Here is a 72,089-nt window from a genome sequence, read left to right as displayed (position 1 = left end):
GTTCCAATTTATTCCCACTTGATTTTGTAACTTCCATACACAATATGGGAGTTAAAATCACATCTCTATCAGCCATTTCTCATATGGCTTTAAGAAATTCATCTCAATATTGTGTAAGAACAAATCTACACAATAATGGGTGATATTTAGGAGTTCCAAATTTGTGATGAATTTGTAACACCAAATATGTTACATGTTTGGATATTTCACATATATCCAAATAATGTAACTCTCTATTATATGTTACAATATGTGACACTCAATGTCACATTTATTTAATCTAAAACATTATATTATAAAATAATATAACATTCCCCCACTAGATTAAATAGTCATCTATTGTAACACTTATTTAATCAATCATTATATTTAAAATATAACATATCCCCCACTTGATTAAATAAGAACTCTCTCTTATAGGAGTCATTGCATTGATGCATAAAGTAAAGTGTTTTTCAACTTGAACTTTACTATAGTGTAATTATCACAAAATTTGTCGAAAATTTGGTTGCACTAGGCATTGAACCATCTTTTCATGATGACAAATTGGTGTTAATACACACACCTTTGCGATGTTCACTTGAGACCTCTATGTCTCGCTTTGCACCATTAATGGCCATGTGCACTTTCCATTCATGGACGTTCTTGAGAATACTCCCAATTTTCATGAGAGGCGGCACCACCCCTAGGTCCATATAGGTTACAAACCTAGTTCTAAATCTTTCACAAGGTCGGTCTAGTTTTTCTATCATTCCTAATGAGATATACGAATGAGTGGCTCCCGAATCAAATAATACAGAACATATATTATTGAGGATAGAAACCTGACCTGTGACCTCCTTATTGCTAGCATCAGCCTCTCCTTGGGTTAAGGAAAATACCCTGGCAGGAACCATCTTGTCCTCTCTTTTTCCCTCTGGCTTGAGCTGGGGACATTCTTTCTTCTAGTGTCCTTGACCACAGTTGTAACATCCTTTGGTGTTTTCCTGGCATTCACCAGGATGTTTCTTTTGGCACTTAGTACATTGCGGGTATTCTACATAACCCGACCAACTGCTTCCATTGTTCGTCCGTGCCCTTTTATCGTTATCGGGCTGCTTATTGTCAGGAAGCCTTCTTTTCTAGCCGTTGTTGGATTGATTGATTGTTGTTGTGGTGGTTGTTGTTCCGACTGTTCTGAGGTTGACTTGACTATTTAGGTTCAGGCTTACTGGCCTCCTCTTTACTAACATTAGCCTGTAGCCTTTCTTCTTCTATTGCTGTTTCTAGAACATTGACATAGGTAGTATTTCTTGGGTTTTCTAGCTTAACCCCTAGCTCGATCTTCCGTCGAAGTCCTCTAACGAACTTAGACACCCTCAGATAGTCAGTTGGAACCATTTCCGGTGTGAACTTAGCAAATTGGTCGAACTGCCGAGCATATTCTGCCACTGATAAACTCCCTTGCTTCAGGCCATCGAACTCCTCGACTCTTGAAGCGATGACAGCCGAATTATAATACTTTTTGTGGAACAGCTCCACAAATCGGGTCCAAGTCATGGTGGCAACATCATGCATTTGCTGGACTAAGTCCCACCATATTCTGGCATCTTTCTTGAGCAGAGACAAAATGCAGGATATGCAATCCGCGTTGCCTTGATTCATGTGCGTTAGGATTGGCTCCACATTCCTGAGCCACTCTTCTCCTCGAAGGGGTCTGTAGTCCCCTCAAAGTTCGGAGCATGTTGCTTACAAAACCGCTCATAAACTGGCTCCATGTGTTGAACTAGATATGTCGCATAGTTCGCCACTGGCCATCCCCCATATGGACCAACTTGTTGGGGTGCTGGGGCCATTTTCTACGGCTGTGGTTGCGACAGAGGCGAAGGCTGAGTCTAAGGCTGAGCCTGTTGTCACTATTGTTGTAATAACTCCTCAACTTGTTAGTGCAGTCTGGCGATTTCCGCAGTGTTGTCAACAAGCGACGGCGGCGTGTTGCGGTTGGCAGTAACATGCATTCCCCTTCTGTGAGCTGGAGGGGCTTCATTGTTCATTGGAGTAGATTTGGAGGCATGTCCGTTGGTGCGAGTAGACCTTCAGAGCGAAATCTTCAATAGAGTTCTAATAGTTGAGAAAAACATGTCAGAACTTTACCCTAATAGGCTCTAAGGCAAAAACTTAATCTAAACAATCATAACTCGGGCCTATTAATTATGACTTCTTATGAAAAAAATTATATAAGCCTTCTTTATTATTAGTGTGGGTTTCTATACTTAGAAAAATAAGCCATCTTTATTATTTTCTAAGTCTGTTTCTAATCATCCTATATGACTTAATTCTCAGGCTTGAAACTCATCTTTGTTCCAAAGTTAACCATATTGAGGGAGGGTTGGGATCAGTAAAATCGTTCCCACTACTATGGCCCCCTAACTCTCAATATAGAATCTCGGTTCATTTATTTGTATCCACCCTCACCGAACTTAGTCATTATTTATTATGATTGAAAAAGAAAAAAAATAAAACTCATACATGTTAACAAAATAACATTGATATTAATTTGGAAAAAATGTTTTCACTACTTACAATCATAAATGCAAATAAACAAAATAAATAATGAAACTTAATCTATTCTAAAAATTGGGATCTTCTACATCCAATCCTTCATCTAGCATATCGTCATCTATCTTTTCATAGTCGTCATTATCTTGTGCCTCAAAATTCCCTCGAGGAAGATTCATAAAAGTTCTATGGTTTTGTTCATTTGTAAACTAAAATTCCATTTTAGAAGTGAACCTAAGTATGAGAAAATAATATCTCATAGCTACCGGTAATTCATCTTCATCATCTATCGTCTCCCAAATTTCTTCTAAGGCTGCAATCACAGTAGGATAATCTCTAAAAAGTCTAATTACCAAAACGTGTTGCTCCATTGATCTCATCATGATCTGCTTAGATTCTTGGAGTGATGCTTTCTAGCACTCCTACGGTGTTTCTCGGTCCTCTAATCCTTTTTAGGGCCTTAATGGCTCAGACATCCTCATAAGTTAATGCTCCTTTCATTCTTACCTAATACATAAAGGCTAAAATCGTTAGCTATACATATAAACAAAATAACTATAACTTAAACACTTACTTGGCGGTCAGATTCGGAGCTTTAAGTGTGTGTATCGAGGAGAACTTCATGCGAATGAACCGTTGCTCTGATACCAACTGTAATGACTCAACTAATTCTAGACTTTGGACCATTAATAACTACTATACATAGACACTAATCTTAAGAAACACATACATACAAAATAGTCATAACTTTATTAAAAACTGTAAAACAAAGGTTAAAATACATAAAATTCGGGGTATGATATTGGATCTCATTGTCTGAAAATAAAACATATCTGAAATCTTAAATAAATTTGTTACAAGATCAGGTGCAAAAAATACATAGAAAATATAATTGAAATGACTAAAAACAACTTCGTCCTCGAATCGTTCACGCAATCCACCGAATTCATTCTTCCTCAATACACAATCCCAAGCCGCCAAGAATCTTCCCGCCGCCATAACTATTTTCCTGCACATATAAAATAAAGGAATGAGCCTAATGCCCAGCAAGGAAAATCTACTAAAAGCATGAAACATAAACATAAACTATAAACATATAACATATACTATAAACATACAACACAATTCTAACCCATGTACATGGTAATCATTGGGGTTTGCTAACTAAGCAACTATAAGCCCCAAGAACATAAAAGTGTTGGGGTTTTCTATTTAAGCAACTATAAGCCCCAAAACATATATATCATAACATATAAAAACATATCATAACATATTATAGCATAATCATATCATATAAGCATATAATAACTATCCTATTTTCCTTACCAATACCGGGATGTGAGAACAAGGACGAGATTTTGGAATACTCCTAAAACCAGCAATGAGAAGGTGAGTATTTCTAAAAGAAAGAGATGAAGAGAAATGAGTCTAAACCACCGAGGAGAAGAACTTATCAAAAAGAACCTCAAGTTCAAAGAACTTAATTGCCTAACCAAGAATGGAAAATATTGAGTTAGGATTTGAGTAGAGAAAAACTATAAAAACTAATGAAATATACAGAAATGAACTAGGAATAGGAATACCTTTGAATGCACTATAACCGAACTACACCTCGATATCGAAAACACACTATTAACCTTACTTCCCAAGTGTTTAATAAGCTTAAGATGATAAAGCTTATAAACCTAACCCAAGTGTTTAACACTCTAAAGTAGACCTAGCAGCTTGAAGGCTCTGAACTCAGCTTGAAGAATGAAAGAAAACGCTGGGTACTAGGTCCTATTTATAGAGTTCAAGAGTGAAAAGATCTTTCTTTTAGCTTGAATAAAATAATGACTATTTAATTGAAAAACATTTGAATAGTCGTTCAGCAGAGGCTTAAGACTCGGTCAAAAAGATTCTAAGACTAGCTAAGAGGTTATGGGTTGAATTGAGCTCGGTTTCAAAATTATTCAAAAAAACCTTGCCCTAGAGCCGATATATCGCCCATGGTAGGCGATATATCGCCTGGGCTTATATTCCCGAGGCTTGTTGAAGTGTTCGTGCAAAGTTATGTGTTTTTCGTATTCCCCGAGTGGCGATATATCACCCCCTAGAGCTGCGATATATCGACACACACTGAAATATTATACATGTAATTGCAATTTTTCAGCCTAATTCGAATTGAGTAAACAGCTTTCACTAAGTCCTATAACGATTTCAAAGCTGCTGGCAGACTCTGGGGTTTTCAAATATTCCTCTTATAAAACTATTCCTCAAAAATACTTTAATTTCTTAATAAACATGCACATGACAAGTGTCATGACCTTATTAGTTCTATCGAAACCTTATAGTATAATAAATATCATCTTTATAATCAACTATATTAATCAAACCTTATGTTATAATTAATATTCTTAAACTATAGGTTAAACTTATAAGATCTATAAGTGTTGCTACGAGTGTTCAACTAAGTCCCGGCTTGAACCAAAATCCACAGTAATAAATATACTACTACTACTGTTACTACTACTACTACTGCTACTACTACTACTACTGCTACTGCTACTGCTACTACTACTACTACTGCTACTGCTACTACTGCTACTGCTACTACTACTACTACTTCTACTGCTACTGCTACTGCTACTGCTACTGCTTCTGCTACTGCTACTGCTACTGCTACTGCTACTGCTGCTACTGCTACTGCTACTGCTACTGCTACTGCTACTGCTACTGCTACTGCTACTGCTACTGCTACTGCTACTGCTACTGCTACTGCTACTACTGCTACTGCTACTGCTACTGCTACTGCTACTGCTACTGCTACTGCTACTGCTACTGCTACTGCTACTGCTACTGCTACTGCTACTGCTTCTACTGCTACTGCTACTGCTACTGCTACTTCTACTGCTACTGCTACTGCTACTGCTACTACTACTACTAGTACTAGTACTACTACTGCTACTGCTACTGCTACTGCTACTGCTACTGCTACTGCTACTGCTAGTACTATGACTACTACTGCTACTGCTACTGCTACTGCTACTGCTACTAGTACTGCTACTGCTACTGCTACTAGTACTAGTACTAGTACTAGTACTACTACTGCTACTGCTACTGCTACTGCTACTGCTACTGCTACTACTACTGCTACTGCTATTAGTTCTACTACTACTGCTACTGCTACTGCTACTGCTGCTACTGCTACTGCTACTGCTGCTACTAGTACTAGTACTACTACTGTTACTGCTACTGCTAATGCTACTGCTACTGCTACTGCTACTGCTACTGCTATTAGTTCTACTACTACTGCTACTGCTACTGCTACTGCTGCTACTAGTACTAGTACTACTACTGTTACTGCTACTGCTGCTGCTGGCCAGATTCATCATCTGGCCAGGAAGATCAAGGCCAGAATAAAAATCAGGGTCAACAAAATGACCAGAATCAGATTCCACAGCCAGCTTCGGAGAACTTGCAGAAATTGTGTAATGATCTCCAGGCCACAGTATTGAGGCTGGAAGAAGAACTCCACTTCCTGAGACAACACTAGGTTCCTATAGCAGCCCGTGTACCTGGGGCACCCCCTGTATTGGTGCAACCTCTAGTATTTGGAGGCAGTGCAGATCCTGCTAATGCTGAGCATGATTACCACCATCCTTTACTTTATGAGGGTGACTTGTAATGAAAGGGTGGCCTGTGCCACGTATATGTTTCGGGAGGATGCCCGAATTTGGTGGGAGGTTATATCCCAGACCAGAAACATCAATGCCCTGAGTTGGGAAGAGTTTCAGACTCTGTTCAATGAGAAGTATTACAATGATGCCATTAGGGCGACAAAAGCTGAAGAATTTATCAAGTTACTTCAGGGGAGTTTATCAAGTTATGAAGTTTGATCGGTTGGCAAAGTTTTCCATGGAGCTGATGCACACTGATGGGACCAAAAGGGAGAGGTTTCTCCAGGGGCTACAACCTAGATTAGGCCAGGATGTTTGTATTACCACTGTGGCTGGGGTTACTACCTATGCGTAGGTGGTTGAGAAGGCACTCACAACTGAGAGTGCAGAGAACAAGATGATCTGGCGAGACAATGCAGCCAGAAAAGAGTTTAGGAGGACATGTTCTCCATTTGTGGGTTCTAGTAGGGGTGGATGCCCCAGTGACCAGAAGATGAAGGTTCTTGACACCTTCCCAGCTCCAGGTCCTGATAGGCGATATTTCAATGGTTCTTCAGGGTGGTAGTGAGTCCTGGAAGACTCGTCCTGAATGCCCTAGGTGGAAGAGGTGCCATTTAGGAGAGTGTAGGGAAAATGCCTGCTTTTTGTGTGGAGCAGTGGGTCATTTCAAGAAAGATTGCCCTAAAGTAAGAAAGGAAGAACCCAGAAAAGCGGACAACTTGACCCCAGCTCGAGTGTTCGCATTGACACAGGGAGAAGCTGAGGCTTCACCCTCAGTAGTTACAGGTTAGCTTCTTAGTGCTGGAACCCCTTATAATGTTTTTATTGATTTTGGTGCTACACATTCTTTTGTTGCTAGTATAATTTTTGATAGACTGTGTAGACCATGTGATTATTATGATGTGGGGTTTGGAACTTTATTACCCACTGGGGAGTTAGTTGTATCTAGGAGATGGGTCAGATCTTCGCCAGTGATAGTGGAGGACAGAAAGTTGTTAGTGGATTTGGTAGAGTTGGTTATGACTGACTTCGACATGGTTATGGGGCAACTATTGATTGCAGAAGGAAGATGGCCACCTTTGAGCCTGAAGGTGAGGATACTTTTGTTGGCACTGTGCATGGACCCCACATACCTATGATTTTTGTTTTGAGGGCTAGAGATCTATTGCAAGAAGGTTGCATTGGATTCTTAGCCAGTGTGGTTGACACCACTCAGGTCATGCGAGTGAGTCCAGAAGAGACCAGATTAGTCTGTGAATTCCTGGATGTATTTCCAGGAGATTTGCCAAGGTTGCCACCACACAGAGAGATTGAGTTCATGATAGAACTGGCACCAGGGATGGAGCCAGTGTCTAGAGCACCTTACATAATGACCCCAGCTGAGTTAAAAGAATTGAAAGTACAATTGCAAGAGTTGTTGGATTTGGGTTTTATCAGACCTAGTTTCTCACCTTGGGGAGTGCCTGTTCTGTTTGTGAAGAAGAAGGATGGTTCTCTGAGGATGTGTATTGATTATAGAGAACTGAATAGGTTAACAATCAATAACAAGTATCCTCTGCCAAGGATAGACATCTGTTTGATCAATTGCAAGGTAAAAATGTATTCTCAAAGATAGACCTTCGTTCTAGTTATCATCAGTTAAGGGTCAAGGAGGGAGACATACCGAAGACTGCTTTTCGTACCAGGTATGGGCATTATGAGTTCTTAGTCATGTCTTTTGGATTGACTAATGCCCCAGCTGCTTTTATGGATCTAATGAACAGAGTGTTCAAGGATTATTTGGACCATTTTGTGATCATCTTCATCGATGATATCCTAGTTTATTCTCAGTCAGAGTCAGAGCATGAACAACATTTGAGATTGGTTCTACAGAGACTGAGGGAGCATAGCCTGTTTGCAAAGTTCAAGAAATGTGAGTTCTTGTTTTCTCAGGTATCTTTTCTTGGGCATATAGTCAGTATGGAGGGGATTAAAGTAGATCCAGCTAAGATCGAGGCAGTCAGAGATTGGCCAAGCCCAAAGAATGCTTCTGAGGTTAGAAGTTTCCTTGGATTGGAAGTGTTCTCTAAGAATGCTACTTCATTGACTGAGTTGACACGTAAGAATCAGAAGTTTGTGTGGTTAGACAGTTGTGAGAACAGCTTCCAGGAAATGAATCAGAGGTTGATTACAGCTCCGGTTTTGAGTCTTCCTACAGCGATGCTTCACATCAAGGTTTGGGTTGTGTTCTGATGCAGTCAGGGAAGGTGATTGCTTATGCCTCATGTTAGTTGAAGGAGTATGGACAGAGATATCCTACTCATGATTTAGAGTTGGTGGCTGTGGTCTTTGCTTTAAAGGTATGGAGGCATTACCTTTATGGGGAGAAGTGTGTGATCTATACTGACCACAAGGGCCTGAAATACTTCTTCACAAAAAAAGACTTGAATAAGATACAAAGGTGTAGACTGGAGTTAGTAAAAGACTATGATTGTGAGATTTTGTATCATCCAGGAAAGGCCAACATGGTAGCTGATTCTTTAAGCCAGAATGGTCTGGAACAGATTTATAGTGCGAGGCTGATAGACAGAGAGTTGGCAGATGATATGACCAGAGCTAGTATAGAGTTGCTGGTGAGCTAGTTGGTCAATATTACGCTACAATCTACACTACTGGAGAGAATCAAGGAGGGTCAGTTGAGTGATCCACAGCTGATCAAGATCAGAGAGGATGCTCTGGCTGGAGCATCCAGAGATTATACAGTGTCTGATTTGGGCTTGTTGAGATACAATGGGCGGATATGTGTTCCGTTAGACACTATTTTGAGGCGAGAGATTCTGGTTGAATCTCATACTACACCTTACTATTTGAATCCAGGCACTACAAAGATGTATCAGAATGTGAGATCGTTGTATTGGTGGCCAGGGATGAAGAGAGATGTAGTAGAGTATGTGGCTAAGTGCTTGACATGTCAACAAGTCGAGGCTAGCAGGATTATTGCAGCCTCTGGATATCCCAGAGTGGAAGTGGGAAGACATCACGATGGATTTCGTGGTGGGGTTACCCTGGACTGTTAGTCAACATGATTGTATTTGGGTTATTGTGGATCGCTATACCAAGTCATCTCACTTCTTGCTAGTGAGGACTACTTATACAGTTGACCAGTATGCAGATCTCTATGTGAGAGAGATCGTGCACCTCCATGGAGCACCAAGGTCGATCGTGTCAGATTGAAACTCCACTTTTTCTTCCAAGTTCTGGGGGAGTTTACAGAAGGCCATGGGAACACAGTTGAAGTTCAGTACTGCTTATCATCCTTAGACAGATGGCCAATTTGAGAGGATGATCCAGATATTAGAAGACATGCTGCGAGCATGTGTGCTGGACTTTGGTGGATCCTGGAGTAAGTATCTACCTTTGATAGAGTTTTCCTACAATAACAGTTACCCGTCTACGATTGGGGTTGCACCTTATGAGATGTTGTGTGGTAGGAAGTGCAAATCTCCCATTCATTGTGATGAGACAAGGGAAAGGAGATACTTGGGTCTTGAGGCAGTTCAGAGGACCAGTGAGGCCATTAAGAAGATTAGTGCTCGGATACTTTCTTCTTAGAGTAGACAGAAAAATTATGCAGATCCCAAGCGTGGGAACGTGGAGTTCCAGGTGGGAGATTATGTTTTCCTTAGAGTCTCCCCATGGAAAGGGGTGAGGAGATTCGGGAAGAACGGCAAGCTGAGCCCTAGATTTGTAGGTCCATTTGAGATCCTGGAGAGGATTGGTCAGATGTCTTATAGGTTGGCCTTACCACCGAAATTATCAGTCGTGCATAACCTGTTTCACATTTCAGCTCTTCGAAGGTATATATCTGGTGTGACGCATGTTTTGTGCTATGAAGATCTGGAGCCTGAGGCAGATTTCTCCTATGAGGAGCAGCCAATTCAGATACTTAATAGAAAAGACAAGGTCCTCAGGAATAAGACGATACCTTTGGTTTAGGTATTGTGGAGGAACAACAAGGTCGAGGAAGCGACCTGGGAGCTGGAATCAGATATGTAGACTGTAGAAGCTTGCCAAAAACAAAGTATCAAAACTTCTCTCCCGTACCTCATTTTCTCTTCTTTTTCCTTTGGATTTTTTGAGCTTCTTTTGAGGATTCAAGCTAGGGAAGTGGATCTTGAGGGCTTAGGATTGTTTTCCACCATTGAAGAGGATCCTAAACTGAGCTTGAGGTAAGTTTCTAGCCATTAAAACTCTAGCTTTGCTCTATTTTTGTTTTGGATTTCAGCTTGGTTTCCTAGGTTGGATATTGGGAATTGATGGGAGTTTTTGGCTAGGGTTACTTGGGTTATGATGCCTAGGACATGTGTGGATGGTTTTTGGGTTCATTTGGGACTTACAATGAGGTTTGGAAGCTTTTGGTTCAGGTTGGAAATGGTGGTGTCAAAGGAGGAAAAACCAGGGCAGAAACTGCCTGGTCCTAGCGCTGTAACGCCCAAGGAAGGTGCTACAACCCTGTCTCAAGGCAGTTTCTCCCTGCTTGTAGCACTGGGGCGCTAGGGGGGCAGCGCTACAGTGCTACATTGCTTTTCCAAAATCCTGTTTTGGGCATTTTTAAGGGTTTTTTGCTCAAGGTTTCAATTCCTAAGGCTCGGGATCGAATCCACTCACCGTTTGGGTACAATTCGGGGTCCTGGGAGTGAGGTTTAGGTGAAGAACCTTTTATTGTTGATTTTCATTAATGAAGGTTATAATTGGTTATGACTAGGTGACCGCTAAGGAATCAAAAGGTCGATCATTCTCAATGGTTGTTCTTTTACTATTTCTCGCTCGAACCTGAGGTAAGAAAATTGCACCCCATACGTGACATGCATGGTTATTCATGAGGCATGTTGAGTGTTTAAATGTGGACATTGATTGCATATCAAATGCTTAGCAAATCTATCTCAATTGTGCATGGCATTGACTAATTAGTCAGAATTGGAAATGGTGTCAGTATTAACTGTGAAGCTGTGACTCACTAGTCAAGTTCGACACTAGTACTGAGCACTGGTCACATGGTATGGACTAATAAGTCAAGAACGATCTTATCGTGCTTAACGTAAGCCGACAAAGATTAGATCTAATCGACATCTGCATTGAATGATTCATTGTGAGCATTAATGCCGGACCGACCTCAAGTTCGATGAAAACTAAAAGCGCTTGTCTAGCCTATAGCTAGTCACTTAGTGCCAGGGCCAAAAGGCCCAGGTGATTACTTCGTCACATGGCTATGGGTGTTGAGCCCGTAGTGACTTACTCATCGGTCACTCGTCTGTTTAAGCTAGTGACAACTCATCAGTCACTCATTATGGTTAATAGAACCTCAAAGTGATATTCACTCATCTGTTCAGGGCTATAAGCTCTGTATGATTATCATGATCATCATTTGATATTATTTACATGCATTTTTTAGTTTTCTTGCTGGGCTTTGGCTCATGGATGCTATGTGGTGCAGGTAAAGGAAAGAAAAGCTCTCTCAACCTTAAGTGGAGAGTTTAGGTGGTGATGTGTACATATGCGGCTGCTTGACCACCACGACCAAGGAGTTTCTCGGAGGAACTAGGGGTTAACCTTATCTTTTGCTGCTTAGGTCGCCGGGTTGTAACTTTTATACTGTACTGACCATTTTGGATTGTAAATAACTTGTAAATGCTTTTATGGGCCCATGAACAGTTTTATGTTTTAAATAAAATATATCCTTTCCTTTTTTATTGGTTTTCACCTTAACCTGTTAATAACACTTAGATGCACGTTTATAACCAAAGAACTCGATTAGCAAGTTAAGCACGGTTCAAAGCTCACAATAACGGTCTTGGAGTAACCAGGGCGTTACACTAAAATATTACAAACAAATGTTTAAAAGGGTATATACAAATCAAAAGTTACAACCAGCCTGCCTAAGCGACAAAATAAGGGGTACAACTCTAGTTTCTCTGAGATATCCTTAGTTGTGGTGTACGAGCAGCCGCATATGTGCACACTGCCACCGAAGCTCTCCAACTCATGGTTGGTCTAGCGTTCCTTTTCCCATACCTACACCACATAGCACCCGCGAGCCAAGGCTCAGCAAGAAAACTTTAACATGTGAATGAACAGTAAATACAAATTCCAAATACATATTTAGCATACCCAGTTGTAATAAACTACTCATGCATGCATACAAATACAAATAAATGATCATTGGATCATATTGGGGCTCGCTGCCCTGAATAGTTGACCATAGAGTCAACCAAGGGCGCTAGGCCCTAGCTATGTGACCATAGAGTCACTTGGGGCCCTTGCCCTTGGCTCTGAGTAACTATCCATAGAGCTAGCCAAGTGCTTTGTTTTCCAACAACTGTAGGGCCGGCCAACGTAATAGTACGTCCCTGATTGGGCCTAAGCCTCTCGACCAGTGCACAACATGCTTTTGCTGCCCTTGACTAATAAGTCAAGGCTTTAATCAGACATTCAAATAACCAGACAATCAGATATAGATATTGTTGACCCTCGATTTGGCCAACGACACGGAGTTAAATGTACGACAAAGTATAAAGCAAGAATGGTAATGACCTACGTCCACTTAGTGATATTGTTATTATTGAATCTCAAAATTGTGATCAAGGAACTAGGGTTCTTGAGTTTCACAAACCTTGAATGTATTATAATAAGACGATGAACAACTCACTATAGCTCCTTTTTCTCTCAATATATCGCAAAAAGATTCAGGAATCAAAAATCCAAAAGTCCCTTCCTTGGGCTATTTCATGCATATTTATAGGCTCAAGGAGGGTTACACATGCCAACGTGCCCTATCTTTCCTTAATAATCGCGTATCAAGATAATCATGAAGAAATATTCAATGCAGTTATTATAAGATTACAGCTTAAGAAGGAAATTAATTAGGTTATACGATCAGCCTGGTGGTATCAAAAATTAACCTGAATGCCCTAGATGCAAGAGGCGTCATTTGGGAGAGTGTAGGGCAAAGGCCTGCTACTTGTGTGGAGCAGTAGGTCATTTTAAGAAAGATTGCCCTCAGGTAAGAAAAGAAGAACCCAGAAGAGCAGACAGCTCGGCCCAAGCTCGAGTGTTCGTGTTGACACAAGCAGAAGCTGAGGCTTCTCCCTCAATTGTTACAGGTCAGCTTCTTAGTGTTGGAACCCCTTATAATGTGTTGATTGATTCTGGTGCTACACACTCTTTTGTTTCTAGTAGTATTATTGATTGACTGTGTAGACCCTGTGATTTTTATGTTGTGGGGTTCAGTACTTTGCTACCCACTGAGGAGTTAGTGGTATCCAGGAGATGGGTCAAATCTTTGCCAGTGACAGTGGAGGGCAGAGAGTTGTCAGTGGACTTGATAGAGTTGGTTATGACTGACTTCGACATGATATTGGGTATGGACTGGTTGGCAAAGTATGGGGCAACCATTGATTGTAGAAGGAAGATGGTCACCTTTGAGCCTGAAGGTGAGGATCCTTTTGTGTTTGTTGGTACTGTGCATGGACCTCGTATTCCTATGATTTCTGTGCTGAGGGCTAAGGATTTATTGCAAAGAGGTTGCATTGGATTCCTAGCCAGTGTGGTTGATACCACTCAGGTCATGCCAGTGAGACCAGAAGATACTAGACTTGTTTGTGAGTTTCTGGATGTGTTTCCAGAAGATTTTCCAGGGTTGCCACCACGTAGAGAAATTGAGTTCGTTATAGAACTGGCACCAGGGACGGAGCCAGTGTCTAGAGCGCCTTACAGAATGGCCCCAGCTGAGTTAAAAGAATTAAAAGTGCAGCTGCAAGTGCTGTTAGATTTGGGTTTTATTAGACCTAGTTTCTCACCTTGGGGTGCGCCAGTTCTGTTTGTGAAGAAGAAGGATGGTTCTCTGAGAATGTGTATTGATTACAGAGAACTGAATAAGCTAACAATTAAGAACAAGTATCCTTTGCCAAGGATAGATGATCTGTTTGATCATTTGCAAGGTAAGAAGGTATTCTTGAAGATCGACCTTCGTTCTAGTTATCATCAGTTGAGGGTCAAGGAGGGAGACATACCAAAGACTGCTTTTCGTACCAGGTATGGGCATTATGAGTTTTTAGTCATGTCATTTGGATTGACTAATGCCCCTGCTGCTTTTATGGATCTGATGAACAGAGTGTTCAAGGATTATCTGGACCAGTTTGTGATTGTCTTCATTGATGATATTCTGGTATATTCTTAGACTAAGTCAGAGCATGAGCATCATCTGAGGTTGGTTCTACAGAGACTGAGGGAACACAGATTATTTTCTAAATTCAAGAAGTGTGAGTTCTGGTTGTCTCAGGTATCATTTCTTGGGCATATTTTCAGTAAGGAGGGGATTAAAGTAGATCCAGCGAAGATTGAAGCGGTCAGAGATTGGCCAAGGCCAAAGAATGCTTCTGAGGTTAGAAGTTTCCTTGGATTGGCAGGTTATTATAGGCATTTTGTGGAAGGGTTCTGAAAGATAGCTAGTGCTTTTACTGAGCTGACACGCAAGAGTCAGAGATTTGTGTGGTCAGATAAATGTGAGAGCAGCTTCAAGGAACTGAAGCAGAGATTGATTACAGCTCTGATTCTGAGTCTTCCGACAGATCAGGAGAAGTTTGTGATTTACTGTGATGCTTCTCATCAGGGTTTGGGCTGTGTTCTGATGTAATCAGAGAAGGTAATCGCTTATGCTTCTCGTCAATTAAAGGAGTATGAAAAGAGATATCATACTCATGATTTAGAGTTGGCGGCAGTGGTTTTTGCTTTAAAGATATGGAGGCATTATCTCTATGGACAGAAGTGCAAGATCTATACAGACCACAAGAGCCTGAAATACTTCTTCACCCAGAAAGATTTAAATATGAGACAAAGGCGTTGGCTGGAGTTAGTAAAAGATTATCATTGTGAGATTCTGTATCATCCAGGAAAAGCCAACGTGGTTGTTGATGCTTTAAGCCAGAAGGGTGCGGGACAGATTCATGGTATGAGGCTGATAGCCAGAGAGTTAGCGGATGATATGACCAGAGCTGGTATAGAGTTGTTGGTGGGCTAATTGGCTAACATTACGCTACAGTCTACGCTGTTGGAGAGAATTAGGGAAGGTCAGCTGAGTGATCCACAGCTGATCAAGATCAGAGAGGATGTTCTAGATGGAGCATCCAGAGATTATACAGTGTCTGAGATAGGCTTGCTGAGATACAAAGGGCGGATATGTGTTCCGCTGGACACTGCTTTGAGGCGAGAGATTCTGGATGAATCTCATACTACACCTTACTCTTTGCATCCAGGCACCACGAAGATGTATCAGGATGTGAGATCGCTGTATTGGTGGCCAGGGATGAAGAGGGATGTAGTGGAATATGTGGCTAAGTGCTTGACATGTCAATAGGTCAAGGCTGAGCATCAGAGGCCGGCAGGGTTATTGCAGCCTCTAGATATCCCAGAATGGAAATGGGAAGACATCACAATGGATTTTGTGGTGGGCTTACCCAGGACTGTTGGTCAGCATGATTCTATTTGGGTGATAGGGGATCGCTACACCAAGTCAGCTCACTTCTTTCCAGTGAAGACTACTTATACAGTTGACCAGTATGCGGATCTCTATGTTAGAGAGATCGTGCGTCTCCATGGAGCAGCTAGGTCGATCGTGTCAGATCGGGACCCCACTTTTACTTCCAAGTTCTGGGGGAGTTTGCAGAAGGCCATGGGGACACAGATGAAGTTCAATACAGCTTATCATCCTCAGACAGATGGGCAATCTGAGAGGATGATCCAGATTCTGGAAGACATGTTGAGAGCATGTGTGCTGGACTTTGGTGGATCTTGGAGTAAGTGTTAGGAGTGTGTCCTAAAAGCATGTAAAGACATTTGTTTTTTTAATGAATAAATAAATACAATAGTTTATTATTATTGTTATAATTAGATTGTTAAATTATTGTTTGAATAATTTTGTAAATATCAGAAAAATTCCATATTCATTATTGAGGATGTGATCTTGTATTAGTATGAGAGAATTAAGATCACATGAATGAATAAAAATAGTCAACAACAACAAATTAAAGTTAAGGAATTCTTTAATTGGAGTTGTAAGTACGGTTTACTGAGTATCATAATGATACAAATAATCTAGATTCGGATTATTGATGTGGAAAGACATCTCGGTAAATGTGCTTTATATAATATGATTATATATGACATGGACCGATATGAATTAAAGTCTTTATCCAAAAACCATTTAACAATAAAGACTTGTAATTCATATCATAACTGATGATCATTTATAGATCAACCTAAATCGTGAGTGTTCATGAACTCCTGTTCATGTTTATTAAATCTTTTGATTCATTTGTTAAGGTCTCTTCAAAGAATGAGGCTAATGACTTTTGTTTTTGAGATTTAATATCATGGATGGCTGGGAACATATATCAACAAAACGGAATCTAATATTTCCTAACGGGTCATATATTAGTTCCCTTAAGGGTTAATTCTGGAACTGAATGATTTTGAGCTCAAATCTATAATTAGATTACAGATTAATTATTCACTAGTGAATTAATGGTACTTAAGGAATAAGAAGTAAATTAGAAAGGTTAAATGGTAATTCTTCCATTCTAATTTATGAACTAATTAATTAGAGGGTTGAACTATTGTAAGATGGTTATATCAATGGACGACTTAAGAAAAAGATTTATGTAAAAGTATATCTATAACATAAAGAGTGCAATTATGAATTTATAGTGGAGTAATATCATAATTAATAAATTAACTATTATAATTAAAGAGTTTAATTATTTAGTTTCAATTTATTGGAGCTTAATGTTATAGGTCCATGGTCCCCGAAATGGCTCAAACAAACACTGACAAAGGTAAATACAAAAATGGGCAAAAAGGACTTATGTGATAAGTAAAATATTTTTCTATGTATCAAACATAATTATTGCTTAATTATGTGTAATTAATTAATTAATTATTTGATTTAACAAAAATATAATTAATTTTGAATTAATTTATTTTTGGGATTTTTGGTATTTAAATAATAATAAAAATTGGGAAAAATCACATGCCATCACAGGCATGTGGTACACGTGTGGCACAGTGCACATGCACTGTGCGACACGCATAAGAGAGTTTACTCAGTCTCTTGATTCCACAATTTTAGTTATTTAAATATTAAATAAATAATGAGATATTTTAATATGATTAAAATATTATTATTTAAACAAAAATCTGATAACTGATCAGTTATTTTGAATTTGTTTAAAATAACAAATATTTTAATATATTGGAGATTATTAAATATTGGATATCAGTTTTTTCAAAGAACGTAATTTTTCAGGGATAGAAAAATATCTAGGAATCTCTCTCAGAGAAAGAGAACAGTGACAAAAACTAAAGTCATTGTTCTTCACAAAAACCTAGGTCCAAACTTTATCAAATCTCATGTGTTGAGAACATCTGATAAATAGTTTATTGCCTATTATTTGTATAGCGAGCCCACACTCGTTCTTTGTGTGCCTGAGAACATTTTGGAAGATCTTGGTGTGAGATCTCGAGGATTTAGCCATACGAAAAGATAGCAGCAAGGAAGGACCTGAGGTAATTTTTCTGTTCATGTCCTTGATTCAATATATATATGCATGTGAAGAAGTAGATCTAGAAATCTTATGAGATTAATCTAACAATTTGATTGTTGTTCCGCTGCGTATAATCTCTGATTTGATCAATAAAAACCAACAAATGGTACCAGAGCCATCTTCACATATATATGTATTGAATCTGTGTGGGTTTAATTTTATGCATTTAGTTATTTTGATGAATGAATGGATGGCTTAATATGATTGAATGCGTGGGAATGTTGAATCGTTAATTGTATGGTGTTTTTGGGTTAGGATTTTTTTATGATTAGATCATTGTGTAAGCCATTAAAGGGCATAGGATTTGTGTAATTTTATTTGGTTTTCGACACCATAAAATTGTAATTCCGATCACACAAAAGTCAGAACGGAGCCCGAGATTCAGAACTCAGCCACCGCACCTCCGAGCCGCTGCCGGATGTCGTACGGACGCCGTACAGACGGGTCCATACGGTTCCGTACAGTCCAGCCCGGCAGCCCCCGTTTGACGCCACGTGTCCCCGTCTAACTGGTCCATAATTTTTTTTATTTTTTTATTTTTTCTAAAATTAATTTGTTATTTTTAAAATGTTTAAATATCCTATTTTTGAAATTTAATATTTAAATAATGAGATATTTTTTTTGTCTTAACAAATTTTTTTGAATATCTTATTTAAAATTTATTTTTTCAAAATAACAGATTTTAATTTAAATTCATTTCAGTTTTAATTAAAAGTTGTTTTATTTAAAAAGAAAAATAAAAATAATGATTATTTAAAAGTTTGTTTTAATTAATCAAAATAATTAGAAAATTGTTTTCTTATTATTATTCTGGACCAACAATGCCACATATCCTACCGATAGTAAAGTAAAGAAGCTCGATGGATATCAAGGCAGTTTTATTTTATTTATTTTAATTTTATAAAGTGGTTGTAAAATTAGAAATACCCAAAAGCACCCGGTTCAACATTTATTGTTTATTTATTTATTTAAATAATTATTTTCATGTGATTGATAACATGTTCATGCATTGTATGCCATACATGAAAACCCACACAGTCATAATCATGCATCTCATTAGTAGAAACATGATTATTAGGATTGTCCTATTTGTTTATATGAATTGTTTTGTGAAATCAATTGCATGTAAATTACTTAGTTTTATTTTGAAAACTTGGTAAAATATCACACCAATTTTTAAGTCTTTATGACTTAATTTCTTTAAACCAACTTTATTTTAAAAGTGTTCTTTTTTAGTAAAGTTTAGATGAACATGATTGGTAATTTAAAATTGGATATGCACCTAGAAACTCGCTTTCTTTCCAATTTTAATTATGTTCATAAAGTTTAAAGAAACTATAATTAATTTGGAATTAATTAGGTTAAAAACACTGATTTCAAAATAGTGAGTGGGAGAGGGTTGATATCTCAAACATAACCCATGGTCTCCATTATTAATATAACACCGCGAGATATGAATAGCGCCTCGCGACGGCTTTGTTTTCGTCCCCCTAAGGAAGGTCTCTAGACATATCAATAGCAAGGTTGTATTTCTTACATAGATAGGAACTAATGATGTATTTTAAGCTTGACCGACCCTAAGGCAGCATGTCCTAAGTTAAGTCATGAACTCCGAAATAATAGGTTACACTCACAAAGTTATGATTAAGCTCGTGCAGTGGATAATCATAACTTGACCAAACTAAGCGGTACTTTAATGTTTAAAAGAGAAAATACAGAGTTATTTTAAGTATTAAACAATAAAGATAAGAATGTCTTATAAATTCTCTAAAATTAATTTGACCGACCCTAAGGCGGCACTTTAATTGTTAGAAAATTTTATCGTGGAAATTATTCTTTATTTTATGTGTTTTAATTGTGCTCATGCATCACGTTTAATTTCTGAAACTTTGATATTTATTTTTCTAAATATAATAATAATATTTATTTGTACTTATTTATTACCAGCAAAATGTCTATTGGAGAATCATACACCGATGCCTTTCTCAAAACCTTGGTTTTTGAACCTGGAAATATGAAATACTGGTTTCGAGGCATGTTGACTATTTTTTCTTATAAGAAGATGATGTCAACTGTCTGTGAAAAACCTCCAACAGAACCACCTCTGGCTACTAGCTATGAAGCAGAAGAAAAATATTCAGATTGGATGAAATCTGATCGTATGGCACATTATTGCATGCTTTCCACCATGCCTGACAAAACAAAGGAAAAATATATACACTATGACTCAACACATGAGATGTGGCGAGCAATGACAGAGGAAGTCTATGCTGAGTGTCATCGTTTATATCAAACGAAAAAGTTAAATAAGATTTATATATATTTTTTCAACTATGAATAGTAGATTCAAACACTATGAATAAAAGATTCAAATTTTTGGAGTATAATGGTCTTTTTACCCCTAAGATAGATATAAACTGTTTTAGGCTGTAGAATTGAAGAGAAAACAGAGCAAGTTATTGGAGCTTACCCGTACCTTCCTTCTCCTTCATCTCCTTTGTGGTTTTTGTGATCTTGTTGAGGATTAAAGCTTGGGAAGTAGACCTTGGGAGTTTGGGAGAGTGTTCCACCATTGAAGAGCATCACAACCTGAGTTTGAGGTAAGTTTCTAGCCACTAGTTTCCATGTATGCTCTGTTTTGGTTGTTAGTTTCAGCTTATGATTTTGTTGTGGATTGTTGGAATTGATGGAAGTTTTGGTTGGGTTTAACTTGGGTTTCGATGAGGGAGTGTTATAGATCAATTTTAGGGGTTGTATTGGATGTTTGAGTGGTGTTTGAGCTTGGTTTGAAAGGTTGGTTCCTAGGAAAATCGCAAGGGAAGAAAAACCAGGGTATTGGCTGAACTGGGGGTTGGGCCACGGCATGGCCAAGGAGGGCCGCGGCTCTTGAGAGGTGCTGAAGGAGGCCCCCTCTGTTTAAGGGGCGGGCCGCGGCATGGCCAAGGAGGGCTGCGGCCCTTAGTGGCATTTTGGCCAGAATTGGGTTTTTGGCTTGGGGATTCTAGCCTTAGGCCTCGGGATCGATCCTACTACCTAGTTTAGTAGTATTCGATGTCTCGGAGGCTAGGTTTTTGTTTGGGAACCCTTTGTTGTTCATTTTATTGATGGAATCCCATAATTGGTTATGACCAGGTAACCGCTAAGGGGCAAAAGACAGGTCGTTCTCAAGGGTCATTCTTACATTAATTCTCGCTCGAACCAGAGGTAAGACTGCACCCCATATGTGACATGCATGATTATTCTTGAGGCATGTTGATTGTGTAAATGTGGACATGGATTGATTATTGAATGCTTAGCAAATCTTGCTCACTTGTACATGGTACTGACTAATTAGTCAGATTTGGCAAAGGTGTCAGTATCAACTGTGAAGCTGGGACTTATTAGTCAAGTTCGGCAGTGGTACTGGGCACTGGTCACACAATGCTGACTCATAAGTCAGGACGGCCTTAGCGTGTTCAACGCAAGCCAATAAAGATTAATCTAATCGATATCTGCATTGGATGACTCAAAGAGCATTAATGCCAGACCGACCTCAAGTTCGATGAATACTATAAGCGCTTGTGTGGCTTACCCATCAGTCACTCAACTATTAAGTTAGAGATTTACCCATCAGTCTCTCATCTGTTTAAGGCTAGTGGCTTACCTAGCAGCCACTCTCCTGTTTAAATTAGTGACTTGCTTGTTAGTCACTCAGTATGGTTTGCTAGAACCTCAAGTGATATTCACTCATCTATTTAAGAGCTATAAGCTCTGTGTGATTATAATGATAATCATTTAATAATGTTTATATACAATACTGTGTTTTCTTGTTGGGCTTTGGCTCATGGGTGCTATGTGGTGCAGGTAAAGGGAAAGAAAAGCTCACCCAGCCCTGAGTGGAGAGCTTAGGTGGTGATGTGTACATATGCGGCCGCTTGACCACCACAGCCAAGGAGTTCTTAGAGGAACTAGGGGGTTTACCCTATTTTTGCCGCTTAGGTCAGCGGGTTTGTAAATTTGAAACAGTAATGACCATTTTGAGTTGTAAATGTTTTGATGAGCTCATGAACAGTTGTATATACTTAATTAAGCATATCCTTTGCTTTTTATTGGTTTTCCACCTTAGCCTGTTAATAACACTTAGAACACGTTTTTAACCAAAAGACTCGGGTAGCGGGTCAAATTTTCGGTTCACCGTTCACCGTAACGGTTCTGGGGTAACCAGGGTGTTACACTTCTCGGATGCATGAGTCATCCTCATGGTATGGACCGCAAAGTCAGGGCCTGGTAAAGCGTCTGGGACGGCATGGCCGCTATATGTTTAGCCTATTGGTGGCTTTGTTATATGCTGGTTGCTGGATATGTGTATGTTGATTGTTTGTGTTGAGTTTTCTTGTTGGGCTTCAGCTCATGGGTACTCTATGGTGCAGGTAAGGGCAAGGGAAAGGTCGACCAAGCATGAGTACGGAGAGCTTAAAGCGACGTGTACATGTTTGGCCTGCCTGGCTGCCACAACCAGGGGTATTTTTTTAGAGACATTTTGTATTAATCAGAGTTTTGTCGTTTAGTCGACTTAAATCATATTTTGAGTTGTAAATATTTCTAAACAGTAATTTTTTGATCCCAAATGTATAACACTTTATAATTTCAGTGAATGAATACATTTTCAAATTATATGACTTTTATTACAGTTTAAGCAACATTTTTAACCTAAAACCTCGATTAGCGAGTTAATTGCACATTTGAAACTTACTTAGTAACGACTCTAAGGAATTAGGGCGTTATATTACCTTAGCTATGAAAGGTGATCCCCTAGCAACAAGTTATCCTAATTCTAATCCTGAGCCTTCAATTCCTTAGTTTCTAGCCAAAATCTTCTTAGTTCTTCAAAGAGCTCCCTTAGAAAAGTTGAGAGAATAACAAAGAGGGAGAGAGTCAGTTGTGAGAGGTGTTTAAGTGTTTATGCTTTTGTTTCATTGAGGCTTAAACGACTTAAGCTAATCCCAAGGCTCGAGGTACCAATAATGTCTCCGAGGGAAAAATGGTCAAAATCTCGAGTATTCCCTCCTAATCTTACTAACTCCGAATATATCCTCAATTATTTATACTCATTACCCGATAACCCAATTTAATGCCAAATACCTAAAATATCCCTTGACTCACCCCAAGTCGGATATTGGGTCCTGTTGTGACTTTCTCGCTAACTTGCTCCCTAGGATCGTCTCATGCCGAGTAACCCAAATAAACCCACATAATTATGTGGTCTCTCACATATATCATATATATGAACATATATACAATTATGTCCATAACGGGCCAAATTACGAAAGTTGCTATTCTAATAAGAAACGGGCCCACATGCATATTTAATATCCCTAAACATGCATAACTAGTTATATTATCATATAACTCACATAATCACAATAAAATATATCAAGTAAACATATAATTCCATATATTGTTGCAGCGCCCCACGTCACTATGGCTGCTTCCTGGAATGACGACTGGCCCTACAAACCAACACAAGTCTTTCCAGCGTGCTTTGTCCTTACTCGTACACTTCTTGGGAAAACTTCCTAGGAGGTTACCCATCATGAGACTACACCAAGTCAAGCATGCTTAACTTTGGAGTTCTTTAGTGATGGGCTAGCAAAAATAATATGCATCTTATTCGCATAGGTAGTACCCGTCAATCCATTTAGGCCATCTTCAACTGTGTAGCCCATACCTACACAACATTAGAATCATCACACTTGACCTTCCCCAGGCGATGTGGGATTGCACAGGTTTACCCGGTCTTTCCCCCTACCTATCCCGGGATACTGGCTTTCACAATCACCCACCCTTGGGGGCCCAACGTCCCCATCGGCCACACTTCCGGCTGGGTCAAGGCTCTTATACCATTTGTAACGCCCCACGTCATGTTGACTGCTTCCTGGAATGACGATTAGCCCTGTAAACCAACACAAGTCTTTCCAACGTGCTTTGTCCTCACTCGCACACTTCTTGGGAAAACTTCCCAAGAGGTCATCCACTATGATACTACTCCAGATCAAGCACGCTTAACTTTGGAGTTCTTTAGTGATGGGCTACCGAAAAGAAGATGCATCTTAGTGTCATAGGTAGTACCCATCAATCCATCTTCAACTGTGTAGTCCCTTACCTACATAGTATTGTAATCATCACACTTGACCTTCCCTAGGAGATGTGGGATTTCCTAGCTTTACACGGTCTTTCCCCCTACAGATCACGGGATACTGACTGTCACAATTGCCATCTTGGCCCCCTAATCAAGGTCGTAAGCCTTATTAGGTAATTTTGGGACGTTACAGCCCATCTATAAGGGGGAATGCTTCCCATAATATTCCCAACAGTGGTGAGCAATCCAACAGCTGGGAGGGCAACCTCCTCGCCCAGATTGCGTAGATACTCCTAGAATCCAACATGAGCCAAAGACTCCGCTGAGTCTGGACCCTACTAGGGTGTGGTCCCGGACACCCCCATCAGGGGTGCACCCCTGCGAGGCCGCCAATGCGGAGGTCGACTCCTCAGTGATGGTTTCTCCTCACTGAGCCATCTTTTCAAAGGCCTCTTGAGCTGTCGGAAGCCTCCCAACTTTAGCTAGGTGGGGTTGAGATGGAGCCACCACGCCTTGGCGAGATCCCACACCCGTGATAGTGTTGCTTGGGACCCCACACACGGACAAATAGAACCACACGACCCAGGCAGCAGTAGGGACGTCAGAGGTGGAGATCTTGGCTTTCTTTTGGCCCCCCATGGTCTCACCAGCAGCCTTTTTCCTTATACTGACCTCCAGTGCCGCCTTCTTTTTCTTATCCACCAAGCAGGCAAAATCCATTTGGCCTGAAACAACAAACAAAGGAATTAGCTAAAGGAATCCATGAAATTAAATACAATAAATGAACAAATATGTAAAATGGACAATAAAGGTAGCCGCCCCACTGTCAGGGTCCCCTGACTCCTCATCACTCTTCGAGGCCTCGCTTGTCATTTCCATGGCGCTGAGAAGTAGGATCAGATCCAGGCCTGCATTCATGCTATACTTGTCGAGTCCTCGAGCATGTATGGATGTGATTTGGTCGACCGTCGTAGTGCTCGTGACATCCCCTAGCTGATGGTGATGAACTATTTCATCGAACCGATCGAGATAGTTAGCGTATTGCTCCAACGAACAATGATGATTGGCATACCTAAAATGATGTAATGAAGGGCTAAATGAAGTGTGCCCCTAACAATGACACTCATCAACAGTCTGGGGGACCAAGATAGAAATCTCCTCACCTTGGTTATCCGCCTCGCGTTGCCTCAGGGTGCGTAGGAGACGAGTGGCACATTGTGCACGGACAACCTTGAAGGTCTCATCGACGTCGTCTTCCAACTCTTTTAGGGGCTCGGGAGCATTCCCCTTAGGCTCTCAAGCATCAGAAACAACCATCCCATGGTTGAAGGCTTCCTCATCGATGTACATTAATGGAAACTGCTGAGAAGTCTCAACAGCATCATTTATATCCTCCTCCAAAGCCCCAGGTCGGGTTCATCCATCACTAGAGGTTCCTCAATCAAAACTCCAGGACAACCTCCCCTCCGATGTATATTTACGATCCCCATCATGTCTAGAAGTTCTACCCTTTGCCCGACACTTATATGTCCGGCTTCCCGCAGTCGAGTAATAGTAGTCAGCAACAAGAGGTCCCTTTCCTTATAAGAAAGGGCATGGATAGCTTGGGCCCTACCCAAATACTCGTATTTTTTATCAAGCCTCGAATATTGGCCTGAAAATTGGAAAAATGGGAGCACTTGATGAGTAAAGGTAAACTAATCAAGGAAATGAACAAACATAGAAAGAAACATGTTTACCGACTTAATTATAGGCTAGGTGGAGTCGGTGGTTGTTGTGCCTATTGAAGCCTGCAGTGAGGAAGAGTTTATTTTTGGATTCATGGGGTTTGTTCTCATTATCGTGGAGGGTTTGATAGGGCGAGGGCCACTTTGTCAGCTGGTAGAACCCATCCTCCTCCCGAACTCCTTTCTTCAGGGCAGCCTTCAACTGGAAGTGATAATGAAGCTCTTCGGGGCTGAAGGGGACGCCACCAGGAGCTAGTAGGCATTTAGGATAAGTTGGAAGGGGGATTTCTGCATCCACACCACAAAGTCGATGAAGAATTGGTGAAGTGGAAGAGTCGCCCACGCTTCAAGATGGACAATTTAGAGAAGAGAAAGAGATTTTAGGGAAGATTTATTAATTTAGACAAATTTTTGTCTAAATTAACAAATAAGTTTAAATCAAGGTTCAAATTATAGATAATTAATTTGATAAAAGATTTAAATAATGATTTAATTAATTAATCAATAGAAAATAATACGGGCCTTGATTTTAAGTCCAACGAGCTTATAATTAAATAGGAAATTTCACGGGCCTAAAGCCCATGATAATTTCGACCTAATGGCTGATATTACCTATTATTTTATTGATTTTTTAATTAAATAAATGACCTAATTGAGCCTACAAAAGGAATGCTAAGTGAGAGTTGATATAAGAGGTTTTTAGATGATCAGAACATCTAGTTTTGATTCTCTAGGTTTTAGATTCTCTCTACAGCAAAAGTCATTTTCTAAGCCTCTAAATTCTCTTCTCTTCTTCTTCTCTTTGTATATATCTCATGTGTTGAGAATTTTCCACTCTAGAGACTGTGAAGAAAATTGAAGATCGGTTCAGTTTCTTGGTGATACTATGCAACATAAAGGATTCAAGGGTTAGAGAAACTGAAGGAAGGACTAATACATTCCGATGCGTATAATGTAAATGTTCTTATCACTATCTCTGTTTAAATTCAATTGTTTAAACATGTTCTAACTTGTCTTATATTAATTTTTTTAATATTAGATTTACATGAAAATAAACAAGATCATGTATAAGTTTTCCCTACAATTGTCCTCAGAGTCTTTAGTAATCTGTATTTTCATGCATGAACATGGTAAAAATTGAATTATTTGATATGTTGAGTAATTGGGTGGATTTCATTTTTTTGTGTGATTATTAGCATATTTGGGTTATTTTGTTGTGTTTTTTTGCAAATAAATTTTATATAAATGCTTTATTTGATGTAAAACATAATAAAAATTAACTAGAAAACGATTTTGGGTTGAAAAATCAAACAAAAAAAGTTTTTGAAAGTTTTTTATTTTTGAATGTATTTTTTAATGGATTAATACAAAAATATCACATTTTTTCTATCATTTAGAAATATCTTTTTTTTAATTACGATATTTTTGTTGTTTAATCTTTAAAAAATTAGATATATCTACAAAGACTAAAATTCAAATTTAAAAATAAATTAACTAATTAATTATAAATATTTTATATATTAAAATATATTAGAATTAAGTTATCAGATATTAAAGATATTTTTTAATACTTGATATTTTTTGAAATCTTTTATTTGAAAATAATAATATCTGATTATTCTATGGATTTTAATATTTAAATAATTTGAAAATTTGTTGATAATATATTTTTATGGATATTTGAATTTGTTTAATTGTTTAAGATATTTTTTCTAATAAATGGGATTTAAATGAACTTTTGTTAATTGTTCATAAATCATATGTAAATTAAATTAATATTTTTCAAAATGACATAAACTAAGTTGATTATTGATAAATGAAATTTAAATTAACTTTGTTAATTGTTGATAAATTTCATTTAAATTTACTTATTTATTTTTTGAAAAATTTAATTAATTCAAATTTTAGATAAATTCTTGAAAATTAATTGTGGTATTTTTGCAAATGAAAGAAATTGTGGTATTTTTGCATAAATTCATACACTTGCTCATATAGTAACATGATTAGGCTCATCCAATTATAACATGTTTGTTTGCACTATATGTGGTATTTTTGCAATTGGGTTGAGATGCATATAGTGGCACATATGTTTGCTTATTATATGGATTTTTCTAAATAAAACATTCATAAAATGATAGGTTTTATTTGGGCCCATTAGAAAATGCAAAGTTTAAATTCCTCTCTTGTGGTGGTTCCACTTGTGAATGTCCATTTACTTTGCATGACTATAGTGAGCCTAATCAATCAATAACAATTAATAAAATGATGGTTTAAATTTTTGTCTTTTGGATCTTGTGTGGAAGTATGAGGGCCTTAGTAGTGGGAATGACATACTAGACTCAGCCCTCCTCCATACAAGCCTAATTGTTAAGGCTCATTTGCCTGAGTTTGACTTAATTGTATAAGTTCATTATAATAGTTAACCTAAATATTGATTAGCAACAAATTAATTCTAATTTAATTGAATTTGTTTCAATGTGACACTTTAGAATTAATATAAGATTATAGGACTTTGGTTTTAAAAATTTAATTTTACAATTTTTTGGAAAACCATAGTCATTCATTTTAAGAAATTAATAATAAAAATACTATTTTAATTAAATAATGAGCTTATTTTAAGAATAATATTCGATCTCCATTGTTAGTTTAACAAGATCAATAGCTTAATGGGCCTCCACTACACCAAACACCTATTACCATAACACAAAAAGATAAGACTATTTAAAAAGAGTTACAGTAAGGATGGTAACCAAATTAAAAAAAAGGCGGTACTTTTAGGACTCCCGCTAATATATACTCTCTCAAAAAATTTCACATGTAAAATAAAATTAAATATAGAAGAAAAAAACCTTTCTCCCACCCGATCCCTATACTTTCCTTTCTTCCTCTCTCTATCGCATTTTTTCTGCTAGGCCCGAACGACGACGGCAGGGGCTCGGGGAATGGTGGTCGACGGCGGCAAGGGGGTCGGGGTCGGGCTGTTCGGCGGCAGGGGGCTCGGGGCTGGGCTCGACAGCAACGACAGGTGGCTCGGGGGCTGGGCTCGACGGCGGGTGGGGGGGTCTCGGGTCTGGGCTCGACGTCGCAGGGGCTAGGCAGAGGGCTGTTTGGCTTCGGGACTTTGAGAGACACGAGAGCTATGACCATGGCTGAACCTGAACAAGCTGAGAGCTGTGGCAGCAGACCACTCTTCTCTTCTTCTCACCCTCAAAGGCAGAAGCTTGACATGTACAACGATGTTCTTCGTCGAATTCAAGAGATCAACCCTATTGAAGCTTCTCTTCCTGACTTTGATGAAGAGCTCTGGCTTCACTTCAATCGTCTCCCAGCTCGGTTGGTTCGATTTCTAATTCTATATATATATATATGTTTTCATTTGGGATTCAAAAAGTTCTCTCTTTTTTGGGTGTGATTGATTGATTTTTCTCTTTACTACTTTTGATTGATTGTGTAGATATGCTTTGGATGTGAATGTGGAGAGGGCTGAAGATGTTCTTACTCATAAGAGATTGCTTAAATTAGCGGAGCAGTCTCTTCTTCAACCTGCCTTTGATGTTCGAATTGTTCAGGTAATTGGGTACCCTTTTCCCCATTAGAAAGCAAGTAACATTATGCTTGGTTCTATATGTTGTTTTTGTTAAGATTCATGGTCACATCTCAAAACCGGTTGACTCTTATTTGACCCTAAAAAATGGTGGCTCTGACTCTTTTGGCTCGTTTGCACTTTTGGGCTCTCATGCTATGATACATAGAGTTTCAACTCAAGCTAATTCTTACAATCGTATTATGCTTGGTTCTCTATGATGTTGTTCATCTATAATTGACAATAAATCGAGTAATTTATCGTCTTATAAGTGTATTATTTTCTTGAAACGGATCTTATTGGACTCTGATAACATGAGTTATCGTCTTATATGTGTATTAGTATTATAGTTATAGTTTTATGTATACATTTCCTGGCTTTGATTCAGGTCTATTCACCATTGATTGGGAATTCTATGGATTCTGTTCATTCGGATGCTTCAATGAAGGAAGATGCACAAAGTTCTTATCATCCTGTCAAACAAGGGTATGGCTTGATTATATTTGCTATTCATATGTGTGATGGTTAACCATCTAGAAGAAATTGAAATTATACTTATCATTTTGTAGATAAATTTAATGGCACAAAATAAAATTCTACTTTCGTTTGATGAGTTTTAAACTGAAAAAGATGTAAATGTAGCATAACTCAACACTAGAAGTCTATGCCGTTTTGTACTTGCTTGATGTAAAGCTAAAGCTGATACTTGTGATAAATTATCTAGTTCTTGTTCTCCATTCTATTTTTACATTGTTACTGCTAGTCATTCAACTATGCGTTTACCAGGATTCATGTGCCGCCTACCTTTGGTTCATCGCCTAATCTTGAAGCACTTGCAGTTCACACCAACGCCCAACATGTTGTTGAAGATGGAGATACTTCCATGAGCGAGAGGACTGTTTTCCATAGGTAAATATTGAAATAACAAATGTCTAAGTGGTGTCTGTATCATTCCAATTGGGTTTCTGGTTTCATGCTCTTAACGTGTCTATTCTAAAGAGGGGCTGAAAAGAACACAAAAGCCAAAAAGCAAAACAAAAGTATATTTCTGTTTCCTGCTTCTCCAGCTTTTCTTTGTCTTCTTCCCTTTAATATGACTTTCAGTTATGGTCAATAAATACCCTCTCTTTCTCTCCATCTCACTCTTCTTTCTCCTACCCCTATTTACAATTTACCATAGTGTATGATAACGTTGTTAGAGTGTCCCACATAGAAAGTGTGTGGGCACATTCAACTAGTTATAAGAACCATAGATTACTCCACTCATCATAATTGGTTTTAGGATGAAACCACTTGGTTCTTAATTTTTCTAGTATTACTTTTTAATTGGTTTAGACTATATTCATAAGGCTTTTACTTAAAGTGAGTAAGCAATATTTTTTTTTAATTCGTATATGATCTATTAGTGAGAGAATCTTTCTTCTAGTAACTGATTTGATTTAGCTTGTAGTGTTGTTTACTAGCTGTTAAGTCTGTTTCTACCAATCTTGTAGCCCATTGCATGAGATCACTTTTTCAACGGTTGACAAGCCTAAACTCCTTAGTGAGGTAATTAACTTAAACTTTATATCGCAGTCATATATTCTTGCTTCTGTCCTCTTTGTTTTTTGTCTTTTATTTTTAATTTTTTTTTTCAGTTAACTTCATTACTTGCTGAAATTGGACTAAACATTCAAGAAGCTCATGCCTTTTCAACTTGTGATGGATTGTGCATTGTGACTGGTATATCATTGTACATTTTTTATCATCCTTACCATAGACACAACATTCTTATTTTCTCTTTCAAAATATTAATCAATTATACTGCTGTATTTTTGGAATTTACAGTTTTCACTATGGTAACAGAAGACAATGGTAATGTTTTATAAGAAATATCCAATCTAATAATGACTATTTTTCTGCTTTGTCAGAGTTCATGTCTAGAGGAAGCCTATACGATTTTTTGCATAAGCAAAAAGCTGAATTTAAGCTCCCTTTTCTACTCAAAGTAGCAATGGATATTTCAAAAGGAATGAACTATTTGCACCAGAATAACATAATCTCAAGACAGCTAATCTTCTAATGGATGAAAATGAAGTAAGTCAATTGTTCCTTAATTATCATACAGAACAAAAAAAAGGTTCCTTAATCATAGGTGTTATTAAATCAAATGAAAGATGGGATGTAATTCTTATTAAGGTCATAACCTATTTCCCATGCATATTTCTTTGATCAGTGAGACTTTCTGCATGCATACCTTACTTTCTTACCATTTTAATTTTTTTTTATCATTTTCTAAGATAAAATTAGTGGTTAATCCCTACTAAGATCTCTCTATTTTTCACATGTATCTCGATTTTTATGATATTCACATGTGTAAACATATTCTCATTTTATATTATGAATATTCATAATACAATTGAAACAGCCTTCTTTCAAATTTTCATTATCAATGTTTAAAAGGGGGAAAAAATTCATTATTAATAAATTGACTATACCAAATATCTTTGGCCAAGTGTGTCAGTAATTTAACCTCCATATCCTTATGGGGTATGACAGGGGTCACAGATAAAGGTGTTGTTTATTTGGTAAGTAATAATTTAGTTTCAGAAAAACCTTTTCTTTTTGCAATGCCAATTTGATTTTATTTCCTAGTATTACTATTCAATTACTCTTTGGTTCAATATTCATTTAACTAGTCTTATCATAAAAAGGAGAGAATAAAACAGATTCTTAGAAATAGTGGAACATTGTTTGACATGTTTGTTTAGCAGCCCTGTTCTGCACTTTTTCTTTTCAAATTCAGATACCATTTAATTCTTAAAACTTGTTCCCAAATCCCTGATCCTTAAATATTTTCAGTAAGAGTGATTGTACTATAGTCATTATGCTACATCATTTCAGATCAATAATTGTACCACAGCTTCTACATAACTAAAAGCTAGCTTATGATAATAGCATACACAAGGCAGGTAACTTTATACTTTGCACAAAAAAATTAAGTATTATTTTTTTGTTTCTCTTTCTCATCCATGTGACATTTAAAAAAAAAAAAAAAGCTTAGCAACTGCAAGCAACGTTGCCCACCAAAGTTATCTGCTCAAAAAAACTGACAAAACTCTGTTAAGCAACAAAAGTGTTTTGAACATTGTGAATGCCCTAATTGACATTAAAAGAAGCTTATGATTACCTTGCTTTACTGTTCTTTTGCTTAACTAGAAGCAACTTTTTGGCTTAGAAAGAGTATTATGTGGGCAAAGGTTTAACCCACAAGATCATATCACTCACAATATTGATCAATGTTGAGAAAAAATTTAGCCTATTACATTTAAAAGGGGGAAAAAATTCATTATTAATAAATTGATTTTGTATAATACACAGATTTTAGTTTGTCAAGTTTTGAGCTTTTTATACGTGTTTGCATCAATTAATTTCCTAGTGGCCTTTTCATATTTATAAACACAAGTTTAGTTTATGTTTTTTTTTTAAAATAAATAAATAAATATAGAAGTGCACTCAGTAGTTATATTGCTCTCTTTCATCCATTTCTTATAATTGATACTCTTCAGTTGAAGGCTTCCATTCTAAAGATAAATCTTAATTTTTCAGTGCAATAAGCAAAACCCTTGCTGGCATGCTTTTAGGAAGGTTATTTGTTGGGACTGGTATAGGTTTGGGACCTCCTGTTGCTGCTCTCTATGTAACTGAGGTACAAGGACCATTAAATCTTTCTCGCAGGTGTTGGCGTGTGTTTTTCCACTATCTCAAAGGTGTAGTTTTATCTCATCCAATTTTTCCAATGTTTATCGTTGGCAGGTTTCACCTGCTTTTGTTAAGGGTACTTATGGAAGCTTAATCCAAATTGCTACATGCCTTGGGATCATGGGGGCTCTTTTAGTTGGAATCCCTGTCAAAGATATTGCTGGCTGGTAAGAATGAATTCCAGATCTTCCTGTCTCTGGTTTTATATATTTAATTGTTTGAAAGTACATTATAGTTTATTTTCTCAGGTGGCGCGTTTGTTTTTGGGTATCTACAATTCCAGCTACAATACTTGCTCTTGCCATGATTTTCTGTGCGGAAAGTCCTTCTTGGCTGTACAAGGTTTGCATGCATTCATCTTTTGCACAGAAGATAACAGCTTTATGTTTGACTAGCAAAAAGAAGATGGTCTTCAGACTTTTTTTTTATTATGTTTTTCTTTTCACGGGGAGAGTTAGTTCCATTTGGTTATGTATCCATTTCATCTCTTTTTTGAACAATGATAAATTTCCTGGGATTTTTCTCACTTTGGCTGAGACCTTCTCCTTTTGTCTGTCGTGTCTTTTTTCCTATTCTTAAACAGAACATACATGAAAGCGACTTATTTTTCTACTATGTAGACATAATACAGAAAACACATATAATTAGTTAAAAAAATACGCGTTTTGCATAATCTGAAAATTATGTCAGCGGCTCTATTGAAAACATCCTATAGCATTCTCACTATTATTTTATTTGATAGCATGGAAAAGCTACTGAAGCGGAAGTTGAATTTGAGAAGCTTTTTGGAGTAGCACATGACAGAGCTGGCCAAGTTAGACAGAGGAGATGACATAGATTCTGTTAAGATTTCAGAATTGTTATCTGGTCCTCATTTTAGAGGTATAGATAAGATACTGTCTTGTATGATTGGTAATTTCATTTGTTTGTGAAATTTATAATTCTAAGCTTCCATTCATCTATTTTATATAAGAATATGTATCCTTCTTTTCCTTGTTTTCAAAATCTGTAATGCTACACTTCCGTTCATCTGTTTTCTTTGTTCCTTCTCCGAAAGTTCTTTGTTATTCACGCATTCCTTTTGCAGTTGTTTTTATTGGGTCAACCCTATTTGCTTTACAACAACTATCTGGTATAAACGCTGTGTTTTATTTCTCTTCGACTGTTTTTAAGAAAGCGGGAGTACCATCAAGTCTTGCAAATGTCTTCATAGGGATTGTGAACTTAACAGGTATAATTTGTTTCTAGATACAAGGTTACATGTGTTGAATTATTTCAGTCCGTCTCATTACCATTCACTTTTATTCATTTATTCTTTTAAATTTCTGTTGAGAGTTTAGCTGTGGAATACAGTAGCCTTTAGTTGACTGACCTGGCCAGTAAGCAACTTATTGTTTTGTGCTGACCTGAAAACATTTATTAATTTAAAATCAGGAAAGAGGAATCAACATGCTTTTTGTGCTGGGTGGGAACGGAACTCATGCTGGGGCAAATGTAATTCACAAAGAGGTAGTTATGCGTGTATCTGTTTACATTCCTGTGTTTCTTATCTCATAATCTGGCATGCATTCATAACTAAGGTCACTTTTGAACAGATTACTTAAAGCACAAATCTTTTGGGATATAAATTGCTTTGGTACAAGTTGTTCTAAATTTGTAGATGTAAAGTGCTGTCTCAAGAATTAAAAGTTGATGCATTCCTGATGACTTGAATTCATTTTGCTTTTAGTTTAGGATTCATCACCATGTCTATATGTTCATGTTTTCGTATAAATTAGAAAGCACTTTACTGTCATATAGATGACCGTGCCACTAGAATCATCTTATTGGATATGTTTAACTACTTTTACTTGATTGCTGCATTTGTAAGCTGTTTCCCTTTATCCTGCCTCGACCTTGCCTGCCATTTCTATTTAGGTCTCATGTCCTACTTTTCCTATTTTCATTTCAGTGCTGTAGAAGAGGGGTAAAGGTGGCTAATTGGTTAGTTATTTTTGAGATTTTGTACTGATACTGGTTTTATACATTTAAGGTACCTTTCCATTTACATGGTCCTCATGGTGTTTTGCGGCATCTGAAATACCTCATTGAGACAAAAGGATCAGCAGTGGTCTGTGTTGCTGAGGGAGCAGGGCAGGTTAGTCACAGTATAATATCAGTTTTTCACTAGTTGAAACATGATCAACTGATTGGAACTAGTATATTTTTTGTATATTTTTTTTCCTTCTGGATCTAAATATTATGACACCCCTCCAAAAACAAAATGCCAGCCATATGTTGAGATTCAACTAGCTAAAAAGAAGCAACAAATTGATGTTTATCTTTCTAAGGATCTAAGTTAGGTATGTTACATCAATGGTTTTGAAGATACAGCTGGATCATTAAATTTTGATAGCATGTTGAGTGTTTTGTTATGATTGGCCTGGGAATAGTGACTGTTTTTAGTTTAACACATTTTTGCTTGTTAACTTGTTTTTCCAGCTTACTAATAGTTGTTCAAATATTGCCTTTCATATTTTGGAAAAGGCCTAAAGCAACAATTGTTTCAGATATATGATGTGGTTAGGCCAAAGAAGCATGAGATTGAGAATTTGTGAAACCACATTCTACATATCCTATATATAAATTTAAGCCCAGTCAAATGCTGCTAAATTACTCCTTTCCCCTTGTTGAATCTATTTATATACAGTGTAATCTTTTAAGAGTTTTTGACATATAGAGCACTCAATTCTAAAGTTCACTCTTACAACAGTCTAGAGGAATTCCATTAGGAATATATGTGAAGTTGTATTATTTTGCATAACTTTTTTTTTTTTTGTAGCATAGTTTCTTGAAGTATTTTTTAAAAAAGACTTTTGTGGCTGCTTATTTCCTATGCAGAAACTGTGAAGCTATATGGAACAGTTGGAATGGGAAATGGAGAGAACGAGCCAAAGCAAGAGTGAGAGATGGAGGATGTTATAGTAGACATTACTCTCCAAGTTTCTTGTTATAGTTACTTTTCAATATGTTGAATATTTAACAATACTTGAATACTTAAAGAACATTTTGTTGTTGATGACATTGTAGAATATTTTAAACTAATTTGTGGATTGTTAATACAATGTTGAATATTTTTACTTTTTGTTATTTGAAAATCAAGTTTATTTGATGATGCTAGTATATATTAGAAAGCTAATTTTAATTATATAAATAAAAAATAAAAATATAATAGAATAAATTAGTGTTATATAAATGAATATATAATGAGAATTTAAACTTATCTAAATATTAAAATAATACAAAAATGTGTTATAATATCTATTATAATAACACTTTTTATAAGTAAAGAATTTTGTTATGCATACTTCATTATATAACACAAATAATGTGTTATACTAAAGTGTAGTATAACACAAAAAATGTGTTATACTAAAGTATAGTATAACACAAAAAAAGTGTTATATTAAAGTGTAGTATAACACAAAAAAAGTGTTATAGTATCGACTATAAATAATATAATTCAACACTTATCTATATATTAAAATAACACAGAAATTGTGTTATCGTTGACAGTATAATAACACATTTGTATAACACTGATAAAGTGTTATGTAAAGTACCTTGACCTACGATAACATAGTCTATCTTAACACATCAGAAAGTGTTATCGTAGGTTTTGATAACACATTTTTGGTGTTATTAAAAGCATTTTTTCTTGTAGTGCTCGAGGCACTTTGATTCACCCCCCTATGGAATGTGTTCATTAGTTATTTTGACAACGTTAGATTTTGAAAGATAGATAATTATAGGTCAAATTCTACTAGACTCACCCCTAACTACTAGGACTAAATTTATTATTATCGAAACTGTGGGTCTAGCTCATAAAATAAGAGATTTTATTTTCTTATTTTGATCGAATAGTAGGTTGTTAATAATTGTGTCCATTATTAAACGAGTTTACAACTCTATTTAACTAATGATATTTTTTTACTCTCGCCAACCAGGACAACAATATCATAGAATAATTAAAAACCTAAAGAAATAGAGATATGATTATTTTGGTATATTTTTTTTCCACATCATACATATTTATGGTTATGTTGTGTTATTTCTTAAAATTACAGTGAATAGAAGTTTTATTGAGCAAAAGTGAATGATTTCTATTTTGTTGATAATATATAGTTTTATGTATGGTTGTGTCTACTCCCATCCTTTCTCAACTTTCTATGGAGAAACTCAATGGAGAAAACTTCCTTAAGTGGAAGCAGAACATCAACATAGTGTTGATTGGTGAGAACTCCAAGTTCATCATGATTGAGGAGTCCCCAGAAGTTCCAGCTGAAGGAGCTACTAAGTCTGTAAGAGACAAATATGAGCGTTGGCAGGTGACTAATAACAAGGCATGATACTACATGTTGACAAGTATGGTCGACACTCTCAAGAAAAAGATGGATAATGTCGAGAAGGCCTACGAAATCATGGATCAACTCCAAAACATGTTCGGTGCAAAGTCTGTGCAGACTCATTTTGAGGCCACCAAGAAATATGTCAATGCTCGGATGGCACCATCTCAGCACGTTCGTGATCACCTTATCAAAATGACCAACTACTTTCAGGAAGTTGAACTTCATGGAGCAATTATAGATGAGGAGACTCAAGTCGGCTTAATCTCTCAACAGTCTCTCTCCAGCTTTCTTGCCATTCACCACCAACTATGTGATGAATAAACTCAACTATGGTCTGACGCAACTCATGAACGACCTTCAGAATTTCGAGTCTATCATGAGTGGACCTAGTAAGGGAGGAGAAAAGAAGACTACTGCTGTTGCTGCTGATCCAACTAAGGCTTAAGCTAACCTAGCTTCATCTTCGAAAGCTGGAAACAAGAGGAAAGATGAAAAAAACAACAACCCCAGGCCTGCTAAGGCTGCAAAGATGAGTGCACAACCAAGTGCACAAACGCCTAAGAGGAAGAAAAAGAAAAACAAGAAAGTTAAAGGTAAATGATTTCGCTGCAAAGAGAAGGGGCATTGGAAACAGGATTGCCCCAAGTTTCTAGTAGCGAAAAACAAAGCTTCTTGAATTGTGGGAGGAAGTGGATGAAGGCGGCTTAAAGCTTAGAGTTGTGAATGGAGTGTTCATTATGGTCCAAGATAGAGCAAGAGCTCGCCTGAAGTTCAGAAATACGTATTTGTAGCGTCTCAGAATTTTACTAGTAGTGGTAGTAGTAGTAGTGGTAGTAGTAGTGGTAGTAGTGGTAGTAGTAGTGGTAGTAGTAGTCGTAGTAGCAGCAGCAGCAGTAGTAGCAGTAGTAGTAGTTTAATAAACAATTTTGAACACGCAGACGGCCCAATTGAAGAAATGTTAGGACGGAATCCTGAAATTCATTCAAGAAAATGCAAACGTGTAGTGATTTTTAATCATGACCTAAGAAATCCCAATATTTCTAGTAATACATCCAATAATCCACAAGAGATTACTAAAAATATTAGTAATAACGATGATTATGAGGAACCAAAGGTAATTTCTTTAATACGTTTTTCACTACAATCAGATTTTCGTCGAGACATAATCACAGGCTCGATGCGCGCCCAAAGGCGTAAAACGCTTATTTGGAAATCCTTTCAAGCGAATAGCCATTCCCCCTTTTTTTTGGACAGAATAGACAAAGATTTTTTTTTTCTTTTTCCTCGCCGGTGAAAAAAAAATGAAAAATTTGTTATGGAAAAACACAGAATTTCAGATTTCCGATTATAGAGAAAAAAGGGAAAACGAAAGGATTAAAAAAAACGAAGAGAAAAAAAAAGAAGAAGAACGTATAGAAAGAGCGGAAGCCTGGGATAGCATTGTAGTTGTTCAAATAATAAGAAGTCTTGTGTTAGTAATCCAATCAATTCTGAGAAAATATATTATACTACCCTCATTGATAATAGTTAAAAATATCGGTCGTATACTATTGTTTCAATCTCCCGAATGGTCGGAGGATTTAAAAGATTGGAAGAGAGAAACGCTTGTTAAATGCACTTATAACGACATTCAATTAGCAGAAAACGAATTTCCAAAAAACTGGTTAATAGACGGTATTCAGATAAAGATCCTATTTTCTTTTCGTCTGAAACCTTGGCACAAAGCTAAGCTTAAGCGACAAGAAACTTATAATAATCCAATGAAAAAGAAAGAACAAACAAATGATTTTTGTTTTTTAACAGTTTTGGGGATGGAAACTGAACTTCCTTTTGGTTCTCCCCGAAAACAAATTTCATTTTTTGAACCTATTTTTAAAGAAATCAAAAGAAAACTTATTAAATTGAAAAAGAAATGTTTTAGAGTTGTAAAAGAAAGAAAAGAAAGAACAAACTCAAAAGAAAGAAAAAAAAGGGTTATTCAAAATCAAAGCATTCATTTTTTAAAAAAAATAATAAACGAACTCTCAAAAATAAACCTAATTTTCTTGAAAGAGAAAGAAATCGCAATATATGAATTGAGTAAAAAAAAAAAAAAAAAAGATTTGATAATTAATAATGAGATAATGGATGAATCATCGATTAACATTGAATCGACGAATTGGACAACTTTTTCATTGAAAAAAAAAATACAAGATCTAACTAATAAAACAAATACAATCATAAATCAAATACAAAAAATTCCAAAAGACAACAAAAAAGGATTTATAAGCCCACAAAAAAATATTAGTTTTAACAACATAAGTTATGCTGATGAAAGATTGAAATTGCCAAAAAAGATTTTTCAGACATTAAAATTAAAAAGACGAAAGGCTCGACTAATCCGTAAATCCCATTTTTTTTTTCAACTTTTAATTCAAAGGCTATCTATAAATATCTTTTTTTTTATCAGTAATATTCCTAGAATAAATGGACAAGTTTTTTTCTATTTTTTTGAATCAACAAAAAAAATTCTTAATAAATACAGTTCCTATAAAAACCCTATTTCGACTAATGAAACAAATCCAAATATAACTCAGTTTATTTCGACTATAAAAAACTCAATTTCTAATCTTAATAAGTCACATAATTTTTATGACTTATCCCATTTGTCACAAGCATATGTCTTTTATAAATTATCACAACCCCCCTTTTTTCACTTTTTTAATTTATATAAGTCAAAATTAAGATCTGTCTTTCAATATAAGGGAATATCTTTTTTGCTTAAGAATGAAATAAAGGATTATTTTGTTGGAACGCAGGAAATATTTATTCTCGAATTAAGACATAACCCCCCCCGCAATTATGGAATAAATCAATGGAAAAATTAGTGGTAGTAGTAGTGGTGGTAGTAGTGGTGGTAGTAGTAGTGGTAATGGTAGTAGTAGGAGCAGCAGCAGCAACAGTAGCAATTCTGGGTATCTGTTGAACAGATAATTCAAATTTATTCAATTAATATTCATTTATTTATTCTTTTTAAAATGGGTTAGTTTCACTCCTTGAACTCTATAAATAGGACCTTGCACTTAGCCATTTCCTTTATCATTCAAGCATTCTTCAAAGCCTCCATGCTGCTAAGTATATTCTAGAGAGAAAACACTAGGGTTTTGGGATTAAAATCTTTCCAATCTAAGCTTTTCTAAACACTTGGGAAGTAAGATAGAGTGATATTTCGGTACTGAGGTGTAGATCAAAGTTCTAGTCTATCCAAGGTATTCTTATCCTCAGGTTTAGTTCATTATAGTTCTTTTATCTTCTTTCAGATCCTAACTTGTTATTATGGCATTTGTTAGGTGCTTAAGTTTCTTGAAACTTAAGGTTTTTTGGTAAGTTTCTATCTTGATGGGTTAAATCTTCATTTTCATCTCCATTTCTTTCGAAACTTATGATTCTTATTGTTTGGTTTTAGGAGTTTTCCAATCCCGTTCTTGTCTCCAATATCACGGTTTTTGGTAAGGAAAATAGGTTAGATTGTATGTGTTATGATATGTTCATATGATATGATATGTTATGTTTATGTATATATGTATGTATATGTTTTATGTTGTAGTCACTTGGGAAATATAGTTGCTTAGATAGCAAATAAATTCCAAGAATTTTATCATTATCGTAGATTAGAGTTATGATTAAACCTACCTCGATTAGTAGACAGAGGACATAGGTGGTTTATCATATACTATTTTTGTAATCTAACCTACCTCGATTAGTAGACAGAGGACCTAGATGGTTTTTATCACACACTACGATAATGAGTTAATGGCCATTAATATTGTAGTTCTATGTTTATATGATATATGTTTTTACGTTATATGTTTTTTAATCTTATGATTTATGTTATGTTTTAGTAGATTTTCCTTGCTGGGCATTAGGCTTATTCCTTTTATTTTAGATGGTGCAGGAAAATAAGCTTGGAAGATAGGATGGATTCATGGCAGCTTTGGCATGTGTATTGGGGACGGACTGAATGGATGGACTGCTGGAAGATTGAGGATGAAGTTTATATTTTTGAGTCTTTTCAATTTATGTATTTATTTTCCGCATTTAGTAGTTGAACAAATAATTAAAGGTTTATGTTTCCTTTATGTTTTTATGTAATAACAATGGGATCCCGTATTTTGGATTTTTATAATAAAGTTCTATTATTTTGTGCATGTCTTCCAAAATGGTAGCTATGTCTTAGTAGTTTTAATGGTCCGAGGTCTTAGAATTATTTGGGGCATTACATTATTTAATTTTGAAAGATGTATTTTTTTATTCTGGATTTTAGTAGAAATTTGATTTCAGCTTCCATGTTGCAATTAGAACAATTTGTTATGACTTTCACAAGTTCTAATATATCTATTTCTTTCAATGGATCACTATTGTGTATTGCATGTTTGGAAAATGAGCTTTATATTCTGCGATCTAACAAACCCCTCGCTCTTAATAATGATTTATTCAAAGTAGCTAAACGTAGGACCAATAAACGTCAAAAGGCTGATAATGATAACATGGCGTATTTATGGCACTTAAGACTAGGTCCCATTGGCTATGATAGAATTCAAAAACTTACAAAGGATGGGCCTTTGAGGGAACTCACCTTAGGTGAATTACCTGTCTGTGAATCTTGTCTAGAAGGCAAACAGACCAAGCGTCCATTCTCTGCATAGGGTGATAGGGTCGAAGAACCACTTGGACTTGTTCATTGAGATGTTTGTGGACCTTTGAATGTACAAGCTAGGGGTTGTTTTGAGTATTTCGTCACTTTCATTGATGACTACTCTAAATACTCATGTCTTTACCTAATTCATAGGAAATCAGAAACATTTTCAAAATTTTAGGAATTCCTGGCAATGTCTTTACCAATTAGGTAAAACATTAGAGATCTTGCGATCTGATAGGGGTGGAGAATATTTAGATATGCAGTTCCAAGATCATTTAACTGAACTTGGGATTTTATCATAACTTACTGCCCCGGGTACTCCGCAAAAAAATGGTGTAGTGAAACGCCAAAATAGAACTTTATTATAAATGGTTAGATGCATGCTTAGTTACTCAACTCAGCCAACTTCATTTTGGGGACATGCAATTTACGTCATTATAGAATCTTGGGGTGTCCCGCCCACATCTTGAGAAAAAAGGAAGGAAAGATAGAACCGCGAACCAAAGTTTGCATGTGTGTTGGCTATCCTAAAGGAAATCGTGGTGGACTTCTCTATAGTCATTTAGAAAAGAAAATGTGTACTTCTACGAATGCTACTTTTCTGGAAAATGACTATGTCCAAAACTTCAAATCGTGCAGCAAAGTAGTTTTTGAGGAGATGGTTGAATAATTGACTCCAACCAATGTTCCATCGTCATCAATGCAAGTTAATGATGAAATTCCCACTCTTCATATCCAACCGACGCAAGTCAATTTAAATGAAGAAAGTACCATTGTTCCTGAGCAAAAAGTCATGGAGCCTCGTCGTAGTGGGAGGGTTTCTAGGAACCCAGTTCGCTATGGTTTGTATGGTGAAACCAATATGGTTGTTGGTGACACTAGGGATGCTAATTTGTTGTCTTTCAAATAGGAAATGGCTAGCCCTAAAAAGGAACTATGGCTCGAAGCCATGAAACAGGAAATGGAGTCCACCTACTCAAATTCCGTCTAGGATCTTGTGGAAGCACCTAGTGACTTTAGGGCTATTGGGTGCTAGTGGATCTACAAGAAGAAACGAGGTGTTGATGGAAATATCGAAACTTATAAATCTCGATAAGTGGAAAGGGTTATACCCAAAGAGAAGGTGTGGACTATGAGGAAACTTTTAGTCTGGTAGCCATGCTCAAGTCCATTCGCATCCTCCTATCCATAAGATCTGGAAAATGGATGTCAAGACAACTTTTCTTAATGGGAAGCTTGACGAAGTCATTTATATGGATTAGCCAGAAAGATTTAAAGTAGCTGGACAAGAAGGAAAGGTTTGCAAGTTTAATAGGTCCATTTATGGACTTAACCAAGCTTCTTGTTCTTGGAACCTTAGGTTAGATGAAATAATCAAAACTTATGGCTTTGAACAACATATTGATGAGCCTTGTGCTTACCAACTGAAGGCAAATCAAATAGTGGTATTCCTGGTTCTTTATGTAGATGATATCTTACTCATTGGAAACAATGTTAAGAAATTATCAGATGTGAAGAATTAATTGAGCACTCAATTCCAGATGAAGGATTTGGGCAAAGCAAGTTAAGTTCTAGGTATCCAAATCATTAGGGATAGAAAGAACAAACTCTTAGCTCTATCACAAGCAACTTACATTGATAAAGTGCTTGAACATTTCACAATGGAAAATTCCAAGAAAGGACGTCCACCATCCCGCCATGGAATTCATCTTTCAAAGAAGCAGTCTCCTCAGACTCCTGAAGAGGAAGATGCAATAAGAAAAGCTCCTTACGCATCTACAGTTGGAAGTTTGATGTATGTTATGTTGTGTACTAGACCAGATATCTCCTATGCAGTGGGAGTAGTGAGTAGGTATCAGTCAAACCCAGGACCAGAACATTTGATAGTAGTTAAGCATATTCTACAATATGTAAGGCGAACTTGGGATTATATGTTAGTCTACAAGGGTGATGTTCTGAACCCTGTAGGCTACACCGATTAATATTTTCAGACTGATGTCGATGATAGGAAGTCTACTTCTAGAATGGTGTTTACTCTTGGGGGTGGAGTTGTGTTATGGAGACACATAAAGCAGTTTGTGATCTCAGATTCCACCATTAAGGCTGAGTACATAGATGTGTCTGAAGCAGCTAAGGAAATAGTCTGGCTAAAGAATTTTTATTCAGTTCTTGGTGTTATTACAGATATGGATAAACCGCTTGTGTTGTTTTGTGAAAACACAGGAGTGATAGCCAATTCGAAAGAACCTCAAAGTCATACGAGGAGTAAGCAAATAGAAAGGAAGTATCACATAATTCGAGAATCTGTAGTCAGGGGAGATGCGAAGGTTATGAAGATTGTATCTAAAGATAATCTTATAGAACTGTTTACAAAGACACTACAAGAAGCTACCTTTGATGAGCATATCAAGGAAATGAGATTAGTAGAATTAAGGCATGAGTTTCAATTAGTGTAAGTGGGAGTTTGTTGGGGTTTTATGCCCAAATTAAAACTCAATTTCTTTGTAATCTCATTTATTATCAATAAAATAATAGAAATCAATTTTTGACTTGATCAATCACTTTGTGCACATGTTTTATTTTCATGATTATTTGTTTAATATAAAATTCTATTAAATCCCGAGCATATAGCTAATCGTATTAGTGCGTAATCACAGTTGAATATGAATATGATTATATGTTCAAACATAAGTTAGTCCTAAGATTAGTTAATGCACATGACTTACACTGACTTGTCAATCTACGATATGATCTACTTACACACTACAGTGTTATGGTCTTTCTAGAATATTAGCAAAGTTGATAAGATCAGATGTATTTGTTACATCAGACTAGACCGATATTTACAGTATATAGGATAAGAAACATACCGTTATTATCTATTCTAGTCATATCATATCAGAGTGGTTAGTATTCTACCTGATTGTATTATTTGAGTTCTTTGACTTGTTCGTTACCAGCTTACCCTTCGTACTAGCCCATACTTATATCTTGGGAACTCGGTAGTATAATTGAGTGGGAGTGTTCATCATAGATATGAACATCTATAGCTTCTGATTAAGAAGTAAAACGATGGTTTCCTTTTAGTTTAGTTCAAGGTGCTAAATGATAGAGATCTCATTTCAGTAATTAATATTAGTTTACTGAAATATCATTTACAATGAACTAAATGTTTTAAGGATAAAATAAAATGAGGGGTAAAACGATATTTTTAGTCCCATATCATTGTAGACTGTCTATAGAGGATTGAGTGACAATTATGGTTGTAACAATAGATAATTAATAACGTATCTATATTGGTTATAGAGCATCTACGAATTCAAGAGTGCAATTCTAAGTCTTTAGTGGAGTCACGAGGAATTAAAAAGTTAGTAAATTTATTTGTTAAATTTATGATAACTTACTGGAGTTTGATTTCACAGGCCCATGATCCCCACTGTACCTTGGATAAAATCAACTAGATAGTCTCAATTTATTTATTTTATTATCAATAGAATTATCAAAGTTGACCGGGTCAATTTTGGATAGTTTCACAGGGTTATACAATTTAGAAAAGAAAAGAGATTTTAGGGCAACTTTATTAATTTAGACAAATTGATGTCTAAATTAATAAATAAGTTTAAATCAAGGTTCATATTATAAATAATTAATTTGATAAACGATTTAAATAATTATTTAATTAATTAATCAATAGAAAATAATACTGGCCTTGATTTTAAGTCCAACGAGCTTATAATTGAATGAGAAATTTCATGAGCCTAAAGCCCATGATAATTTCGACCTAATGGCTGATATTACCTATTATTTTATTGATCTTTAATTAAATAAATGACATAATTGAGCCTACAAACGGAATGCTAAGTGAGAGTTGAGACAAGAGATTTCTAGATGATCAGAACATCTAGATTTGATGCTCTAGGTTTTAGATTCTCTCTACTGCAAAAGTCCTTTTCTAAGCCTTTAAATTATATTATCTTCTTCTTCTTTTTGTATCTATCTTATGTGTTGAAAATTGCCCACTCTAGTCTAGGTGATTCTAAGGATAATTTGGTGATTCTAAGACTGTGAAGAAAATTGAAGATCGGTTCAGTTTTTTGGTGATACTCTGCGACAAAAATGATTCAAGGGTTAGAAAAAATGAATGAATGACTAATACATTCCACTGCGTATAATGTAAGTGTTATTATCATTATCTTTGTTAAAATTCAATTGTAGAAACATGTTCTAGTTTGTCTTATATTAATTTTTTTAATATTAGATTTACATGAAAATAGACAATATCATGTATAAGTTTTCCCAGCATGATACCCCTGTGAGTGCAACTCTTCGAGTTTATGGTCACGGGACATCTAAACAAAAAAAATGAGTAGTTAAGTACCTGGTCAAAGAAAACAACACTAGAGTACCCAAAATTATTCACATAAAGGGATATTGCTCGTGAGGGAGGAGGAAAACACAGAAGGGGTAGCTGAACCTTAGGGATTCCTTAACCAAAAGCTGTAGACACCTATCATACAATTATCAAAACCAAGCATTTATATAAGCCATAACAAGCATGCTCCAATAAAGGAAAGAATTAAAGGATAGAGAACTTACGTGATAAAAAACTCCGATAGGTCTGGTAAGTTGTCCTTACGAGGATGAACTGGTGACCATCGATCACGAAAATCCTCACGGAGCTGTTGAGGTAGCCAATGGGCTCTAGGGCGATCTGCTCTGGAGACTAGTTCTTTTCAACAAAGAACGGATCTTGAAGATCGCACAAGGAATAAGATGAGGGTAGAGTTTTTCTAGTGTGAAGAGAAAAGAGGGAAAATTCTGACTTTAAATAGGGGTTCCAAAATTTGAATCGATGGTCAAATGGTAACCGCAAGTACTCGAGTGCCATCCGATGACTCACTGAAGAAAGTACCATCTCGAGACGCCCGTCGAATTGATGGCCTACTACTCGGGACAGACTAGCAAGGGAAGTCGCAGAGTGTTGACCCGTCGGAGGCGACACATATCATCAAAATTTAATGCGTTCTCATGCCCTCGACCACTGAGTGAATGCCATGTGTCCAAGCATTAAAGGTAGCCACAACTTCTGAGGTGATCCCAATGGTCGACACGTGTCCTACCGAGCTCGGGGAGTGTCAGCCAGGAGGAGAGACTTTCTCTTCCACGTGTCGGATACCGAGAAGTCTCCACCGTACGCTAGAGACTTGGGGGAAAATGTTGTAAGTCATTTTCAACTTGTTGGCCACGTCAGCAAACGATGCCACTTGGCAGGAAGAATAAGAGGTTCCCCAAAGAGTTATCAACGCCATACTAACGACCCTGATTTTGATAGTTCCCCATGAGAGGCCTTGACTACTCTTGTGAACCCCCGACAATGGACTTATCTGGGGGGCCTTGCAAGATTCTCAGAGACTTAAGGGGACCATTCTTCTCAGAGGTGGTCCCCAACACCTTTTCCATTGGAGTTTTGGGGACCGCCTACTTTTTAGGCTAGACCACCGCCTCTAAGGGTCCTTAATCTAGTACCACGTGTAATATATCCTTCTATATCCTAAATATCCCCCAAAAAATGGGGGATGATTTTTACTGTAATAAAGGCTGACAGCCTACTGCTTACCCATAAGGTTGACTATAAATAGGACCTCAGGGGGTCATTTGTAGGGGATCTGAAACCATACTTTCTAGAATCCTATTTTACCTTTAATCAAGACCATCCTCTGCCCAAGTTGTAATCTCGAAAGGACCCTATCATTCCGGCCAGTCCTCAATAATACAAGTGACTTGTGGACTAGGCCTTGTTAACGACCGAATGACGTAAGAATCTCATAGCTTTTTACTTATTTGTTGTTCGTTTCTATCGTTTGTCGAGTTGACAAAAAATCCAGTCAACAATAAGATTAAAGAGTTTACTTAATAATCTGGTTTATTGGAGATTCATTTTATAGGTACATGGTCCTCAGGTCACCTCTGTCCTACAATGTCAAAGGTAAGAATGTCATAAGGAAAATTTGTAGAGAGAATGACTATATTGCAAAGGAATTAATTTTTTGGTGCAAGCAAATAATTATGTGATCATTATGGGCAATTGATTAATTGTGAATTAATTAACGAATTAATTGTATAGTTTTTATTTTGAAAAACTATATGTTAAAATAAATATTAATCATATTTGGATTAATATAGAGAGATTAATAATCATCTTATTTATAATAAGACATTTATTTATTTATTTAACTGATATTTTAAGATAAAGTTAATTTCGAATTAACTGATATTTATTTTGGGATAGATATATTATCTTAAATATTAATTAAACAAACACTTGATAGGCTACGAGATGTAATGTTATTTATTATATCTATATATGTATGATCTTAGCTGGTATTAATAAATTTTCAAAAGATCATATTTCGCTGCGCATTCTGATTTTCATATTTAATACCAACACTTACACCAATGAAGTTCCCTTCTGTCAAAATTAGCACCCCACCAAAACTTAGCTGCCAATGCATGAAGATGCTTAATAAGACCTTTAGGGATTTTAAAACAACTCATCTTGTAACTAGGAATAGCTTGGACTATTGCTATTATAAGAACTTCATTTCTTGCTTGAGAAAAATAAATGACTTTTTCCAACTCTTCAACTTTTGTCGCACCTTATGTCTAATCATACTAAAAACTCCCTTTTTGTTTCTACCAATGGGGTAAATAGCAATTGGGGTCCCCAAACTTCACTAGTTGTATCACTTAGGTCCCCAATTTTTTTTTTTTTTTTGTAGCTATTAGATCCCAACCATTACTTTTTGGCTCACTTAGGTCCCCAATGTTATATTTTATTAAATAAATCCTAATTTAAAATGGTAAAATGAGATTTAAACAAAAAAAATAGCATCTATTTTCTCTCTAAGCCCATTTTAATTAATTAATTATTACCAAATATATTATTTTGGTTGATTGACCTAAATATTTTTAATAATTCACGAGGAGTTTAAGTATAAATGTGTGTAGTGTAAAAAATAAGGGTATAGATAGGATTACCCTTAATAAGTTTTATGCTTCTAAAATTTAAAGTATGTCATTTTTTATTAAAAAATGATAAAATAATTAATATATAAGTGATATAATCAATATTTTAGAGGTATAATCGAATTTTTTTTATTATTATATTTTAATATTTAATGAGAATATTTAGATCAATTTACCAAAATAATATATTTGGTAATAACTAATTAATTAAAAGGGGCTTGAGGAGAAAAAAAAAGGGTGCACTATTTTTTTTTTTTTTTGTTAAAATCATATTTTACCCGATTTATTTAATAAAATATAACATTGGGGGACCTATGTAAGACAAAAAATAAAGGTTGGAGATCTAATTGCTACAAAAAAATATTGGAGACCGAAGTGATACAACTAGTGAAGTTTAGGGACCTCAAGTGTTATTTACCCCTACCAATATAGGTTGGAAGGCCCAAATACTTAGCAAGAGTCGACACCAACTTAACTCTCATGGAAGTAGATATATCCTCCCCAATATCAGGAACACAGTAGCCCACACACATTTTAGACTTCTCAAAGTTCACAATCTACCCAGAAAGAGTAGAATATTGGCGAAGAATATTATACATCACCCTACATTCATCAACATTAGCACCCATAAACACAAAGCTATCGTCCCCGAAGAATAAAAGAGAAATATGAACTCCATTATTCCTAAAGTGAATCATATCAATCAAACCTTGTATGACCGCATCTTGAATAAGACATGAGAGCCCCTCTGAAAAAATAAGGAACAAGAACGGAGAAAGAGGATCTCCTTGATGGAGACCTCTTTTAGGGATAATCTTACCTCTAGCAGCTCTATTTTTAAGCACTGAATAAGAAACTGAAGTAATGCAGCTCATAATCTTACTAACCCACTTCTACGCATAGCCCATGCCTCTCATCATAGTCACAAGAAAATTCCACTCAACATGGTCATATGCTTTCGTCAAATCAAGCTTAAGAGCTACTTTATTTTCTTTACCAAAGCGACCTTTTTCATACAATGCAGCCCTTCAAACCCAATGATAGCATTTTCTTGAATCAAATGACCTCCAAAAGCACTTTGCTCTTGCAAAATAACCAAATGTAAGTTGTCCTTCATTCGATTAGCTAAGCATTTCGAAATGGCTTTGTACACCACATTACAAAGGCTAATAGGTCTGAATTCCATGACTCGAAGAAGATTCTTAACTTTCGCAATCAAAAAAATTAAGGTTTCATTAACCTTTTCCAAATCTAAATTTTCATTAAGAACTTGGAGACAAGCAGTAGTTACACTAGAGCCCACAATATGCCAATATTTTTTAAAAACGAAACTTGAAAGTCCATCCATACCCGACACCTTTGACGGAACTATTTCTTGAAAAGTCTTTTTAACCTCATCCTTAGTAAATCGAGCTAACAAACGATCATTCTCAAGCATCACTTAACTTATAAGGAATACAATCACTAAAGTACCGCAAATCAGTACTAGAAGGAGAAGAAGAAGTAAATAAAGTATGGAAATAATTACACACAATACCTTCCATGTCTGAGTCTTCCAAATCAAATCAGAGTTGAATAACCCTTTAATCTCGTTCTTTTTCCTACGTTGAGAGTCTTTTTGATGAAAAAATCTGGTATTATGATCTCCTTTAGCCAGCCACACAGCTCTACTTCTTTGTCGCCAATAGGTTTCATTTGTATCCATGACAACATTCAAATCTTTCTCTAGTTGCTTTGCCTCCATCCAATCATTAGAATTAGTGGAAGACCATAAATCTACAATATGATTTTGTACCTGTTTAACCCAAAATTGGTACATTTTAAAATTTATCAACTCGCAAGTGCACAAATCTTTAATTAAGTATATATATTGTATAAGCACGAGGTCGAATTCAAAGAAATTGCGTAAAATTCAAGAAAAAACTAATTTAATATAAATTATTTTAATTCTAACAAAGTTCTAATAATGATGAGATTTTTGGTAACAAATTGAAATGTTTAAAAAATGAAAATAATTAACTGAAAGATTATTTTAATAGTCTAAATAAGAATTATTAAGATTTCATATTCTAAGTATAAATAATAAGATTTATTGATATATTGATTCTCATAATTCATTAGAAATCGATCTAACTATTTTTCTAAAATAGATTTTCCTTCGCTTCAAAATTATAACTTCTTAGTATTAAATGTGAAATAATTTAATAAAACTACAAATAATAAAAAAATTATTATTTTTAGCAAAATTTAAAACCAATCTTTAATCATTTCTAAATATAAAGATAATTTATATTAAAGATAAATAAATTATTGAGAAAAACGAAAATCATGAACATCATATTGTACTATTGAGAATCAATACAAAAATAAATATTTAATTAAGTATACTAAGTTTTATCAACCATGTTAATAATAAGAGAACAGAACATAGAAACTCATAACAAAATAAGTAAATACAAATAATGTCAGATCGCACAATGTTTTTTTTGGATTTCTAAAATCCTATGCACTTATTTATAGTAAGGTAAAATGACTAAAAGTTAAATAAAACTTACTAAAAAATGCATAAGGTAATTTTGTAATTAAAAATATTAAATTCTCACTTGACACATGTCATAAGTTGATTGGCTGAGTTTAGGCAGCTGGACACATGTCCTATTGTTGTTTGTTGAAGTGGGCTGCAACTTGGACACTTGTCAAGACGTTATTGGGTGAGAATGGGACACTTGGCAGCCCCTAAATAGAGGCAAAAAGCATTTCAGCACATGTCTTTGGGCGGTGGAGATGAAGATAACTCACGGAGGGAGTGTGTGACCAAACGCTTGGCTGGAGGCGGACGCGTGTGCCACGCTCGCGTGCTGGGCGAGTGAGATCTAGGGGACAGGCGGGTCCCAGTGGCAGGCCTGTGCAGAAGGTGACACTTGGCACCTAGGGCGTTTTTGGGGCCTTGGGCCATGTGGGCCTAGTGAGTTTTGGACCTTTCTCCTATTTGTGAAAATGCCAATTTTCTTTATTTTGGGCCTCAATTTGCTTCTTTTTTTTAATTCATTTTCAAATCTGCCACAAATCCTATTTTTTCTCCAAACAAAGATCAAATTAAATCCAAACAAAAATATTTTCAACATAAAAATATATCACATTAATTCCATGAAAATATTAATTAAATGTTAATTTATTTTGATTTTTTAGAACAATAAATATGAATTTTTGAGCATTTATCAGTAACCAAGTTAATCGCTAATTAGTCTCTGCCTTGTTGATTTTGTTCCAATCCGCTAGCCTCCTACCACACTTACGAATAGTGGAACCCAACTTATTATGATCTTTCCAAATTGTTGAAATGATCTCTTCACACCTGCCATCATTCACTCAAGCCTCCTCAAAATCGAATTTAGACTTCCAACAAACTTGACTCCCTTTTCTATCCTTTATCTCACTAAACGATAATAGGATAGGTTGATGGTCTGAATTCCAACGAGATTAATGCTGAACTGTTGAAATAGGGAATTGAGAAAACCATTCCCCATCACCAAAAATTCTGTCCAATCTTTCAAAAACTAGGTTCCCATGACGACCATTACACCACGTGAATGAATCTATTTCAAAGGCTATCTCCCCCAAGGAACAATCATCAATAACCCTTCTAAAATTCATTATAAGATATTCAGGTTGACAAGAGCCCCAAATTTCTCTGAATTAGCCAATATCTCATTAAAATCACTGCCACAAATCCATGGCCCGGGAGAATCAAAGCAAAGTCTTCTTAGTAACTCCCAATAGTGAACTCTAAGAGAAGCAACTAGGTTACCATAGAAACCAGAAAAATACCACACACTTCCTCCTATCATCTTAATAGCAACATCAATATGAGCATTAGAAAATGATAAAAGGTGCACTTCAACCTCAACTATCCATAGGAGCATTAGACCACCACTTCTACCTCGAGCTTCAACAATTATACACCCTTCAAACCCCAAAAAAGCATGAAACCTTTCAACCTGATCTTTCTTTAATCTGGTTCTGATAGGAAAATAATCAAATGATGAAACTTATGAATATGTGATGATAAAGTACGAAATGTCATGGGATTCCCAAGCCCTTCAACATTCCAACAAAGCGTATTCATGTTATTCGCGCGACCCTGAATATCAAAGTTCACCGAATCAAGTTCCAATCCAGAAGATAAATCCATACACTTAGAAAGTCACCTTAGCCTTACTGTTGGTATTAAATTAGAAAAATATCAAAATACGCAACGGAATGTATAAGGAGGGGATTTTAAAAAATTATTAATACAATTCAGGATCATATATCTATACATATATTAAATTAAAAAATACAAGGAATAGAGATGACCTCGCGTCGCCTATCAAGCGTCCTTGAGTCTTTTAGTAAAATCAATGATCTTCCTATCATTATGAAAGCTCACACCTTAGCCTTCCAAATCGTTCCTCTAACACAAGGACATGTGTGGGCATGTAGGATTTACATGTTGATTTAGGCACTCTAGATGTACTCAGCACATGAGAATAGGTTTGAGAAGAAAGAGACTATGAAAACTTCTAGAATTTCAGGTATTGAAAATTTTATCGTTTCTTTCTTTGGAGAGAGTATGATGTAGTGCACCAATTTTTTTTTTTAGATTATTTAAATTTTGTGTTTTATTTTATTTAAATGTTAAGTGTGATGAATTGTTTTATTTAAATGTTGTTTATTTTATTTAGTTGTTGTTTGTTTTATTTGATTGTTTGATTTAATTGTTAGAATTGTTTGGTATAATCTTTTTGAATTTAAATTTGTTAATTGTTTGTTTGGTTATTTATTTTAATAAGTGAATAATTGTGTAATATGTTTATTTTACTATTAGTGTTACATTTTAAATAAGTGTGACAATTGATGTGATTATGTGAGATTTGGTTGAATGCACTAAGGTGCATGGTAGATAGCGATGCACTCTAGTGATTTAGTGTGTGCAAGTATATGGTAATAAGATGCACATGTGTGGATTTTCTACACATTTTATAATCGCCATTTATTTGATATTATTGAGTAGTTTTATTTAATTGATAGAAAAATAAATATAATAAAAGAAAAGGGCAAGTAGTGTGGACGTGTAGCTATTAGTGGGGATTGATTGATTTTCTTTTTCATTATTTTTTTTAAGGAGAATAAATTTTAATTGGATGAGGATAGTCATTTTGGGAAATCACCATTTATCTCGAATCTTTTATAATAAAAGAAATTAAAAGAAAATAAAGGAGAAAGGAAACTTACCATTTCTTTTTTGGAGAGGCTTTATGAGGGGATTAGGTTAAGAAGGGAATGAAAGATTTGGAAGAGCATTTTCTCATAGGCTGTCGTGGGGTTGAAGAGAGGAAGAGAGAGAGAGAGTGGAAAGCTAGAGAGAGAGAGAAAGGAAGGGCTGCCATTTTTTCTAGAGAGAAAGGAAGAAGAAGAAGAAAGGGTTCAAGCTAGGGTAAGGTTTTTGGTTGTTTTTCCTTTTGATTAATCTAGTATTTTGGATTGTCTCTAACTTTGTTCATCTTCTTCTCCATCTTGACTATTCAAAATATACAACCCCTAGGGTTTGAGCAAGGAGGTTATTGGATTCTTGATTGGATTGGATACTTGATTGGATTGGATTCTTGATTTTCTATCAAGAAGAGGTATTGAAATCCCTCCCTAAATTTTGTGATTTTTGGTTTTGGTGAATAGATTATTAGAGGGATTATGGTTAAAGGGGATTTATGTTTTGGGTAGGAAAAATGGGTACTTTGTGTTCTTGATATCTTGTTGATAATGAGTTGTTTGATTTGCATGAAGGGTATTATGGTTTGATGTATAAAAGGGTTTTGATGTTGATTTTCTATGTATAGTGATTAGTGGTAATTTATGAATGCAATATGGGGATTTCGGCTTAGGCATACCTAAGGATCATCTTATATTTTGTTTGATGTTTTATGATTTTCAATTTATTAGATCCATGTTTTAGGACCTATGTAATTTGGGTAAAATGATAATTGGCAATCTTGATATTTGGATCCATGAAATTTTGATAGGATGTATATGATATTGTGGAAGAATAAATTATAAGATGCATGAAAAATGATAGAAACATGTTAGGTTTAATATAAAGGCATATGTGAATATGGTGTTTATGAATTAATGTATGTTATTGTGAATGTTAGTGTTTTGTTGGATATCATGTGTAGATTCAATGGAATAGAAAAATGGTTTTTATAAGATTGCATGTGAATATGTGTTAGTAATACTCTTAGAATTATTCAATAATAAGAGCATGATGAGATTTTGGACATGTATGATTTTATGTCAAATTTTTGAGATAAAAGATGAATTTCATGAGAAATTAAGCTTGCTATTTTTGTAAATAATTGGGTAAAAGTTTGATAAAAAAATTATTTGCATGCATAAGCAATGTCCTTGATGTTATGTTAATTTTATGAAATTAAAAAGGGTATTTTAAGTCACAATAAAATGATATTTTACTCAAATAAATACCTACAGAATTTTTATTGCATTTTTAGAAAAATATGATGTTTTAAATTGAATATGGTGATTTTTAAAGATAAAAATGGTTGCTAGAATTTTTGTAAAAAAAAAGTGAAGTGTTTCAATAAAATGAATTTGATGAGTATTTGAAATAAAATTAATACCCTAAATTATGGTAATATTAAAAGTGGTATTTTAATATGGTATGAATGCATATTTTGATAAGTTATGATTTTTCTTTATTTTTTATTGAGAAAAATATTTAGAATCAATTTATTGTGATTTTCAAAGAAATTAAATAGTGGCTAAAAGTTTGGTTTAAAAAGTTAAAAATGATTATTTAATTGTCACATATGGGTTTATGTTACATAAAACTAAGTCTTAAATAATTTAAATAAAATATATTTTCCCACACTTAAAAATATATTTTTCTCACATCATTTATGTACCACAATTAACCAATATTAAAATTGATTTTCTAAAGAAACATAGTAATCATAGGTATTTTAAATAAATTCCAAACTTTTGTTATTTCTTTGTAATTTGAGAATAATAAATGAAATTATCACATATTTTTTTAAGCTAAATAAAATTATTTTATAAAATAATGTTTTGAGAGATTTAATCAACCTAGAAATTTTAAGAAAAATAAAGCATGTTATAAGTCTATTAATTTTTAAAAACGATAGAAGTAAGACATGTAGAATTTTCGTTTTAAAACGTCACAATTACGCAATGTTCCCACGTATGCATGTTACATGAAAATCCACTTTTACATTCAAAATTATGTCTATTATTCAACCATGTGGTTTTTATAGAAAGAGCATGCATGTAAAATAAGCAAAATGAGCATTATTCTTTTATGGCCTTATGTGTAGTTAAGAATAATTGCATGTTATGTATAACTCTTATTATGTGTGGATGGCTCATGCACACATGAGTTGTATGAAATAGCAATATAGTAATTTTATGAACCTAAGAAATGTTGTTTTGGTTATGGTATAGGCTCGTTGAGAGGTTGTGAAATTTCTTAGCTCGCACCTGAGGTAAGGAAGTTAGATAGATTTTATGATTTCATGCTATGAATGGTAAGATTGTTGTATGAATGAATCATTATGAATTATGAATGCCATAATGTGATGATATGTGGCTTCTATGAATATGATATGTTTATGAATGGATGTTAGCGTGATGAATGCGACACATCAAATAGGTTGCTAAGGATATAAAGACGTAACCTGAGTTACTAAGGATATAAAGACGTAACTCCTATGTTTATGAATAGATGTTAGCGTGATGAACGCGACACATCAAATGGGTTGCTAAGGATATAAAGACGTAACCCGAGTTACTAAGGATATAAAGACGTAACTCCTAGGGCGGACGCGCCGAGGTTATTCAAGGACCAGAGACTCTTATTTACCTCAAAGGGTGACATGGACAAGTTAGCGGGCCATATTCACAAGGAATTTTGTATGAATGTGATATGATGTTATGTTACGATAATGTTATGATATGCTATGATGATATGTTATGATAATGTTATGATATGCTATGATGATATGTTACGATAATGTTATGATATGCTATGATGTTATGTTACGATAATGTTATGATATGCTATGATGTTATGTTACGATAATGTTATGATATGCTATGATGTCATGATGTTTAAGACGAATGATAGTGTTTGTATTTGTTGTATCCTTACTTGCTTATTGTTTGCATTTCCTTACTGGACTTTTAGCTCACCCCATTACTTTCCCTTCCAGATAGCAAATAGGATTTCTCTATGGCACGCGTGGTGACGTGAGGAGTTCTATCGTCGTAGGGTGTATGGCGTGGGGTATCCTATGGACGGAATAAACGATCACTTTAGGACGCCATTTTAATTATGTTATGTTTTAAGACACTTTCGAAATTTTCAGTGGGACTTAATTATTTAATTTTGTTTCTTTAGAACTTTGCATAAAAACTCATATTTTCTTTTTAAACTAATGGGCCCAACTTGCATTGTTTTAAGCAAGTCCCCACTAAGACCTTTATAAAAAGTGGTTTTCTTTATGGACCAATGATATGTGAATGTTTTATTAAGTACTAGTCTAGGACGTTCTTTACATATGATAACCCTGAAACAACTTAGAAAAAAAAATCGCTTCTTTTTCAGGTTTATAAAAATAATTAAACTATTTTTAATAATCTTTATTTTATTAAAATTAAACTGATTAATAACAACTATTTTAATTATTTAACTAAAATCATATTTAAAATAAATAATTAAATAAACAAGTTAATATGAAATTCAAAATTCAATTCTCAGGGATGTGGCACATGTAAGTGGCGCCACTCACTGTCAGATATAGTGAGTGGCGGGTGCCACTTTTTGTGTATCCCTTATTTTCTCATTTTTTTTGTTTAATTAATTTTAAGATAATATATTTATTCCCGAAATAAATATCTTGTTAACATAAAATTAACTTTATCTTAAAAACTGTGAGTTTTAAATAATTATCTTATAAAAAAATAATAATTAAACTCTCTCAAATATTAATCCAAACATGAATAATATTTATTTTAACAAACATAAATTTTTTCAAAGAAAAATTAATTAGTTTTTTAAATAATTAATTCACAATAAATATATCACTCATAATTATCACATAATTATTTTCTTGCCCTAAAAAATTAATTCCTTTGCAATTTAGTCATTTTCTCTATTAATCTTCCTTGTGGCATCCTTACTGTAACGACCCAAATTAGCTAATAAGGCTTAAGGGCCTTGATTAGTGTGCCAGGAGGGCAGGTTGGGATTTATGTGTGATTTTATGAGTTAAATGCATGGTTATGATTTAAAGCATGTTATATGACTATTTGTTTATCTGAGATGCATGACTATGTATATTAGTATGCATGTAGGCCCGGATCGTGTTAGAAGGGCATAATTGTAATTTTGGCCATGATTGGGCATAACTGTATTGATATGTGATGATTGTTGAGACCACAGTGGTATGTGGGTGTATCAGTGATTTGTGACTCGAGGCGATCCCAGTGAGCAGGCTAGCGGAAAGTCATGACAGGAATTTATACCCGGCTCGGGGCGAGCCTGGGGGTATGAACAGGAATTCAGAGAATAGATTGAGGTTTATTTTGATATCGAGGATTATAATTTGGTGGTTTATCAGGTGTTGGAAGGCAATGGGAAAATATTAGAGACACTTGAGGATTAGCGGGAATTTCGTATAGTGACTAAAATGGCCCTACTTGGACTAAAAGGGTTAGAATTAATAGGGAGGGCATTTTGGTCAATTGGCTTTAAGAGATTGATTTATGAGGCTTTATATGTTTAGTGGGATTGGTAGAGAGGGTAAATGGCTGTGGAAAAGAAAGGAAAGGAAGAAAAGAAAAGAGAGAAAAACAGATGGTTTTCCAAAGGATCGGTTTGGGGGTTCTAGCACCATTCCTCTTCAAATTTCTTAGAGCAAAGCTTAGTGGAGAGCAATGATAGGCTGAGCATCAAGGATCTTGGGTTAGACTTGAAGATTTGGCAAGGATTAGCAAGAACACATCAATGTTTGAGGTAAGTTTTTTAGAGTTTTCAGTTTTGGGTTTTAACTGGTTTGGGGTGTGTATCTAAGCTGGATTGATGGGAATCTTAAGGGAATTTCTGGGCAAGTTTTGAGGGAGAGCAAGCTAAGGAGGCCTAGGGTTGAATCAAGGTCGAAATTTGCAGCAATGGTATGATTTCTAAGTCCTTAACTTTGTTGTTTGGCTGAATTTCTGAGTTTAGGGTTGATCATGGTAGATTTTGAGTTTTGGGTTGCTTGAGCTTGGGATTGAGTTCTTGGGATGCTTGGGATGAGTGTGAGGTGTTTATAAGATTGATTTTGGGTTTGGAAAAGGTTTGGAGAAGTTTGGGTTGAGATTGGTTGAAAGAAATCGCAAAAATGCGATTTTGGGTTTTCTGGGCTGCAACTAGCGCTACAGCGCTAGTCAGTGGGCGCTGTAGCACTAGCCCCTGTTTCTGGGGGGGGTGAGTTCTGCTTGTAGCGCTACAGCGCCCTCTTTAGAGCATTGTAGCGCTGCACTGTTCACAGAAGGGAATTTTTGGGTTTTGATGAGGGATTTTGACCTAGGGTTGGGGCTCGATTCCGCCACTTTGTTTTGGGGATTTAGGACTTCCCGGGGGCTCGAGATTGGTCCCGAGGCTAGGTATTCGGACTTGGGGTTCGGTGTTGACTTTGACCTATGTTTGTGCCTAGGTGTGCGCTAAGGCTCGAGTGGGATCGTGCTCAAGGAGTCAGGTGATCTAAGCTATTGAATGGAAAGGTAGGAAAACTATAACACCCGTAGGATAGGGCATGGGCCCATAGTGTGATTGCGGGGCACGACCCTATATTGCATGTTGCATGATGAGATGATTGCCGGGCATGGCCCTATATTGCATTACATGTTAGGGTGCAGATTTAAATAAATTGGCATTTGTTTGAATGTTGCTTGATTTATGCTATATATGATTATAATGAAATGAACGGCAAGGGCCGAGTGCGGCGTAGGCCGGGTACGGCAGCGGAGCCGGAAGTAACACTTAGCACATGGGATGCTTATAGTCAGGGCAGGGCCCGGTGGATACATCTAATATCCTTACAGTGAGGACCGAGACCCCAGGCTTCGGTAAGGCTTCTGGGGCGACATGGCCGTGTTTGCTTAGTCTAATGGTTGACTTGTTTATATGTGGATTATCTGTTATGATAAACTGTATAAATTGCATATGTTATGTTCTGCATGAGTTTTCTTGCTGGGCTTCGGCTCACGGGTGCTCCGTGTTGCAGGTAAGGGCAAAGACTGAGTCAACCAACCATGAGTACAGAGAGCGTGAAGCGACGCGTACATGTTTGGCCTGTCCGACTGCTTTGGTTGGGGGTTTATTCGAAAATGGCTGTAATAATCTATGATTTTTATGATTTATCAACTGTAAACTTATTTCAAGATGTAAATAGTCTTCGAACCTTATTTTGGGATCCCAAATGTTTAATACTAGAAGTTTTAAATGAAACGATGCATTTTCAAAGATTACAGCCTTAAATTTTAATTAGTCACACTTTTGTTTCAAAACCTCGGTTAGCGAGTTCATTGCACTGTTTTGTCTTAAAACTCACTTAGTAACGGCTCTAAGGAAGTAGGGCGTTACACTTACCCTTGACAGTGTAGGACAGAGGTGACCTGGAGCTCAAGTACCTATAATACAAAGCTCCAACAAACCAGATGTAACACCCTAATTTCTCATAAATTATCAAGAACACAGTGTTTGATCATAATCATAAATATTGCTCTTTTATTAAATAAAAACTTAAAAATAAATAAATGGGTCCATGGTTTTACAAAAATAAAATAATTGTCTTTAACATATTAAAATAAGCAACATTTAAATAAAATTTTAAAAGAAAACATTCTTTAATAAAAATAAATAGGCATGCTTGATCTTCCTCGACTATATGGTCCCCACGAGTACATCACGAAGCTTCTAGGTCCCACTCGCCACCGGCCTTTCTATCATCAATTTTCTTTACAACAACATCACAAGGGGTGAGCTTCTAAGCCCAGTAAGGAAAATTCAAACAAGAGTTAGTCATATAATCATTTAATCAACATATCCTAAATTACACAAGAGTCATAACAAAACTTATTTATACTAATCATATCACATCACAAAACCATAGGTCATATCATAGCCTAAGTCATAATCATAAATCATAATCTAAGTTATAATCATAGTCATAAATCATAGGTCATAAGTCATAATCGTAACTATAGGTCATAGATCATACTAACAAGTCAGATATAATAAAAAGAAAAGTGCTTATGAAGGGGGTGGCAATTAAGCCCCGAACATCAACTTAGGTCTGTCATAAAATTTTGGCAACCGAGCCTACCGACCATAAGTCTGTCATACATCATTGGACACCTTAGATCCAGACACACTTACCCCTTTATTGTACCTGAAATGTTAGGTCATGCAAAACATAAACTAATCTACCTAATTTTCCTTACAAAAAACTGGGATATTGGAGACAAGAGCGAGATTAGAAACTCCTAAAATCACACATAAATAAACCATAAGTCCTCTAGAGAAAAGAAGATGAAGAGAAGATCTAAACCATTGGAATAAGACTTACCAAAAACCTTAAGTTTCAAATAATCGAACACCTAACAAAAAGTCATTATAACGAGTTAGGTTTTGAAATAAAAGGAAAGAATAAGAAGAATGGAAATGGACAAAACCTGAAGATTAAAAGTACCTTAGATGACTTAGGGCTTCATTCTATACCTCAAACACCGAAATCATTCCAAAATCTTACTTCCCAAGTGTTTAGAAAAACTTTATATTTGAAAGCTTTAACCCTAAAACCCTAGTGTTTCTCTCTAGAATTAACTTAGCCGCTTGGAGGCTCTGAACTGTTCTTGAAACTAACTCATTTTAAAATGAATAAATAAATTATTAAAGATACATTTTTTGCACAAGAGATGCCCATAACTCGATCAAAAACGTTCAAGAACAAGTCAAGGTTGTTGAGGGTTGTTTCTAGTTTTAGATTCCACGAAAATTCAAAAATTGATCACTAGAGTCTATATATCGCCTCATATAGGCGATATAACACCTACACCATAATCCCGAGGGTCCGTTGTTTCATTCATGCAAAATCGACATATTTTCCGTATCAATCATAGGTGATATATCAGCCCTTATAGCTACGATATATCAGCATCCGCTGATATTTCAAATACGTTTTTGCATACTTTCAGCTCACTTGAAATTTTTTAAACCACTTTGACTAAGTAAAACGTGATCCTAACAGGCGAGGGAAGGTTCTAGACTTCCTAGACTTATCCATGAATATTTTTACTTATCAAAATCCTTAAATCTTTAATAAACATATATGTGACAAATGTCACATTCTTAATTATTCTATCTAGACCTTACGTTATAATAAATAATATTCTGAGGACTATCTTTATTAATCAAACCTTGTGATAAAATTAATATTTCTAAACTATAGGCTAAACTTATAAAATTCATTACTATCTCTACAAGTTTCCAACTAAATCCCAGCTTGAACCAATAACTACGAAAACTAAAATACTAACCTACTACTACTATCTAGCTAAGTAAAATTTTGAGATGCTACAATTCTCCCCTACTTAAAATAATTTTGTCCTTGAAATTTACTTACCAAAAATCTCGGGATATCGCTCCCTCATATATTCCTCCAATTCCCATGTTGCCTCTCTAGAGCCTTGTAATCGAGCACATGGGATGGATGTGATATGTATTTTCTCAACATCGATATATGAAAAACGTTATGCGTTTCAGCTAATGATGGCGGTAAAGCCAACTGATATGCTACATTCCCTACTTTGTCAAATATCTCAAAATGATCTATAAACCTCGGGCTTAACTTTCCTGTATTTCTGAAACGCATAATCCCCTTCATCGGAGAAACTTTGAGGCCTCAGTTGCTTCTCTTACAGCCTCAGGTCCTAAATATCATCTTTCACCAACCTCATCCCAATGAAGTGGTGATCGACATTTCCGTCCATATAGCATCTCATAAGGTACCATGCCTATTATTGCCTGATAACTGTTGTTGTAAGAGAATTCTATCAATGGAAGATACTTGCTCCATTATCCTGAGAAGTTTAACGCATATGCCCTCAGCATATCCTCTAATATTTGTATGGTACGTTCTGACTGACCATCGGTTTGAGGGTGAAATGTCATACTTAGTTTTAACTTAGTGCCCATTGCACGTTGTAGACCTTCCCAGAACTTTGATGTGAAAACTGATCCTCTATCGGAGACTATCATCTTTGTAACTCCATGTAATCTCACTATGTCCGCCACGTAATGCTTTGCGTACTGCTCAGCGTATAAACTATTCTTACTGGCAAGAAGTGAGCGGATTTTGTGAGTCTATCTATTATCACCCAAACAGAGTCATGCTGCTTGGTGGTCCTTGTTAATCCCATCATGAAGTCCATTGCTATATCTTCCTGTTTCCATTCGGGAATTTCTAATGGTTGCAAAGTTCCAATGGGTCTTTGATGTTCGGCCTTAACTTGTTGACATGTAAGGCATTTTGCTACAAATTTTGCTATGTCTTTCTTCATCCCCGACCACCAGTACATTGTCTTGACATCGTTGTACATCTTGGTCGATCCCAGGTGAAGTGAATACGGAGTAGTGTGCGCTTCTTTCATAATACTTTCTCTTAATTTACCACTTTTGGGCACACATACTTGGTTTCTGTATCATAACATGCCTTCTTTTGTACAGGAGAAATCAACATTTTATGAGCTTTGTAGTGCTGCCTTCATCTTATGAAGAAACTCGTCCTCTTGTTGTTTCTCATTTATTTCCTCCATTAGTGTTGACTTAATCATGAGGTCAACTAGTTGTCCAGTTATTAGCTCAATTCCGGACCTCTTAATATCATCTTGTATATGTTGAGCTATCCCCTGAAGTATTGATAAGCTTCAGTAACTCCGCCTACTAAGTGTGTTTGCCACGACATTAGCCTTTCCTAGATGATACAAGATCTCACAATCATAGTCCTTTACTAACTCCATCCACCTCTGTTGCCTCATATTGAGCTCCTTCTGCATAAAGAGTACTTTGGACTTTGTGGTCCGTATAAATTTTGCACTTTTCTCCGTATAGATAGTGCCTCCAAATCTTTAGAGCAAAAACCACTGCTGCTAATTCTAAGTCATGGGTCGGGTACCGCTGTTCATACTCCTTTAGTTGTCTCGAGGCATATGCGACCACTTTTTTGTCTTGCATCAAAACGCATCCAAGTCCCTGCTTCAACACGTCGCAATATACTAAAAACTTGCCCTTATCGTTTCAGACGCATAGAACTGGGGCTGATATAAGCTTGTCCTTTAACGTTTGGAAGCTTTCTTTGCACTTCTCCGTCCATACAAATTTTTGTTGCTTCTGTGTCAAATTTGTTAAGGGTATAGCTATTTTGGAGAACCCTTCAACAAATCGTGTATAGTATCCTGCCAATCCCAGTAAACTTCTCATCTTTATGGCACTCTTTGGTTTGGGCCAGTCCTTCACTGCTTCCATCTTGGTTGGCTCTACTTCTACGCCATTTTTAGACACAATGTGTCCTAGAAATGCCACCTTCTCTAGCCAAAATTCGCATTTCTTAAACTTAGGGTATACTTGATGACTTTTGAGTCGTCCCAACGTTAGTCGTAGGTGCTCTTCATGCTCGGCTTTCGTCCTTGAGTAGATCAATATGTCATATATAAATACCACAACGAACTTATCCAGTTAATCCTTAAATACTCTATTCATAAGATTCATGAATGCAGCTGGTGCGTTCGTTAAGCCAAAAGCCATTACCAGGAACTCGTAGTGTCCATATCTAATCTGAAAAGCCGTCTTTGGGATATCTTCTTCTCGTACTTTTAGTTGATGATACCCAGGCCGCAATCTATCTTCGAGAATATCATAGATCCTTGTAGTTGATCAAAAAGATCGTCTATTCGAGGCAAAGGGTATTTTTTTCTTGACTGTCACTTTATTTAGTTCTCGATAGTCAATGCATATCCTCATACTTCTGTCCTTCTTCTTGACAAAAAGCACTGGTGCTCCCTAAGGCGAATAGCTTGGTAAGATGAAACCCTTGTCTAATAGTTCTTACAGTTGTATCTTTAACTCGTTAGGCGCCATTCTATAGGGATCTTTCGAGATTGGTGCCGTCTCAGGTGCCAATTCATTTCAAACTTGATTTCCCTACTCAGAGGTAATCCCGGTAGATCTTCTGGAAAAACTTCAGGAAATTCACATACAATATGTACATCCTTTGGTTTGAGTTGCGTCTCTCGTGTTTTGTCCACCACATTGGCTAGAAACGCTTGGCAACCACTATTGATTAACCGTTGAGCTTTGAGAGCTGAGACTATCGGTATGCGAGTTCAGGAAACTTCTCCTTTGAAGGTGAACTGTTCTCCACCTTCTGTTTGAAAGTTGACTGTCTTACCCTTACAGTCTATTGTTGCCCCATATTTTGCTAACTAGTCCATGCCTAAAATTACATCATAATCCTTAAGGTCTAACTCGATCAAATCTAATGGTAATTCTTTTGATCCGATTCTAACTACAGTGCTACGTGTGGCGTGCTGCCCTTTGGCACACCCACATGGGGCCATTTTGTAATGAGCATGCCTTGGTGCTTGATCATTAGTCAAGTCTTGCACCAAGCAACCTCATGAGATAGGGTAGTGGCAGTTTTGTAATATTGCATATGTCTCCCAGACGAAAATCATATATGTTCCTGGGAAGACTTTATTTCCCTAGAAGGCTCCTTAGGGGGAGGTGACCTGGTGACTTAGGGAAGCACCATGGCCATCAGCAGATAGGGGCCAAAGCTGTGTACTCCCTTGCCCTATCAAGGCTATATATTAATGAAATAACATTTATCCATACTTGCCCCTGTGTGCTTCCTTTTTGCTTATGTGTTACTTGTTTGTTACCTTCGTTGGGCCATTGTGTGCCACTTGCCTTGTTGTGTGCTTTGTGTTGTGTGGACGTTCCTAGGAATGACTTGCTTTGTGCTTGCTCATACTTCGTTATTCGCCCGTTGCATGTCCGAGATGTGTATGTGGCTAACCGCTGAGTTTGTTTGCCTGTAGGTGTGTGTTGTAGGCTGACTTGCTAGCTTGAAGAGTCTGCAAGTGCCGCACGTTCCGCCTAGTTGGAGTACCCAAATAGCCGGCCCGTGACAGTTGGTATCAGAGCCAAGTTAGAAAGCGCTTGGCAAAAACACACTATGGTGAGCAACACTCAGAGGATCGAAGCTCTTGAGAAGTGAGTAGGGGAACTAGATGGCCTGGACGAGACGGTCAGGGATCTTTCCTCTGCAAGTCAGGACTCGGGATCGTCTGATGCAAACAATCGCATATCTGCGTTGGAGAAGGAGAATGATGTTCTTCTATCCAGGATTATCGCGTTGGAGAAAAGAAACACTCCAACAAGTACTTCTGTTTCCCCTCGGTGGGAAGAACGCATCGCGGCGGTGGAGCGCATGCTAAAGGAACAGGAAGTTTCAATAAATGACACGACGGAAGATTGCAGGGAGGCAGTCGGTGTGCTCAGAGAAGAAATGGCTGAGCTATCTGCCAAGGTAAACCTGACCATGCGAGTGGTTGGGAATGCCCTTGCAACAGGGCCGATAGGTATGGAGTATGGCCGAGCCAAAGTACCCGAGCCGAGGCCCTATAATGGGGCCAGAGATGCAAAGGATTTAGAGAATTTCCTCTTTGACATGGAACATTACTTTAGAGTCGTGCGGGCCGATTCGGAAGATGGAAAGGTCGCTATGGCTACCATGTATTTGTCGGGGGATGCCAAGGTGTGGTGGAGGACCAAGTATGATGACATAGAGAATGGCAGGTGTACCATCACATCTTGGGCGGACCTGAAGAGGGAATTAAAGACGCAATTTCTGCCAGAAAATGTAGCTTACATAGCTCGTCGCCAGTTAAGAGAGCTTAAACAAGTCGGGACAGTTCGAGAATATGTAAAGACATTTTCGGGACTGATGCTCGATATAAAAGACATGTCCGAAGTGGATAGGCTCTTCTGCTTCCTCGAGGGATTGAAACCGTGGGCCAAGCAAGAACTTCAAAGACAGCGGGTGTCTGATCTGGCCACCGCTCAAGCTGCTGCAGAACGCTTAACAGACTACACTCCGGAGAGCAGCCTGCCGAAAAGGGCTACTCCTCCAGCCAGCTCAAGTAGCGCCGGGAGTAAGAAGTCTGGGAAGTCCTGGCAGGGTAAGAGTGGGGGAGAGAAGAGGACAGTTGAGTCCAATTCTTCCAGTGGGATAGATGCTGCTGCAGGGAAGAAGCCGCTAGCTTGTTGGATTTGCAAAGGCCCACACAAGTCGGCAGTTTGCCAATTCCGGGGCAAGCTGAATGCCCTCATCGGCCAAGAACAACAGGGCGAAGGAGAAGAGGAAGAAGAAGAGTACGCGCACATGGGCGCTGTCCGCCTGTTGAATGCTCTCAAGAAGCATGGCGAGAAAGGGAAGAAGACCCTGGGGAAAGGGCTAATGTTCGTGGATGCCGCTATCAATGGCAAGCCTGCCAAGAGCGTGATGATCGATACTGGCGCCACCCACAACTTCATCTCTAAACTCGAAGCAAAGCGACTGGGACTAAAGCTGGAGAAAGATGCAGGCCGCATGAAAGCGGTCAACTCCAAAGCCTTGGCCACAACTGGCGTGGCTAAAGGGGTAAAAGTGAAAATCGACACGTGGGAAGGGCAGACTGATTTGGTGGTCGTCCATATGGACGACTTCGATGTAGTTTTGGGAATGGACTTTCTAACCGAGAAAGGTGCCATTCCAATTCCTGCCACTGGAAGCTTACTCATAATGGGAGAGACTCCTTCAATGGTACCTGCAAAGGTGAAACCACCCCCTGCTGTGAAGCTTCTATCAGCTTTACAGTTCAAGAAGGGTGTGAGGAAGCAGGAGCCCACTTATGTAGCTGTACCCACCGTGTTTGAAGAAGTAGTGGAAGAAATTGTTCCACTAGAAATTACGAGGGTCTTAAAGGTGTATGGGGATGTGATGCCAGATAAACTCCCCAAAGCCTTGCCACCAAAGAGGGGGATTGATCACCAGATAGAGCTGGTGCCCGGAGCGAAACCTCCAACAAAAGCACCATACAGAATGGCACCCCCTGAGCTAGAAGAATTGAGGAAGCAATTAAAAGAGCTATTGGAGGCAGGCTTCATCAGACCGTCGAAGGCGCCATATGGCGCACCGGTGCTATTCCAAAAGAAGCACGATGGGAGCTTGAGACTGTGCATCGACTATAGGGCTCTCAATAAGGTGACAGTTCGCAACACATACCACATTCCTCTGATCGTTGATTTGTTCGACTAGCTAAGTGGAGCCAAATACTTCACCAAGTTGGACTTGAGATCGGGCAACTATCAGGTGAGGATTGCAGATGGGGATGAACCAAAGACTACGTTTGTTACTCGATACGGAGCATTTGAGTTTCGAGTAATGCCGTTTGGGTTGACAAATGCACCTGCTACCTTCTGTACACTAATGAACCAAGTATTCCACGAGTATCTAGATAAGTTCGTGGTGGTGTACTTGGATGACATCGTAGTTTATAGCGCCACGATAGAAGAGCATCAAGAACACTTGGCTCAAGTGTTTCAGAAGTTGAGAGAGAACCAGCTATATGTGAAGCGAGAGAAATGCTCGTTTGCACAGGAGAGCATCAAGTTCTTAGGCCACGTGGTGGAACGTGGCCGTATTCGTATGGATCTGGAGAAGGTGAGGGCAATCCAGGAATGGAAAGCCCCCACAAATGTGAAAGAACTCCGCTCCTTCTTGGGCCTAGTCAACTACTATAGACGATTTGTGGACGGCTACTCAAGAAGGGCGACACCCTTGACCGAGCTTCTGAAAAAGGGTGTGATTTGGGCGTGGACTGACAAGTGTGCTGAAGCATTCAGGAGTTTGAAAGAAGCCATGATGAAGAATCCTGTTCTTGCCTTGCCAACTATTAGCAAGCCCTTCGAAGTACAGACAGATGCATCAGATTATGCTCTGGGAGGGGTACTAGTACAAGAGGACCACCCGGTCGCATACGAAAGTCGCAAGCTGTCTGAAGCTGAGAGGAGGTATACTGCCCAGGAGAAGGAGCTCCTCGCAGTTATACATTGCTTGCGAGTGTGGAGGCATTACTTGCTGGGGTCAAAGTTCGTGGTGAAGACGGATAATGCAGCTGTGAGTCATTTCCTTACTCAGCCGAAGCTGACCCCTAAGCAGGCTCGATGGCAGGAGTTTGTGGCAGAATTCGACTTCCATTTTGAGCACAGGGCAGGATGCTTGAACCAGGCAGCTGACGCCTTGAGTCACAAAGCGGAGTTGGCGACTCTAAAGATCATGGCTAGTTTATCGGCTAGCGTGGTGAACACTCCACTCAAGGAACGCATTAAAGAAAACCTAGAGAAAGACCCAGTTGTCAGGACCATCCTGAAGCTCGTAAAAGAAGGCAAGACTCGCCAGTTCTGGGTGGAGGATGATCTTCTGTGGGCTAAACGGGGGCGCTTGTATGTTCCAAAAGCTGGAGATTTGCGAAGGACATTACTAAGCAAGTGTCATGACACTCTGTGGGCAGGTCATCCAGGGTGGCAGAGAACCCATGCCCTCTTGAAGCAGGGATACTACTGGCCACAAATGCGATACGATGTAGTGGAGTACACCAAGACCTGTCTGGTCTGCCAGCAAGACAAGGTCGATAGGAACAAGACACCTGAGTTGTTGGAGCCCTTGCAAGTCCCAAGCCGACCGTGGGAGAGCGTGTCGCTTGACTTTATCACCAGTCTTCCAAAGACAGGAGATTTAAGTGCGATCTTGGTGGTCGTGGATAGATTCTCGAAGTATGCAACATTCATCTCAGTATCGAAGTACTGTTCGGCAGAAGAGACAGCCAGACAATTTTTCAAACATATTGTCAAATATTGGGGAGTGCCCCAGAACATCGTCAGTGACCGAGATGGAAGATTCACGGGGACGTTTTGGTCAGAATTATTCAATCTCTTGGGGTCACAACTGAATATCTCCTCGAGCTACCATCCACAGACAGATGGGCAGACAGAAAGATTCAATGGGATGTTGGAGGAGTACTTGCGCCACTTTGTCAATGCCAATCAGAAGAATTGGCCGCAACTACTCGATGTAGCTCAATTTTGTTTCAACTCTCAAAAGAGTTCTTCGTCGAATAAGAGCCTTTTTGAAGTTGTTAATGGACAGCAACCACTATTACCCCACACAGTGGACGAATATCGCGGTCGGAACCCACGAGCCTTTCACTTCACAAAAGACTGGAAGAAGACAATAGAGATTGCCCGAGCTTATCTAGAGAAAGCCTCAAGAAGAATGAAGAAGTGGGCAGATCAGAAGCGCAGACCACTGGAGTTCAAAGCAGGTGACTTAGTGTTAATCAAGCTGCAGCCCGAACAGTTGAGATTCCGAGGGGACAAAGACATCAGACTCGTTCGCAAGTACGAGGGTCCAGTCTCAGTCATCTCAAAAGTTGGCCTAACTTCATACAAAGTCGACCTACCCGCTTGGATGAAGATACACCCGGTCCTTCACGTAAGCAACTTGAAGCCGTATCATGAAGATCCAGCCAATCCAGAGCGCAACCAGTCAACCAGAGGAGGAGTCAGTGTTCAGCCAAGGAGCAAGCGTCAACCTGAAGAAATCCTAGCGGAAAGAACGGTCACCACTGACCGTAAAAAGCATAAAGAATATCTGGTAAAATGGAAGGGGCTCGCTGATGACGAAATCAGCGGGGAAAGGGCGGAAGACTTGAAGAAGCTCACGCAGAAGATTGAAGATCTACAAGCTACTTCGTCGAGGGCGCCGAAAGATTAAGTGGGGGAGAGTGTGGCGTGCTGCCCTTTGGCACACCCACATGGGGCCATTTTGTAATGAGCATGCCTTGGTGCTTGATCATTAGTCAAGTCTTGCACCAAGCAACCTCATGAGATAGGGTAGTGGCAGTTTTGTAATATTGCATATGTCTCCCAGACGAAAATCATATATGTTCCTGGGAAGACTTTATTTCCCTAGAAGGCTCCTTAGGGGGAGGTGACCTGGTGACTTAGGGAAGCACCATGGCCATCAGCAGATAGGGGCCAAAGCTGTGTACTCCCTTGCCCTATCAAGGCTATATATTAATGAAATAACATGTATCCATACTTGCCCCTGTGTGCTTCCTTGTTGCTTATGTGTTACTTGTTTGTTACCTTCGTTGGGCCATTGTGTGCCACTTGACTTGTTGTGTGCTTTGTGCTGTGTGGACATTCCTAGGAATGACTTGCTTTGTGCTTGCTCATACTTCATTATTCGCCCGTTGCATGTCCGAGATGTGTATGTGGCTAACCACTGAGTTTGTTTGCCTGTAGGTGTGTGTTGTAGGCTGACTTGCTAGCTTGAAGAGTCTGCAAGTGTCGCACGTTCCGCCTAGTTGGAGTACCCAAATAGCCGGCCCGTGACACTACGCACCCCACTACTCGATAACATTCTTTCCCCTAAAGGTAACTCCGTGACAAACTTGTCTCTAAAAATTTCGCATGGTCTATCTAAGCTATCAATCGTATTCATAGAGACAAAAGAATGTGTAGCTCCTGAATCAAATAAAACATTGCATAGTTTACCAGAGATAGTGATCTGACCTGTTACCACTATATAACTAGTTTCTGCTTCACCTCTAGTAAGAGCAAAAACTCTGGCTGGCACAAGCTTGTCATCTTTCTTTTGGTCTTTCATCTTTGGGAAATCCTTTTTAATGTGTCCTTCTTCTCCACAATTGAAACAACCTTTCGTCTTATATCGACATTCTCCTAAATGCTTCCTCTTGCAGATAGGGCACTGG

General features: G+C 37.1%; 2 protein-coding genes and 1 long non-coding RNA gene across 7 annotated transcripts; all 3 read left to right on the top strand.

The window, feature by feature from the left end:
• The first annotated feature begins 28,518 nt into the window (after positions 1-28,518).
• LOC133777842 (serine/threonine-protein kinase STY8-like) lies at positions 28,519-36,131 on the top strand. 4 transcript variants are annotated; one of them, XM_062217591.1, is made up of 15 exons: positions 28,519-29,011; positions 29,133-29,247; positions 29,650-29,747; positions 30,048-30,170; positions 30,755-30,809; positions 30,899-30,983; positions 31,172-31,337; positions 32,850-32,949; positions 33,057-33,169; positions 33,251-33,344; positions 33,745-33,884; positions 34,176-34,233; positions 34,437-34,511; positions 35,035-35,139; positions 35,883-36,131. In XM_062217591.1, exons 1-7 carry the CDS (start codon positions 28,818-28,820, stop codon positions 31,321-31,323), a joined length of 822 nt encoding a protein of 273 aa, XP_062073575.1. In that variant the 5' UTR covers positions 28,519-28,817; the 3' UTR covers positions 31,324-31,337; positions 32,850-32,949; positions 33,057-33,169; positions 33,251-33,344; positions 33,745-33,884; positions 34,176-34,233; positions 34,437-34,511; positions 35,035-35,139; positions 35,883-36,131. The 4 variants fall into 4 exon arrangements, with proteins under 4 accessions (XP_062073575.1, XP_062073577.1, XP_062073576.1 ...); XM_062217593.1 differs by having other exon boundaries at positions 34,090-34,233; XM_062217592.1 differs by having other exon boundaries at positions 33,745-34,233.
• On the top strand, positions 31,793-35,534 carry LOC133779671 (plastidic glucose transporter 4-like). Its single transcript, XM_062219603.1, has 10 exons — positions 31,793-31,828; positions 31,940-32,001; positions 32,850-32,949; positions 33,057-33,169; positions 33,251-33,344; positions 33,745-33,816; positions 34,437-34,511; positions 34,781-34,867; positions 35,035-35,139; positions 35,484-35,534. Exons 1-10 carry the CDS (start codon positions 31,793-31,795, stop codon positions 35,532-35,534), a joined length of 795 nt encoding a protein of 264 aa, XP_062075587.1.
• Positions 36,132-54,320: 18,189 nt separating the features above from the next.
• LOC133833832 (uncharacterized) lies at positions 54,321-57,663 on the top strand. Of its 2 annotated transcripts, XR_009893158.1 has the most exons (4): positions 54,321-54,570; positions 54,679-54,760; positions 56,610-56,650; positions 57,377-57,663. It is a non-coding gene; the product is annotated as an uncharacterized LOC133833832 (long non-coding RNA). The 2 variants fall into 2 exon arrangements; XR_009893159.1 differs by lacking the exon at positions 56,610-56,650.
• The last annotated feature ends 14,426 nt before the right edge of the window (positions 57,664-72,089 follow it).

This window comes from Humulus lupulus, chromosome 5 (assembly GCF_963169125.1).
Source record: "Humulus lupulus chromosome 5, drHumLupu1.1, whole genome shotgun sequence".
Classification (NCBI taxonomy): domain Eukaryota; kingdom Viridiplantae; phylum Streptophyta; class Magnoliopsida; order Rosales; family Cannabaceae; genus Humulus; species Humulus lupulus.
This window is presented reverse-complemented; position numbering and strand designations above follow the sequence as displayed.

Bases quoted from the DNA above. Each gene is read 5' to 3' on its own strand.
- LOC133777842 (XM_062217591.1), top strand. From the start codon at position 28,818: ATGACCATGGCTGAACCTGAACAAGCTGAGAGCTGTGGCAGCAGACCA. The intron at 30,171-30,754 runs GTAAATATTGAA...CCAATCTTGTAG, and splicing joins GAGAGGACTGTTTTCCATAG to CCCATTGCATGAGATCACTT. The intron at 30,810-30,898 runs GTAATTAACTTA...TTTTTTTTTCAG, and splicing joins AGCCTAAACTCCTTAGTGAG to TTAACTTCATTACTTGCTGA.
- LOC133779671 (XM_062219603.1), top strand. From the start codon at position 31,793: ATGACAGGGGTCACAGATAAAGGTGTTGTTTATTTG. The intron at 33,345-33,744 runs GTTTGCATGCAT...TTTATTTGATAG, and splicing joins GTCCTTCTTGGCTGTACAAG to CATGGAAAAGCTACTGAAGC. The intron at 34,868-35,034 runs GTAAGCTGTTTC...TATACATTTAAG, and splicing joins TTTACTTGATTGCTGCATTT to GTACCTTTCCATTTACATGG.